Here is a 72,089-nt window from a genome sequence, read left to right as displayed (position 1 = left end):
TAGCCTCCCTTGCAGCTGAAGTGGTGCTGACGGCATTAAACAAAAACTTCACGGTCTCCTCCCGCGTCCCAGGCAAGAGGTCAATAAGCATATGCGACCCCCTAATTAACGTCCCTCTGCTGCTCACCTCTATTGATCCGAGGGGCACAGTCTTAGTTGCATTGTTCCTATTGATCCGAAGCTGGGTTTTATGGTCCGCCTCTAATTTATACAGGAGAGCATCACCAGGGATGCTCTCAGGTCCACAGATCTAGCTCCCGATGCGGGGCTTGCTCCTGGGTTCTGCAGGATAGCGTGTCTAACATTATCTACATCATTTGCTAAAGCACTTAACATTTGATGTGTTTCATTGACCCTTTTTGCTACAAAACAGGCCAAGTGGTTAAGCGTTCCTAAGGCTCTTGGAGCACCAACGCCAGGTACAAAAAAGCTATCTGCTGCACTTTCCCCAAAATTCCAGAGATTAACTTCATCACAGTGGTCAGTAGAGACTATTAACTGCAACAGGTACCAGAACAATATTTTAAGTATTTAACAATGATTTTACCACTGACTGATTCTCCAGGATCAGATTCTCCAGTATTTAGCCACATCTCAATCAACATGCCTAAGCCTTGCATTTCATACTGTGCTACATTTTTGATTGTGGCTCCTCCTCCACTGCACTCAGTGGCACTGTCTTCCCATCACCCTCCTGAAAGATCTTGCAGGCAGTCTTGCTGGCCAGGACACGAGGGCTGGTGAACATGGGGGTGCGTTATTCTCCTTGTTGCTCAGTGCCAGGTTATTCATAAGTGACAGGCCCATCACGTGCGCCTGGTTCTTCACGCAGGACGGGCAGGGCTGGTCATGGTGAAGCAAAGCGCTCTGGTGCGGCGAGGCTGAGGCGAGTCTCGTGGCCGTGTGTGAGCGTGACTGAGGCAGTGTCAGGACTGGGCTGACATCCACACCAGCGCTGCCTCCGGTGCTTGCTTTGCAGCCCACCGCATATGCCTGAAACTTGCCGTGGGGGGTCGGCAGGTAGCCGCAGTGCCCAAGGGCCAACCCCTGGTATGCCTTTAGCTTCCCAGGCAGCTGCAGGGTGACCTTGGCTGAGTTCCCCGCAGGCCGTGGTCGGGCCGGTCGGGAGACACCAGACCACCTCCTCCGGCTGGGCTCTGTCAGCTCCCGCCCGCTGACCGCTGAGGCTGCCGGTGAAGAGGGAGCGCCGCCTGAGGTGGGTGGGCGGGCGGTGGTTGGCGGCGACCCGACCCACTCCGCTCCTCACGCTGTCCCTCGCCCCCTCCCACTTGCCGAGAACACCGGGGGCCATATCCCCTGCAGCGCCGACACTACCCAGGGCAGGTGGTGGAGGGCCAAGAGACCTCGGCAGGTCAGGTCGCAGCGCACCCTGTGAGGTCGGGTCGCAGCGCACCAGACCGGACGGGGTGTCTCCGCCCTCACGGCAGTCTCCGTCCTGGCCCCGCCTCTGTTCGCGCCGCGATGGGAAAAGGGGTAGAGTGGAGAGAAACTCGGTAACTTCGGGGCTGTGCCGCTTTTTCCGGGACGGCAGAAGATGGAACCGCTTACCTCGTGCCGCCAGCGCTGGGGAGTGGTGCTTTGGCAGGCAAAAGGGCATCGAGGGGACGGCTCACACTCCGGTCTCCAGGGACGCCGCTTCGCGGTCGCGATGGCTGCGTCAGGCTGAAGGGTGTAAGGGATGCGACGAAGAGGGGAAGCAGCACCTCCGGACCGCCTCGCACTGAGGGGTGAAGGAGACCCCGGCGAGTTCTGGGCGCTGCGCCGGGACTAGACTGCCCGGTCCGAGCCACGGGAGGTCGGCGTGTAAGGGCGGCGGTTTAAGATTGAGGCGAAGCGTACTCTGGGAGAGAAGGTGCTGGTGGAAGTCCAAGGCCGCGGTGGGGTCGCCCGAGGTGGCCAAGCCGGCGGCAGCCATCTTGGGGTGCTCGCCGAACTTGAGGGTGCCCTGCCCCTGCTACAGGAGGTGGAGAAGCTGTAAGGTGCTCTCCTGTTGGAGCTCTCAGCATGGCCCCACTCATAGCCTCCCTCGCAGCTGAAGTGGTGCTGGCGGCATTGTACGAAAACTTTACAGTCTCCTCCCGCGTCCCAGGCAAGAAGTCAATAAGCATATGTGACCCCCTAATTAACGTCCCTCTGCTGCTCACCTCTATTGATCCGAGGGGCACAGTCTTAGTTGCATTGTTCCTATTGATCCGAAGGTGGGTTTTATGGTCCGCCTTTAATTCCTGCAGCAGAGCGTCACCGGGGATGCTCTCAGGTCCGCAGACCTAGCTCCCGATGCGGGGCTTGCTTCTGGGGAACGTCCAGAATCCTCACACAGGGGCACCATTTTAAAGCCACGGAACATACAGGGCCGGCTGACATAAGTGTGGTTGCAAGCACCAGCAGAACTTTATTGCCGCATCACAGCACAACCTTAGCACATCAGCCCCCCTTTATTACAGGCTATCACTACTTACACGTAACTAACGTGCAACGTGACTGGTCAGACTTTCCCGCCTTGGTGGAGACATAACTTTCCGTAGGAGGCTGCATTCATCTCACATCCTGCCTACCTCTCTTACATCCTCCTCAGAGTGATGCCCCTGCAAGCTCAAAAGCCTTCATAGCGTAAGGGGGTACTTGCTACAAATGAAAACATGGATAGCTCCATATAAAATTTGTTCAGAGATTTGCCATAATTTTTCAAAGGATTTATACTCTTTTCAAGTAATGTAGGTGACACACATGCACACATCTCATTTTGTGCTATGTATAATTTTTTGAGGTTTATAGAAGAGGTCATAGCAGTGCACAAGTGCTTACAATGGTCCTACTGATACATGATACATTTAAAAAAATGTTCATAAAGTATGATCATTATATACATGGGCATTCATACAGCTACAACTTACAAAACTGCATGTCTAAAAATGTTACATTACTATAAATATAATAAAACAGATTTTGGAAGGTGTGAAGCTGTGTGATCTGCATATTGGGTATAAGGGCCCATTAATTAGCTCAAATATCACCAGTATAGGGGGATTTTTGTAAGACACTGAGTGGGAGTTGTTTGCCTCAACATTGCTAACCACAGAGAAGCACCAAAACATTTGCTCCAACACTGCTACAACCACAAAGGAGCACCCCCTTTCTTGGAAAATACTGCGTAAGACCTCTTTCTGCAAAACACCTCAAAAAGCACTGTGATGGCAGGAACTTGGTTAGACAGCACCCACCTACCGCCCTGCACATGAGCCTGGGCCAGGGGTCATTACCACGGAGAGACCCACTCAGTGACAGTACTGGGAATGTACAACACAGGGGGCAGGACAATGCAAAGCAGTTCTGAAAATCAACTGAGTAATCAAGAAAAGGAACTATGAGACCAATATGGTTGAGCAGGGAGCTGCTACGTAAACTCAAATGGAAGAAGAGAAACTATAGATCATGGAAGGAAGGGCTGACCACTTGAGAGGAATATAATACTGTTGTCCAAGAATGCAGAGGCAACTAGGAAAGCTAAAGCCTCCCTGGAATTAAACCTTGCAAGAGAGGTTAAGGAAAACAGAAAGGGCTTCTTCAAATACATAGTGGATAAAACTAACACTAGAGACAATGTAGGCCCAGTGCTGAATGAGGTGGGTGCTCTGGTGACAGAGGATACAAAGGAGCTGGAATTGCTGAATGCCTTCTTTGCCTCTGAGTATACTGCTGGAGGATGTCCTCAAAAGCCCCAGGCCCATCAGGCAGCTGAGAAAGTCAGGGTAAAGGATGAGATTGAATTGGTTGATGAGGACTGGGTTAAGGATCAGTTAATGAGGCTGGACATCCATAAATCTATGTGCCCTGATGGGATGCACCCACGGGTGCTGAGGGAACTGCAGATGTCATTGCTGGGCTTCTTTCCATCATCTTTGGTAAGTCATTGCGAACAGGAGAGGTGCCTGAGGACTGGAGGAAAGCAAATGTTACTCCAGTCTTCAAGAAAGGCAAGAAAGAGGACTATGGACCGGTCAGCCTCCCCTCCATCCCTGGGAAGGTGATGGAAAAAAATAATTCTTGGTGCTGTCTCCAGGCCCATCAAGGACAAGAGGTTTATCAGGAGCAATCAACATGGCTTTACTAAGGGGAAGTCATGTCTGACCAGCCTGATAACCTTCTATGAGCATGTAACCAGGTGGATGGATGACGGCAGAACAGTAGATGTAGTTTATCTTGATTTTGGTAAGGGATTTGACACCATCTCCCACAGCATCCTTGGAGCTAAACTGAAGAAGTGTGGCCTGGATGATCAGGTAGTGAGGTGGATCGGGAGCTGGTTGAAGGATAGAAGCCAGAACTGTGCTAGTCAATGGGCTGGAGTCCAGTTGGAAGTATGTTTCTAGTGGAGTCCCTCAAGGGTCAGTACTGGGAGCAGTACTATTCAATATATTTACTGATGACCCGGATGAGGAATAGAGTACTATCAGAAAGTTTGCTGATGACACAAAACTGCATGGAGTGGCTGAATGAAAGTGAAGTGAGAACTTTTTTTTTCCGGCTCCACTTTGTCTTTCCTACAGGCACACAAGTTTATTATCAATTTAAGATTGAAAAAACAAAAGCAACCTAGGAAAACTTAAAAGTTCTGAAACTGAAAAGTAATTAGTGGAAGACAAAGGGAGGAACATTAACAAGTAGAAGAAATCATGTGCCATATCAAAACTCAAAAATTAAGCCATTTTATAAGGATCATTTAAAAATGGGGTTTCTAATTCAAATTCTGATATTTTATTAGCTAATCAAATGCATTAGGGCACTGAGTATTTCTATCTCTGAATAAATAAAATCTAAAGTATGTAAAAGACACATAAGCACTTTAGATAATTGTAAGTATCTGAGGCAAGGATTTGGATGGAAAACATTTAAATAAAAATAGTTAATAACACATTTATTTATTAGTATGCTGCAATAAATTAAAAACCAGGAATGCATGGCAGATAACCTCAGGAGAGATGACAGTAAAGGAAGAAAATAAGGAGAAACAGTCTACAAATGTGTAAGGCCACATTGACAGTAGTAATTTTTATAATCTTTATTAAAAATCTCCCATATTTGCCAATATATCTTTCAGAAACTATTTTGAATTTGGAAAATGAAAAAAATAGCTACAGGATTTTTTTCTTCCTTAAAGAAGCAGACAACTTTTCTCTTTAAGAGAAAAGTTCTTTCTCCTGTGAGGATGTAAATAAATACTATATCATTCTGAGCACAGTTCTGATTTTGTTGTTGTTGCTATGAGATAGACATTTGCACTTGGTCACTGAATTATTTTATTTTTTCTCCAACAGATGCAATACTCTAAAGAAACTGAAATACTTTCACATAACAAAAATGTAACATGGTTTTTGTTTTGTTTTGTTTGCTGTCTGGTCACCATTTTGTAATTTTCTTGAAATGAACAAGGATATTATTGTGCCATCTAATCAGTATCCTTAAGTTAAGAACTATAAAAATGAAATGGTGTGCTGACAATATTGTGTAAGAATTTGCTCGCAAGTTGCTTCTATTGCTCCAAGATCAATTTGTTTAAAAAGAGAAAACCAAATCCCAACAGGTGAAAGTAATTCGAGATTAAAAAATTCTAGCATAGTTGAATGTTTGCATCACAAGACACAATGGCTGGATTTTTTAATTTATTTGTTCAGTTAGACGATTCAAAATCTACCGAAGCCATTGTTAAGATCCCTATTCCTCTTCAATTTTTTTATTAACTTTGGATGCCTTTTAAAAAGGTAGTTTATTAAATTAATGTTTATTAAAGCCTAAAGAAATTAGGTTTCCCTATGCTGCTATATTATGCAATCACAGTGGTAATCACAGAGAAAGAAAGAGAATACACTGGAATGATTCCTGCAGAGGACCACACAGGTGAGAAAAATACTTACCTTGCCTTAAGGAAAGAACAGGTAAGGGCGATATAATTTCTCTCTTAAATGAAGGGAGGTGGGTGAGTTCATGGTGACTAACAGCCAGATGCCTGCCCAGCCACTTTCTCACTCCTCTTCAGCAGAACAGGGAGAGAAAAAAGGATGAAAAGGCTTGTGTGTTGAGATAAAAATATGACATCATTTACCAATTACCATCACAGAGGGAAAATGAATGTAAATTATTTCCAGCTAATATAGGTTTGAGTAGTGAGAAAACAAAACCAAAATTTAGTGTAACAGCTTTGCTCACCCACTTCTCCCTTAGCTCACTTTCAATCCTGACTATGCTACCTCCTCCTCCCCAAGCAGTGCAAGGGGATGGGAGCTTCAGTAAGCCCTCAGCATCCCCTCTCTGCCTCTCCTTCCTCCTCCTCAGACTTTTCCCTGCTCCATGCCGGGGCCTTCCCAGGGGCTGCAGGGAAACCCCCGCTCCACCGGGGTCTCTCTCTCCCGGGGCCGCAGGGACATCTCTGCTGTGGCGCCCGGAGCCCCTCCTGCCCTCCTCCTGCTCTCCGGAGCCTCGGGGCTCGCAGGGCTGTTTCTCCCCGTTTCCCTCAGCTCTGGCTGCCGGGCAGCGTTTTGCCCTTTCTGACCCAGGCTTTCCCCGAGGCGCCCGCCCGTGGCTGAGGGGCTCAGCTCTGCCCTGCGCTGGGGCCCTTGGAGCCGCCCGGAACCCAATGTGTTCCCCCCGCTCCTCACAGGGACCGCCCCACTCTGCCCGTCCGCCCTTAGTGCTGTCGGTACCTTGGCAGTAAACCCGGCTCTGAAGTTTCCATCCTATACAGCCCTTGCGACTGAGGCTCAGCACTGCCTCTTCTTGTTGGACCGGCCGTAAGCACAGGTGGGTCTAATAGACCTCAGGATCGTCCTTAAACAAACAATTTTCAGGTCAGTGTGTTTTTTTGCAAGTTCTACAGGCCATTTGAGGAATGCCTGCTCGGGGCAGTTAATAATACTAGAAATAATTATATTGAAATGGATCACTGGATAGGTCAGTACACCTCTGACCCCTGGCAAACTCAGGGTTTGGGAACACCCTCAAGTACCACTGATGTTTGCAAAGAACACAATTATTGTCCTCTTTAAAGATGTAAAACTCACACTGAAGTATCGGAACGAAACATATGATAGATTCTACATCAGTTTATTTTTTTTAACTGGAACATAATAAAATAACAATTAATTAATTAATTTCTAGTCTCAAGATCAGTGACATTTCAAGAAAACAAAGTCTTTGGCAGCCCTGGAGGAGTGAGCTTTAGTTTTGTCCTAGTCTGTTTTCCAGATTTATTTGAGGTTCCTTATGAACTTTTAACTCAAATTGATTCAGTACAACTTTTGATTTTCCCCATCAGCTTTACCAACTTCATTAACAGTGCTTCCTTTTGCAACAGACACGTAAGTGGACTTTTAGATCACAGTTTTCTGTAGTAGATCACTGTGTAGGGGTATATCATTCAGCAATGTCTTAAGGGCCTGACAAAAATGAAAAGTCCTTTTTAGCTGTGTGATTAAGTGAATTTTAGGGAGAGGTAGAGTTGATCACCTTCGTTGTCGAGTTTAGACATAATGGCCTGCCAGAAATTCCCACTGCTAATCTAGCTAATCTAGCTACATTTTTTTTTCACAGAATCACATAATTATTCCAGTTGGAACAATTGGTTAGATCATTAAGTCCAACCTTAACCTGATTCTACCAACCATAAATAACTTGGTAGAGTGAAAAAGTAATTTTGTAGGCAAAGGACTGCCTCTTCCTTGGATCTTGTAGATGAGTCTTACTATTACTTGCCTTTTCTTCATTAACTTACTTCATTAAGTTTAAGTACTTATTAGACAACTGTACATGTGTAAGAGGAAAATCTTAAATTTCTAGAAAATGGAGATACCTGCTGGGTGAATAAATTGGTTTACAGTACTGAACAGGGGTTTTAGGTGAGCTGAGTACAACATGCACGTAGACCTTGCTACAACCTCCTTTCAGGTATGTGTAGAGAGTAATGAAGTCTCCTCTCAGTCTCCTTTTCTCCAGTCTAAACAAACCCAGTTTCCTCAGGCTGTCCTGATAAGGCTCTCGATTTAGACCCTTCACCAGTTTTGCTGCCCCTCTCAGACTCTCTCCAGCACCTTTCTTGTAGTGGAGGGCCCACAACTGGACACAGTGTTTGAGGTGTGGCCTCATCGGTGCCGAGTACAATACTTCGAACAAATTAAGCCTTCAGATTTCTTCTACATGTAACTCAGCCTGAGAGAAGGGTAAAAGGGTTTAATACTCTCTCTCCTATAGCAGCTTTCAGTGGTACTGTTTCTAAACCACAAGTTGCCTTCCAATGTAATAATGTTAATTTTTTTGTAATAGTAGTATGAAATATGATGATGCATTACAGCTTTAAACTCCAGCATAACACAAAGGTGAACTGAAAAGTATTATCAGTCAAGCAAAATGTACAGTAACACCTCTTGGTTTGAATCTATGTGAACTGTGATATCCACGGTGCCATGTAGTTTGTGGGTAAGGGCTGCCCTATGGCCTCCTCCCTGACACACACTCCTCACACAAATGTTTGGCGTGGGCACTTCTTCCTAAACTACGAGCAATTGTACTGATTTTTGGAAGAACTATGCCAGGACTAAACACAGTAATTTTCTCTGTTCATAGCAAAAAGGAAACCTGTTAAACCCATTATAATTAAGAATATAGTAATTATAATTTTGTTCTAGTTGTGGCTAGCAAAAATAATAAAAAACAACAAAAAACCCCCACAAAACAACAAAAGTAAAATTGAGGATCCAGAAAGCATGCTTTAATTAATTAGATAAATAACAAGATAACATAGAAAGTGTGATTATGTAATGGAAAGGAAGCCTGAAAATAAAGCTTTTTTTTTTTCTATGTTATTTCATAGCAGAAAAGTGACAGACTAAAGCTGCAGTGTCACTATCTAATCTGTTTTGCCTTCAGGCCCTAATAGGAATCACATTTTACATCACAAAATATGTTCTACTTACGAAAGGAAAGCAAAAAATGAAAAAAGACCTAGCCCACAAACATATTGTGAAAATAAGTAGACTAAACTATACAAATCACTATGGTTCTGACAATCTAGGAGGTGTTTAGCTTCTAAAACACTAGTCACAATTAAAATGCAAGGGGAATTTTCAAAGGTTATCAAATTAGAATGATGGGAATTAATTAAGTTCTGGCAATAAGATTCCAGAAATTTCTCTTGATAAGCCAGGCAAGACTTAATCAAATGTCAGAGTGACATTGGTAATATTGATCTTTTTGCTCACTACTTTACTGAATATAAGTTTTAAAAGAGAAAAGTTAAAGGACCAAGTCAGTTGAAAATGTTGAGAGGGAATTACCTGAACACCGGGGGAACTTAGGCCTGTCAGGTTGTAATAATTATTATGTATTCTTGTGACATTTTAGTTTTAGAGAGTTGCAAAGTGTAATTTCTATCTTCTGATGTGTTAGCAGTCTTCAACCCCTTCACAGAGATATTAAATGTCTTTATTGTTAATTTTTCTGTATTAAAGAATTCACTTTCTTCCTCTTTTTAAAAGTCTCCCTCTGTCTAAAATGCTGCCTCCATTGTCTCTCAGTATTCCCCTCGTTATTTCCTTCTTATGCTCTTTTTTCCTTCTTATTTCTTTTAAATCACAAGTCCTTCCTCATCTCATCCAGTTTTCACTGGAAAAAGTAATCGTCTCACACCTTTTGTATCCGTTTTCTATCTTACCTCTAACTCGGCACAGTTCTAAAGAAAAAAATTCCGCTTGGCCCACCTCATAGATATTTTCATTTCTCTCGTCACATTTCTGTCCCATCTGATTAGGTTGCTCTTGGTTTCAGGTGATGTTTTCCTCTTTACAGCCTAGAAAGTTCAATTCGCAGTGGTCTGATTCCTTTCCCCACACTTCAAGAACTGAAGTTACAAACACTTTAAAAGTCCAGTTGCTTTTCTTACTTTTATGCTGATGATTTTCTATGCAAAATACTTAATTCTTTTTCATCTAGAGGTCCTTTAATTGAATAACTGACATTTTTATGATGAAACCTCTGAAACTGTTACTGCTTTTATGGAACAGAAAATGTATATTAAGATAACCCCCACTCTTCTACCAATTTATTTTGGCTTAGGTCTGTCATACATATACAGTGCTAACTGTCAATGTACAACACACACACCTGAAATCTTTTTCTCCAAACTAATCTATGACCACACTTGTAACTTTGCCAATATTAATGCTTTGATGCTACCTCTGCTGAAATATTCATCAATGTTTTTTTTCTTTTAAGACAGATTCACCCACAGTATTTAATTAAAAAAAAAATAAAATTTAGTCCCTTTATATTCAGAGGTTCTGGCCAGGTACAAAAAGCATTCAGTTGAATTTTGAAATTAATCTAAGGCAAAGACAAAGATAAAACTTATCTTTTTCTATTATATATGTTTCCTATTATATATATAAAGAGAGTCCATTATTTTTTCTATTGTATGCAATTCTGGACTTTTTTCAAAACATCATTGATACACAGCAGCAATGCACAAGCTTTGGAACCTCTGGATAGCATTTTGGTAGCCTGTTATGATACTGTGTTGATCTAAATATTATTTCTGAGTTGTGAGAAATTGCTATAGTATTGTTAATTACCTTTCTTAAATGTAGTAGCTGAAGAGCCAGGTTATCTTCCAAAATATTCCCTGGTGATCCATAAATGAATCTACAGATTTATTTAATGATTTAATGTGTCTTGTTTTGAAGAATGGATGATTTCAGACATGAGATGAACTTTAACATAAGCCATATACTCTGTTACCTGGAGCAACAAAATAATCTGTCGCTGGTGTTTACTTTGCCCATGCTGAATCCCTGGAAACCCATGACTGTTGCAACTCATTATTTCCACTGTAGGATAAGCCTGTCCTGATGGCCACTCATGAGTGGAGGTGATAATTTCTAACATTACTACTTGCTATGTCCACCCTAGCAGCAGTAGCAGAAACAGGGATTCCCATGTCTCTTTATTCTTCTCCCATTATTTCTTAAGAATAAGTTAGTAAGACTCTGGCATACTACTCAGGAGCAATTAAGATGAAATTTGGCCACACTGTCAAGAAGCCTTCATTCACCCCCTCCCTCACCTCATCTCTGGTTTTGTGCAAAAACTAACTCAAACATAACACTGAAGCCTTCACTTCTTAATTTACATCACTTCACTTCTTACACACTTCACTCCTTACATTTACACCACTGACTAATAACTTTATCCTACACATTGCCAAAAAATGTCTTTTTTCTACAGATGAATCTCTGTTGTTGTTTTTGTTGGGTTTTGTTGGTTTGGGTTTTGTTTTTGGTTTTTTTGTTTGTTTGTGGGTTTTTTTGTTTTAATGGGAATCTACTGTGATAAATAATAATTTGAATATCTGGAAGGCAGTGAAAATATCTAATAAAAGTTTGTTGACTATATTTTGGCAAAGATGTCTAACAGACAGGAAACAGTGAATAAGAACTTTGACTTTTATGCATAGCAGCAGGATTAATGTGTCTTGGTATTCAAATGAGCAATGTGTAGTGCGTCAGTGTTTTACCTTTCCAGGCTGTTAGACAGGCACTTTAGTGAGGACCAGTATTACTAAAAAAGGAAACAGAGCATGTATTACAATGTAACATTTTTTTTTTTGTCATAATACAAATCTACTCAAGATAGGTATTAGTATCATGAAGACTCAAATGCTGGGTCAAGAAATTGTGGAACTGATGTATGGGTTGTAGTTCAGTTTAAAATTTGATTCTGCATTTCATATTACTTCTATTATCTGACTTGTCTGAGTAGTCTAAAATCATCCACAGTAGATTTTAAATTTTAAATTTTAATTTTTTTTTTTAAATTTTATAAGCATAGTACATTTGCAGCTGTGGTCTGAGAAAAAAAAAAACAAACTGTTGAAAAGTCCACTTTTGTTGATCACCAAAATTGTAAGATCTTGATAACGTGTGCATAGATATAGAAGTATGAGAGAGATAATATTTAATAGCTATTTCTTCTAACAGGAGCGCAACATAGATCTGAGTAATTTATGTGACTGTTATCCAGAACTATCAACTAATTATCATTATTATCAAATAATATGACAGAATAAAAGAGGTGTGTTTTTAATAGATATTGACTATTACTGGTCTTGCTGGAAAAAGAAATATAAAATCTATATATAGCCTTATAAAATTTCTAAATCTCAAGTAGGAATTAATATCTGTTCCTGATTATAAAGATAAAGCCTTATATCTTGAGTGATAAGATTCTTGATTTCCATTTCCAATATACACATACAAATACATATATAGAAGTACTTACCTAACTTGAGCATTAATATCTGTATATTACATGGCAGCACAGATTCTGACAGTCTGATACACGTCTGACAAGACACATATAATTTCAAATGTGACTATCATTATGGCGAATACTATGCACTTGTAAATTACAAACACAGTATTTCTGAAATAGTCTTATGACTTGCAGGCAAAGTCTGAGTAATTTGAGAATGATTAAAAAAACAATTTAGCTTACTTAGACATTTCAGGTCAATGATGCTGAGTTATTTGCTCACTGGAACATACAATGAATTCTTACTATAAGAAGAGTTGTGCTATGTTTATTTGCTTCAAATAAATTGTATAACACTACTAGATCAAATACATGTGAAGATTTAAAAAAATTAATAGATTTGAAATATACAGTTTGGAAAAACTGTTTCATACCAGAGTAGCAGATTCTGCTCTTTTATGATAAACATTATATAAAGCCTTATTGCTTTACAAAATTCCCTCCAACTTTAATTTGTGTATACTCTATTAATTTACAATATTTGCAAGACAGTGGTCCATACCCTCATAAAATCCTGCTGTGTTGCAAGGCTGTTACTCACATAGTTTAAGATTAAAAGATCGGTTAATAATAAAACAGAAATCTTTAATTTGTTTTCTGGACCAATATACTATTGTAGCTTGCAAAACAAAGCTTTTAAAAACTAGAGATACCCATGCCAACACTATCTTTATGCAGATAAGTTGTAACATACTGAGAAACCACATGACAGTTTCTAAGTGACAATCAAATTTTCTACAGAAACTCTGCTCCTTTCAATGGATACATAACACACTGAACAGAGAGTAAATGAAGTTTGAATCACATCCTTCTTCAGCCATGGTTATTCAGTCCCTCTATAAGTAATGATAAATGTTTAATTTTTGTTTGCTTGTTTGTTTGTTTGAACTGAATGTCTGCAGTACTTCCTCTGTGGTAGAAACAAAAATGGAGCCATTTCCTATGGACAGCTTTCACATGCCATCTTCTTGTCTTGTTCCCTCTGCATCCTACAGCTTCTTTGACAAACAAAGGTACTTGAACTTAACTGAATTGAATGCAATTGGAATTGTTTTGAATTCTGAGTTTCTAACTGTGCAGCTTAAGTAGTCTTGTATTAATCTTTCTATTATTATCTTGTATTAGCATGCCAAATAATACATAAACCAGGCTATCTAGGTGTTAAAGTGTTCTGTGGGAGATTAATGTGTTATGACAATGAGGAAAAATCAAACTGATTAATACAACACAGTTTAGTCCTGCACAGTTCAAATGACACCCGGGAGACCCATTACCATCTGGTCTGCTGCCTCTTCCCTGAATGGGGGAAAATACCTGTTTATTTAATTGGTACCTCTAGCTTGGCAGTGACAGGATGTTGCTGCTGAGAAGAGGGATCAGTGGTTAGTACAATGCTCCTGGACACTGGCTGTATCACTTAATTTCTGCAGTGTTTTGACACATCTGTACATCTGTACATCTTTCCCTGTTGCACAAAGGAGAGAGATGCAGGCTGTTGCTGTGTCCAAGGAAAGAGAACCTGGGAAGTGCTCATGTGTTATGGTTTTAGGGGGCAGAGCTTACACTTATGTCATTAATGCCAGCACCGAGGAAGAGGGTATTGTTTAGGACCCCAAGGGATCCAGGGGAGAGAACAAAGAGGGGTCATCATTATTCCCTCCCATTTTCTGCCCCATACTATAAAAGCCAAGAAGGCCATAAAGTTTGACCCTTCTTCTTTCCTGCCTTATTTTGACCGGAGATCTTGGAGAGAGGCTTCTGCAAAACGTATTCAGCTTGCCATGAACTCAGCAGGATCTAGGTCTGTCCAGGAAACAGTCCTGGACCTGTCTCCTGAGTCATCTCTGCCACAAGGGACTTTCAGACACTTCTATCAGGTGCATTTAGTTCTGCGCTCTCTATATATTTATATTTTTCATTATAATCCATTGTGTTGCTACCCATCCCTGTTTTATTAAACCTGTTCCAGTTTTAACTTCCAAACTTTTAAGTCTTTCTTTCTTACCTACTTTTAATCTTCATCTGGAAGGGTTTGGGGGAATAACAGAGAGCAATTCTGTTCTCTGGGGTTTGTTTTGCCCTGACGACGAAACCGACACATCATGCCAGATGGGTAGATTCAAAAATAAAGGAAACATCACCAGGAGCAGAAATCCAGCCCTTGCAATTTCCATTTTGTGTAGTCACTACTCTGCCCTATCATGTACTTTCAGCATGAAGTATGCTACTAGTCTATGCTAAATTTATTACTTTTTGGAGGTGGGAGGGGAGAAGGAAAATAACAGCATACAGCATATAGCAAGTCATTAAAAGTAAAATTTATTTGTATGTTATATCATTCACATACTGACATTATTTGATTGCTCACTGTGAAAATAACTTCAAAATAAAATGGTTGAATACTTTTCTCTTTACAATTTCAAAGCTGTAAACTGGAATCTTCCTAGATTAAAAATTTAACTAGGAATGATATGGTTGATTTTTTTTCTGAAATATCAATGCATAAACATCAAATGAAATGTGTAAAGTTTTCCTGTGTGTTTAAGAGGAATCTGAATGACTAAATTGTGTCTTGCCTCATATAAAAGACAATAATATTGCATAATTTTATAGAATATTCTCTAGTGAATAATGCATCCACATATTGTTTCTTTATTATAAAAACAGTCAAGCTCAATAACCTGCAAAATATGTATTACGATTATTGCAAATCTACAGAGTATCACTAGTAATAAATAAATAGACCTCAAACATTGACATGATTATCCTCAAGTGACCTATCAAATCAAGAAGTGGAATTTGATTTGGTTTTCCCTGATGTATTAATAAGTTCTGTAGCAGTGCTAGGCAGTTCCAGTTATCTTACTGACTGCATAAGGCAGTGCATAAACTGTTAGAGTAAGAATAGGTCAAAACACATATGAAGCAGAAAGTTACAGCTGAAATTCAACTTCAGAATTCTTTTCCACTTCATACTATATTCTGTGTAGAAATATTTTGGTTTAGGCTACTTGAATACTACATAACCAACTGAAGATATTAATTATATTTTGCAACTGAGTTTGCAGAAGTATCACTGCTGTTAAATGAAAAGCAGTGCTATAGGCTTCAAGAAATTTAAATTAGTATACAATATGACACAAAACTGTGAGGACTGGATGATGCACCTGAAGCCTGTGCCACCATTCAGAGTGATTTGGACAGACTTGAGAGCTGAACCAAGAGAAACCTAAGGAAGTTCAAGTGCAGAGTCCTGCACCTGAGAAGAAATTACAAAATGCACCAGTACAGGTTAGGAGTCAATCTGCTAGAGAGCAGCTCCATGGAGAAGGACCCTCGAGTCCTGGTGGACAGCAAGTTATCTAGGGGACAGCAATGTGCCCTTGTGGCCAAGAAGGCCAATAGTATCCTGGGGTGCATTAAGCAGACTGTGTCCAGCAGGAGGTTCTCCTCTCCCTCTACTCCGCCCTAGTGAGGGCTCACCTAGAGTGTTGCATCCAGTTCTGGGCTCCCCAGTTCAAGAGGGACAGGGATTTACTTGAGAGAGTACAACAGAGGTTATGAGGATGATCTGGGGACTGGAACACCTGCCTTATGAAGAAAGGCTGAGAGACCTGGGGCTTTTTAGTCTGGAGAGGAGAAGAGTGAGAGGGGATCTAATGAATGTATATATATATATATGAGGGCTGGGCATCAAGAAGGAAGGACAACCTATTCTCACTTGTGCCCTGTGATAGGATGAGAGGCAATGGATTCAAGATAAAGCACAGAAAGCTCCACCACAACATTAGAAAGAATTTATTTGCTTTCTTTGCCTTATTTCTTCCTGTTAGCTTTTTTTTTTTTTTTTTTTTTTTTTTAATATAATCTACCAAATGGCAAAATTTAATTGTGGCCAAAAGTGTGGCAGAAATTTTATTTCATATACTGAGAAGTTCAGTGTACATTATGCCTACAGTTTAGTGACGTGCAGGGGTTTTCAGTTTACTGACATCTGCAGATACTGCATTGCTTTTCTTTTGGTGTTTTTCTTCATTGTATACCACCAGCATGACATGGAAGCTAACACATGATATTCTGATATTCTGATGATAGGGCAGTTCATTCAAGTGCTAAATATATCAATGTAAACTATTTAAACTTATCTATCTGTATATCTGGCATTATGGAGCACTCACAAGAACTTTGTATCTGGAAAATGTGTTATCACATGACATCTTGATGTTACTAGACATATTGAGGCAATTTAATTATATTTTTGCCTAGTGAGGCTGCCTACAGTCTCAGGTTACATTATACACTTAAGCTGCTGGAGTAAAAGCAATTATCTTTCTAAATAAATTATTATCTAATTGTCCAAATATACTATTAATTAGGAGATTAAATGATTGCCATTCCAGATTTCTATCTTTGATGGAGAGTATGGGTTTTCTTTGCTCATAGTTTCATATTCTGTCCTGCTAAAAGGATTCAATTAGCAGAGAATGAGACAGTTGGCTTTCTTCTATTAATCCTCCTTGCAGGGTCAGTAACAATCTTCCATAAGAAGCTTAATCACCTTGAAGACATTTCTACAATACTTGGTACCATTGCACCCAATCATGAATACAGCCAGAGAACAGCCAACCTAAAGGATCTGAAAGGATTTCTGAGGAATCTGTTGCAGAAAGCAATGCTCAAAAGCGGTATTTGTGAAGCTGCATACACCTCACATGAGAAAGCAAGAATATAATAGGAGTGGTAGTAGTAAGTTTTGACTTCTGGAGGAGCACAGAGTGATCCAAATATTGATATAGAAATTCAGGCAGTCTGGTTTTTTTTCAAGTCTACCACTTCTCTGAGGAAATTTGCCTGTATTCTTTACAAGTAGATAACTATTCACAACAAATTTGGACTGTGAAAAAGACTTAGTTTTCATTTTCTATTTTTTTCCGCATGTCTACATTTTAAAAATTCCTTCCAACTATTCTGGCAAAAGGACAGCAATCTGTTACACTGCCTGCCACAGGACCACCTTCCTTCAAGGTATTCTTAGAAAACTCCTAAACCTGACAAAATATAATAACATAATAAAATTATCTAACATGATACTATAGTAAGGTTCTTTTGATTTAAACTTCTATTACTATTCTGGCTTGTTTCAACGATCCTCATTTAAAGAAGAATTCAGATTTTACTTTCATGAAAGACGATCACTTATGAGCAAGAGAGAAAGTACTGCCAGTGCCTCAGAACATTACATATGTGACATACACCCTCACTGAACTGAAGGTATTTTGATAGCATAAAGTCTATTCTAGTGCATATTAACAAACTGGGTTTTTTTTTCTTTTTTTATAACTCAGTTTCCTGATAGCCTTTTATGATGGGGTCACAGACTCCATGAACAAAGGCAGAGCAACAGAGATCATCTACCTGAACCTGTGCAAAGCATTTCACACTGTCTCTAAGTCTGAATGATGCAAATCGGATAAGGAACTGGCTGGCTGGTTGTACCCAAAAAGCTGTGATCAATGGTTCAATGTCCAAATTGAGACATGTGATGAGTGGTGTTCCTCAAGGGTCAGTACTCAGACCAGTGCTGTTTTATATCTTTGTCTCTGACATGGACAGTGGGATCAAATGCACACTCAGCAAGTTTACAAAGTGGTGATACCAAACTGTGTGGTGAAGTCAATACACTGGAGGGAAGGGATGCCATCCAGAGTGACCTTGACAGGCTTGGGTAGTGGGCTTGTGCAAACTGCATGAAGTTCAACAAGGCCAAGTGCAAGGTTCTGCACTTGGGTCAAGGCATTCCCATGCACAAATACAGGATGGGAGGAGAAAGAATTGAGGACAGACCTGAGGAGAAGGACTTGGGTTGTAGGGTGGACCAGATGCTTAACATGAGTCATTGATCTGTGCTTGAAGCCCAGAAAACCAACTGTGTCCTGGGCTGCATCAAAAGTGTAGACAGCTGGTCAAGGGAGGTGATTCCCTCCACTACTCTGCTCTTGAGAGACCCCATCTGGAATATTGTGTCCAGTTCTGGAGCCCCCATTGTAAGATGGACGTAGTGCTCCTTGAGAGGGACCATAAGAGAGCCACAAAAATGATCAGAGGGCTGGAACACCTCTCCTATGAAGACAGGCTGAGGAAGTCAGGGTTGTTCAGCCTAGAGAAGAGAAGGTTCCAAGGAGACCTTAGAGCAACCTTCCAGTACCTGAAGGAGGCCTACAAGAAAGCTGAGGTAGGGCTTTTTACAGAGTTGTGTAGTGATAGGACAAGGGGAAATGGTTTAAAACTTGAAGAGGGGAGATTTTGGTTAGATATTAGGAAGGTGGTGAGACACTGGCACAGGCTGCCAAGGGAAGTTGTGGCTGCCCCCTCCCTAGAAGTGTTCAAGACCAGGTTGTCTTGCCTAGTGGTCTAGTGGGAGGTGTCCCTGCCCATGGCAGAAGGGTAGGAATTAGAGGGTCTTAGAGGTTCTTTCCAATCCTAGCCATTCCATGATTCTATGATTCTATGAATAAATATTACAACTAATAATAAACATTTTGGACAGGCATCAGCTGTGTGTGACCATGAATTAAATTGGATTAATACAGTTCGCTATTTCCATCAGACACTGATGTAGATCTGATACCAGCATCATGAAATCTTTTTGTTATCAAGTTTGAAGGGAAAAAAGTAATTTCAGTTTTTGTCTCTGCAAAAATTAATGCTTGACAGAGCTTTTGTGATGGGCATTTATGAATGGATTTTGACCATAAACAACAGAACAGGGGAAAAAGGAATGCCAAGTATGTTACACCGTTTAAGTGATATTTAAATGTACATACTTAGTTAAATGGAAGATTTTTTTTTTTGAAGTAAATTCAATTGTCTTATATAATTTTCATGGGTTTTACTAAGATTTTATAATAATGTTCTACATGCTAAAACTGCCTGGTTTATCTTCTTCCTGAAGCAAGAAGAAAAAGCATTTTCTTCTTATAAAACAGTCTATAAAATTTATAACTTCAAAAAGCAGCAGCCTAGAATAATCTGCCATCTGGACCAAAACAGATATTGATCTATTTCCCAGATTTCCCATGCCATTTTATACACCAATTACTCAGGTTTATCAATAACTCTTTTCCCCAGAGACTATGCAGGTTTCCATTATTTCCTCCTTGGCCTCTTAAATCAAACCACAGATGAACCATGTCCACCTAATAATGAACACAGAAAACCATTATAAAGACCAATACATGCAACAGTTTCTTTGCTACTTATACTCTGTAGCACCATTTAGCAGAGAAAGGTTTAGCTATTTCCAGCTACAGTCATTTAAGGTGTCACAGAAAAAAAACCCCAAAACGTACTACCTGAAAACTAGCATACAACACGAATCAAATCTAAATGTGGAAGCTTCACTTTTATATTTAGTTATATACTCAAAAATATGTTCCTTTGCTTTACAATAATAATTAGGTATGTGTGCATTAAGTATGTGTTCCCAAACATCAGCCTGGTATTTTTAACTTTAAAATGAGCTCATGGTCATAGTAAGGATCTATCATAAACTACAGTATTCTGTTGATTGTTACTGAGTCAGATAGAGAGGGTGCTGTGTAAAGAAATCTGGTATTTGTGACATTTTAAAATCATGTCAAGGACAGCTCAGCACATTTGTACAGTTCTCTTATGCAAGTATAAATCCAGCACATTCAACATTACTTCAAGCAAAACAAAATAAAATACTTTCTTTACCTCCCAACTTTTATTGTGTTAATAATTTATGCTCTTCCCTTACTGTGTTGGAATGACATAAAGAAGCTTTAGCTATTGTTAGCTTTTTCTACTTCCTACCAGTTAAAATGTGAAGTATTTTGTGAGATTTATTGCGGTTGTAATACACACAGGGATTTCTGGAATTAATCTTACTTGAATGCTTAGAATGAAAAAAACCTTTAAAATAATAGAGATATTGCAAAAGTGCGATATCACAGAACAGAGAAAAGTAGCTTATCCTACTTCCACTAGACTTTTCTTCTTTTCCATGACATCTGGATGATCTGCCTGTCGGACAGGTCATATTGTACTAGGCATGTAAGTAACACTTGCTTTTTTTCTCATATTTTTATATTCTTATACAAAAAGTCTATTGATAACCAATAAATCACTGATACTGGAAAAAGAAGCTCCTGCAGTGTTATTTACCTCTCATTTTATTTCTGTTATCACCTTTCAAGTGACTGTGATTCCCATTTATTTTCTCTTTCTTTCCGGCTTTGTTTTCATTTCCTGTTTCTTGGCCTGTAATGTACTTTGATCAACTGTGCTACTGTGAAACTTCAAAACATTTGTGAAGATCAGTTGAAAGGAAAACAGATGTTCAAAACTTCATTCATAAACAGAAAAATTAAAAACAGTGTTCAAGATTGTTTCTCTATAGCATTTTCCTTTGAGGCATTTTCTATGGTTTGCAAACAGCATATCAGTTATGAGGGTGAAGTATCAGAAGCTATCAGCATCCACTCAGGACACAACATATTCATCCAGACAAAATTCATCAAAATGTTTTCTTTGATGAACACCCTGGAGAAACATTTTAAAGATATCAAATGTGCGAGAAAATAACAGTGAGCACCCAAACATGTAAAAAGATTGTGGTGGAAATGCTAATTATGAGAAGCTATAGAATCCATGTTTCAGTACCTTAGCCAAACTCTAGTTTGTTTTATGTCAGCTAAATCCATTGGTTGCACAAATGAAAAACACCACAAATAGAATTTGTTTAGAAATACAATTTAAATCTTTAAAAAAATGACTAAACTGATTTTTTGGTGCTACTTTCAAACTAAACACTGACTAAGCTGCATATTATTGATAATAAACACCAGCCTTTGACAGGGAAAATAACAGATGCTTTTTAGTGAGAATTTTTTAACCTGGGAATTTTTCTTTTATTCCTTGAGATGTAATTACTGATATTATATTTTTAAACTTTATTGCTTTATTGAAATAAAACAGGAAACATCAAATTCATACTCTTACTGCCCCTGCATGTTAGGAAACAAAACTTTTATAAAATGCATAATTTTCATCTGTATTGACAAAACTCGACAAAGTGACAACCCAAGGTTATTTCATTGTAGCAGCAATCTTACAGCTTTGCCCCCATCCAGTACACTTTAGCTATTGCTAAAATAAATAGGACTTCTTTATTTCAAAGGAGATTTGTTATGTAAGTAAGAAAATGATACTGTCCTCAAAAATAATGTTATCTGACTTAAACATCAGAAAACAAAGAGTTCAAATAAATAATATATATGCTCCAAAATAAAAACCAAATAAAAGTGTATGTGAATTTTTCATTGGTATTCATATAGCTAAATTCAGTATTCAATGTACTGTAATGTGACATCTTCAAAAAAAGCTCATAAAATTCTGAGAACATACTGTCTTCCCTAAATCCATTTGATTAATTCATCACCATCTTGTTTTATGATGTTAATTTTAGAGGGGACCAAAAATGTTTTACGGTAACATTATACCTACCTAACAAAGCAAGAATCTCAGCTAAAATACAGAGACGTGTCTATAAAAGCCCTTGCTCTCTATGTGAAAGCAAATAACATTCTAACAATAATATTATAAGGTCTTGCTGCCATAGTTTTAAATTTTTTTTTCTTTTTTTTCTTTTTTTTTTTTCACTAAATCACCTGGATGAAACAAATTGCTTACTGTTATGAAAAAGCTTATACAGCACTAATGCCATATATGAAACAGATGCCTAGCTTTGTTCTTATATTGTGATTATAAATGAACAGGATTCAGAGAAATACTTTATTATAATATGACATCTGTAATGGCAAATGCTGTGTATCCTCTTGGGAAGTATTCTAGTAGTAAAAAGCTCTTGCTTCTGTTTTTTTTTTTAAGCTGTGAGACCCATGAAGAATATCCCAAATCAGCTTTTAAAGATCAGTTGTCCCTTTTACTGAATTTGGATTAGTGACATGTCATGGGGATTAAGTAAAAGAGAGCAAGGGGAAAAATGAATAAATTAATGGTGCAAATCAACATAATATAAACAAAAAGTTGTGGAAGAAATTTGGACAATGAGGTATATGTTGTTAATATAAATAGGTAAATAACTGAGCAGAGTACACAGGTTACAAATAATTTTTATGTGCTGCACAATTTATATTTATAATATATTTGATATCAACAAAGCAGTTTATTGTTTAAGTCTGTAATTTTCTTGTGGAAACCACTGTATAAGGTAAGTAGCGTCTATGAATGTAATATAACACCTAAATCTTTCTTTATGATATAAATAAAAATGACATGATTTCTAGCAATTGGTAATATGAAGGCATCATTAACTAGTATATTACAATAATCTGACTCAGTTCTTTTGTGTTTGAAGAGTTCATTTCATACTTAATGATCCTGACAAACTGCAGATCTGGCTTTCCACTGAGGGAAAGGCCAAGAACTAAGTTGCTGCATCTGATTTGCATACTGATTCAGAACAGAATAATTTATGATAAAACAGCAATCATCTAAAATGGAAAGAGCTTGTAAAATTCCCTTTTTTACAATATTCTAAGAGTTGTAAAGGTCCATTTCTACTCGATTATTTCTTTTTATTGTTAAACACATATTTTTAACAAAAAAAAAGAAACCCAAAAAGCCAACAAAATTAGAGACTGTACTTCAGCCAAATTCTAATTGAACTAAGGGAAGAAAAAAATACAGTTTTTAAAATTCATTATAGTTAAGTAGTCTTGAAATACAAAATGTAACCTTCCACAAATCATCCAGGCTTTCAGAATGTTCTATTAGATATTAGAAATCTGTTATATTATTATAGTTCTGGGCATTTTTACTGTTTTAATAACCAGGCCCACATGACACTCAATTTCAGCAGAAGCAGGGAGATGAGGTTATCAATCACCATTCATTGGTAGTATGAGTGTAGTAGGTAATACGAAGAATGATATGAATCTGTAATGAATTTGTAATTGTACCTAGCTGTGCACTAATAATATACAGTATTACAAACCAGGATCAATTCCATACAAGCACTTTGGAGGTTCAAGGAAAACATAAAATTAGTATAAAGCCCAAAGGTCTCAATTTAGTAGTTACATGAACAAAAAAATTTCTGTTGTTTATGTTCCGTGCTGCATATGAACTTACATTGAACTCCCTCAAAAGTAGACAGACTTTTGCAGAATTGTTAGTCTCAGTTTGAGTACTGAGGGGCACAATGTGCAGATATTAGTTTATTTCTAGTACTACTATTGTTACTACTACTACTATTATTTCTACTACTTTCTTGTACAAGTAAATTATGGAAATAAAATTAGATCCGTAATTAGATACTTAGTTGTCCATGCAACCCAACCATACGATCACCCGTCATCTATCATGCTCACATTGTGGTTTCACACCAGCCAGAAACTAAGCCCCACACAGCCACCCACTCATTCTCTCCTGGTGGGATGGGGGAGAGGCTCAGGAAAGTCATGAATTGAGACACAGTCTAACAGCTAAAGCAAAAGCCAAGTGCTCAAGCAAAGAAAAACAAGGAATTTGTTCACTACATCCGGCAGGCGTTCAGCTGCCTCCCTGCAAGTTGGACTCTGTCACACCTAATGGCTGGGAAGGCAAATGCTCTTTCTCAAAATATCCGCCCCCTTCCTTCTTCTTCCTGCAGCTTTATATGCTGAGCATGTTGTCATACTGTCTGCATTACCCCCTTGTTCAGCTGGGAGTCTGCTCCCTCCCAGCTCCCTGTTCACCCCCAGCCTACTCACTGTTGAGGTAGGGTGAGGAATAGAAAAGGTCTTGATTCTGTGTCAGCTGCTTAGCAATAACAAAAACATCCCTGTCTTATCAACACGGTTTCCAGCACAAATCCAAAACGTGGCCCCATTTCAGCTACTATGAAGAAAAAAACCTCTGCCTCAGTCAAAACTATCACAGCTCACTATCGTAACACTCCCAATGTACTACTTCCTTACTTTGAACTACAAATTCATCAGAACTTTTTATTATCTTTTGCATCTCTTGTCTGTGTTGCTGTAATTTATTTTCTGAATATGTCCTATTATCCAACTAAGATATCAACAACATTAAACATCAATTTTCTCCTATTTTGCTATGGATTCCCTAGTGGATTTCAGCTTCTTATAGATATTATTCTGGAATATACTATGCATATACTTAGAATATGTATTGCCAATATTTTTAAAACAAGGACAAGAAGACCTAAAAATATGTCATATTGCTTTCTGGAAGAAAATACTGCTCAACTGAAAATGATTTAGGATTAGTGTAAAACATTATGTCAGAACATTTAAAGATAGGCATTTTACCCACTGATTATAGTATTGTATTTTGTTATTGTTGCTGTTGGGTTTTTTTTGCACCAGCCTGTCTTTTTCTTAAGAAATATTTATGACTAAACCTCATAATACAAGAAAAAAAAATATATATATTTTATATAAAAAATAAATAATTTTATATAAAAATATAATTTTATAATGACTATCTCTTGATATAATTTTCATTAACATTATTTACATGGAGTTTTGATATATTTCTTGTTTTATTGAATTCTTAATTTGGTGTCAACTAAAGTGCAAATATAATTTTTGATTTTGTTATTAGAGTGAAGTTATTATGCACAAGACATGCTTTGTTATTATATATATTATGTAAGTTATTACACATGAGACATCACGCTTTAGTTCTATTGTTTAATATGTTTAATACATTTGCCATTTCTCCTTCTGCAGTGTTTAAAATACATGAGGTTATTTAGTTGGAAAGTGTTTTATACATAAATAAATTAGATAATCAAAGAGCATATACCCACCTTGCCATGTTTGTAATTCTTTTAATTCCTTTCAAGAGAACTGAAACCTGATGATTTTTCTGCTTCTGGTCACAGCATATGCATAATCCCTGACCAATCTAGCTGACAACTAGGACAGTACAGAAACTTTTTATCCTTTCATGGACTGCTTAAGAGCCAGACAAAGTCTATTGAAAAATCCCCCGATTTGTTATAGAATTGACTCTAATACAAAGGCTACACATGGTGAGCTGACCTAATTATTTCTATACCCTCCCTATAGGCAACTCAGAATATTTGAAGTGAAAAGTGATCTGAGCCCTGTTCATGTGATATTATTATGTCTAGTAATAGGACACAGCCTTTGCTCTGAGTTTGCAAAATTGAGGCTTGTCAGGCTTGTTTTGTCTCAGTTTGTATTAAACCTCCTGGAACTTTGTTTTTACTTTGCTTAGCTCTAATATTTTTTTTTCTAGTAGCAAGGTAGCTACTTCTAACTTTCTTTCTTTCTTTTTTTTTTTTATTATGATATAACTGTGCTTCTTTACAAATAGTAATTCCAAGTACTTATTTCGTGCACAGTGAACTGTATGCATTTATAATATAGCTCTGCAGTGTAGAGGAATACAGCCCTATTATAATAGTGGAGGCCTTAAAAGTGAGAATACAGGAAGCCATGGGAAAATGCAGGCATTGCAAAGGGTCTAAAGAGAAGGTGTGAAGGCAGGCATTGGAGAACCCAGGGCTCCCAGCAATGTCAGCAAATGTCATTTGAAGAAAAGCAGACCACGAGGTAAGACTAACAAGTCTTGGGGTAATGAGACACAAGAATGTAAGATACTCAAATTTTACCATGTACAGCAAATTCAGATGTCACATGGACCTGCAAAAGCACATCAGCATATATAGAAATGTGACCCAAACTGAATCCTAGAGTGAGGAAGAAGAAATCATCAGCATCATACCACTCCTGGTATAGGACTTCAGATGTTGATAAGTTGCTGCACAACCAAGCTGAAGCTATCAACCCAAGAACCCAGAAGGGCTGTGGGAGACTGAACATTGCACCAGAAAAAAAAAAAAAAAAAAAAAACAACCCAAAACCCCCCCCCCACATATATATTTTCCTCTGTAATCATTAGATGAGTGATTAAATTGTTCAGAGTTCTGTTACACCAGCAATACATTATTGGCTCTACCCATAAAGTGTGTTTCCTTTTTGCCCACAATAAGATTTTGTACCAAACAGTCCTGAACCTCTGAAATAGTTACAGCACATTACTGAAACTCCAGACTCCAGACTGAGTGAACTTTAGGAAATGGAACAAATCTTCTAAGTTTTCTAAGTGATATTTTACTAGTGGCTCCAAATCTTAACATTCATTAAATAAACTGCCTCTGAGGTGTTTTCATCTTTGTTCCACTGGGTAAAAAAGATTAACAAGGAGAAATGAAAATTACTTTCTACTAACAGTCAGTTACATGCCTATTCATAACAAGTTTAGCAATATATTACTCTGACCCAGGATGAAAAACTGTTAACTACTGTGAATGAAGTAAGAGTGAGCATAGGGATAAACAAAACCCAGTAATCTGCATACCCCAGCCTCTTAAATTGCATTTAAAACTGAAAATAACTGTAATCCAGGAATTTATAAAACACATAAGTACTAGTGAATCTGGCCAGATGCACTCTCATTTTGCAGAAAAGCTTTTTCTTATCCATAATGGTAATATAGCAGGGCTTGTATGTCATGGTGATGGTGTACTGGGAGGTGGCTTCAATTATTTACTATAGCCTGTAATTCTCCATTTTTTAAATTTGTTTGTTTGTTTGCTTAATAATAGCTTTTTCCTAATTAGTTCACTGTTACTTTTGTTGATAGCTTAGGTTGTGACTCTTGTTTTTACCTTGATTCATCTCATCCAGAAATTAAAGAGGCTACCTTAGGGACCAATACATATGGCATCCTCCCACTCTGTCACTTCTAAAATTTAGCTAAGAGCTTTAGGTGTACTGCTGCTGCTTTTGCGTTTCCCTCTGGCTTTTTTAATTGCTCTTCCCTTTTGCACTACACAGTGAATAATAACACATGACCTTTTACTTGGTTCTGCTTCTACATTGTGTTTAGTGAAAGTTCTTCCAATTATGCAGACTTCTGCAGACAGATTGCAGTGCTGACATTTCTATGGAATACCATAATTTTTGCAATGTTTTTGTTTCTAAAGAGAAAAAATGAGCAGAGGGAACTTTTTTTTTCACTTAACATTTTTTTTGTTCATAGCACTTCTTGTCATTTTTATCCAGCAAAACCAAAGGCATTAATCTGCTAACTTCACAGTGCAGTATTGAGCATTTTATCAGAAAGATTTGAAACATATCCAAATTTAAGCTCAAGGACAAGGATACTAATTCAAAGAACTGTCATTTGCTGCTGCAGGCTATGGCTTTGTTTGCATGACACCTTCCTTGTGTATTTATTACCATACAGCTAAATTGTGCTCCCAGCATGAGCAGACATCGTTCCAGTTCATTGCTTTCAGAACTGTATCTGAATATTTTCATTCAACAAAGATAATCCCTGGACTCTACGCTTTTCCCTTAGAATCTGATTCAATCACAGCAGAACAGCAACTGACCTGAGGGATAGTAGTAATGCTAAAAGTAAGTAGAATATTTAAATGTTTTTTTGTTGTTATTCTAGAATACCAGGTGCTGAAAAAACTGAAGTATTCTTATATGAAATTACAATGTGTCAAGCAGAAGAAAGTACTGAAATTAATGTGACAACAGAAATTATTTTAAGTAAAATGCCAAACTATTTGAGGTTCCAAGTGAGATGTGTCATGGTAAAGTTAAACAATAAACTGCATGAAGTATGTAACTGTCAAGAACAGTGAATTTTTGTCTATTTAGAAAATATGTATGTCCTGTAACCTAAGCATAATGAGGAATACACACTCATGTTAGGAAGATCCTTTGGTCTGCCATTTCAGTGGAACTAGGGGATAAAGATCCATGCGAAAGCAATGACACGAGAGTTACTGATGGGTTAGAAACCATGTAAGCACCTGAGAATGGTCACATAACAATTAGAGCTCCCTCCCCCCCCCCCAAAGATGCCAGAAACAATACCACAACTGAAATACATCTTCACCAATGCACACAGCACAGGTAGCAAACAGGAGGAGCTGGAAGCCATTGTGCAGCAGAAAGACTAGTGTAGTTTTCATCACAGAAACATAGTGGTGTGACTTGTACAGGTGGAGTGCTGTGATGGATGGCTATAAACTCTTGAGAAGAGACAGGCAACGAAGGAGATGGTGTAGTGGTCCTGTATGTTAGGGAGTGTTTTGACTGTCTAGAGCTTAATGGTGGTAACAATAGGGTTGAATGTTTATAGGTAAGAGTCAGGGGGAAGGCCAATAAGACAGCTATTGTGGTACGAATCAGTTATAGAACACCTAACCAGGATGAAGAGACAGTATCCTATAAGCAGCTGGGAGAAGTCTCATGATTTCTAGATGTTGTTCTCCTGGGGGACCTACTTACCAGAAGTCTGCTGGAAATACAAAACAGCAGAGAAGCAACAGTCTATGAGGGTCCTGGAGTCTGCAGAAGATACTTGGCTGACACAGCTGGTGAATGAGCCAACTAGAGAAAGCACCTGGATGGACCTGCTGATTGTGAACAGAGAAGGACTTTTAGGTGATGTGAAGGGTGGAGGCTGACTTGGGCAAAGCAATCGCAAAATGACGATTTTCATTTCTCGAAGCAGTAAGGAGGATGCTTGGCAGAATTGCTGTCTTGGAATTCTGGATGGTGGATTTTGGGCTGTGATATAAATAAATATGATATAAATATATCGCTGTGGTTGAAACATATGTATACCACAATCAGTGAAGCAGGGTGTATTTCATCTATTTTCTAGGCTTTTCAGCAATGCCATTTAACAAATATCTATTTACCGCCAAGTAAAGGACTGCTCAGAGAATCATCATGGGAAGTATTAACAGCTTTAACAGAATATTACACTGTATCACCAAATAGAATTTTATTCTGGTTCTATTTTATATTAATCAAAGACCCGCTGAGTTTTTATTTTTAAAAACAGCAGCTGTGGGACACTATAAAATGTATAAAATGAAGACAGTTTATATACAATAGTCCACGAGACAAACCACTGTTAGCAGAATTTCAGAAATTACTACCCCATTGTCTACTGTGAAAATAAAAATAAAAACAACCACAAAACAACCAGCACAATAATAAACTGAAAAGACTAGAGATTTTGTTTTGTTTTGTTAAAAAAACAAATGGTTGAATTTTTAACTTTCAGTGCCCAATAATGCACTCAATATATAGCTTTGGCTATTAACTCCCATTGTAATTTGCTTTTTCAACAAACTGCATATTGTTTACACTCTCTAAATGAAGACCAGATTCAAAATATACTACATATTTCATTACTATTTTGTCACTGAAACTTAATGGCTTTAAAATGTAAGAAACATGTCAAGTAAGAACTTTTCAGTTGCTTCAGGGTCTATATAGTAGACATTAAAAAGTTTCAGGTACAACCATAGAATTTGTTTAGAGATGACCTTGGGATGAATAGAGTAAGATATTCTTACTCTGAAATGTGACAACATATGGTGTTGTTATGGTTCTTTAAATAGTAAAAAACACCAGAAGTATATAAAATTTGATTAAAGTTTTCAGACACTGAGTTAATATTTCTCAAATATCTCTGGGAGGAGTCATTCTGGGAATGCTTGCACATTCCCTCAAATAAAACAGACATATAACATAAATGAGAAGTGTAACTTATTTTAGCTAGAAACACCGATTTTTTTGTTTCCATGCCTGTAACATTGTCCCATTGGAATAAATTATTTTGAAATCAAATGAATGTTAGAGAGACCATTTAGTCACCTCACCACTTCTCTCTAGCAGGATGAGCAGACAGCTAAAGAAACAGATAGTACTAAATATATACATACATTGCAAATATATGGATGGAGAGGAAAAAAGTCTCATTTTAAAAGGTACTTTGTGGTCTATTTGTGGTCTATTTCAGCCACCTTATTTCAAAGGGCCGAACTCAAATAATTTTGCAAATATAGCCCATTGCAATACTCAATATTACTCAATACCCCACTTGTTGGATGGGGAAAATTAAGGTATGCAACCATGTAGTTTCTCTCAAAAGCCTTACCTGGAGGATAGGTGCTTTGGCTTGGTGTGGTGGGGCTTTGGGACGGGCTACAGTGGTGGCTCCTGTGAGAAGGTGATGGAAGCTCCTGCAGCTCCGAAGGCAGCCCACCTCTGGCCAAGGCCAAGCCCTTTAGCATGTGATGTGTTTTATAAATGCTTCTCTGTGATTCAAGAAGGGGAAAACGAAACTGCAAAAAGATCTGCAGGGCAGAGGACAGGGGGAGGTGAGAGCAGTATTTAAGAGATGCCCAGGTTGGTGAGGTGGTACCCAAGCAAAGGCTCTCCTGAAGCCCATGGTGAGGTGGCAGGATATCCCTTTGCAGCCTGTGGAGAAGCACAGTGGAACATCCCATAAAGGACTACAATAGAGCAGATGTGGACCTGCAGCCATGAAGACCCTACACCAGGAAAAGTGACTGTGCTGGAGCAGTCTGTTCCTGAGGGACTACACCTCATGGGAGGAATTTATATCAGAAGAATTATTGAAGGACTCCCATGGGAGGAACTCCACTTTGGAGCAGGGGAAGACTGTGAGGAGTCCTCCCCTTTGAGGAGGAAGGAGGGAGAGAGACAATGTGTGATGAAGTGACTGTAAACCCCCATTACCCTCTGCTGCTGGGTGGAAAGGAGCTAGAGAAATAGGGAGCAAAGTGATTTGGGCCCTGGAAGAAGATCTGGTTTTTGTTTCTCTTTGTCCTCCTCTGATTTGACTGGAGATAAATTAGATTGATTTTTTCCCTCAATTGAATCTGCTGTGCCCATAATCATAAATGGTGAGTGGGCTCTCCCTGTCCTGCTCTTGACCCAAGAGCTTCTGTTTGGATTTTCTCCTCCCCATCCTGAAGTAGGGGGAGGAATGATTGAATGAATGTGTGGCTCTTTGTTGCTGCCTGGGCCTGAACCATGAGAATGTGTTAATAATCCATCTACTCAAATTCACAGTAATTTTGCAGAGGAAAACTTACCCTTACTCTAAGCTTTCAGGTTTTGATCTGCTGGTATTAGTTGTGAGTCCAGGCACAAGGAGCTATGAAGGAGCTATTGCTTGCTTAGTATTCTGTGCAAATATTCTGTCTCTCCAATATGTTTTTAGAGAGTTTTGTCTCCTCATATTGCATGAATCATGATAAAACACATTTAAAATGTCATATGCAGAAGCCAGCTGAGTTGGCTGTCCAGGAAAGCAGAATCAACTTTTAATTTTTCAGTCCAGCTACAATGTGTATTGATTTTCATCAACTAGGACAAGGATGAGCCCATGAGAAGGGGGTTACAAACCCCATTCAAGTGTCACACCCTGACATAGCTCAATGAAGGCAGCACTTGCAGTACAGCATTGGTGTGAATGCCACTCCTGACAAGAAATTTTATACAGAACTGAATTTCCACCTCTGCCAGTGTGCCATTTACTCACTGTTCATCTGCTTATTCAGATCTGCTGTTTCTGTTTCACTTGTCATGTGAGATGCATACTTGATTGCTGCTGGCTCTGGGCTCCTCTGACAAGCAGACAAGCCAGCAGCGTTTCCTCATGCCATGAAGGAATGCTGATGGGAGGAGCCAGATAGGCGGCTGCACACTTTTAAATGGGCCAGGAAGAAGGTAATCATTCTGTGCTTCAAGTGGGATCACCATTTGGATCTGGAGGAAGCCAGGGCCATCTGACCTTACGTGCCCACCCCTCCTATCAGACCATTTCTCTGCTCCTAGCACAAGGCCACCAGGGCAGGGTAGAGAAGAGCTGCAGGTTCCCACTGTGCAAGAAAAAGAAGGCTCCTGCCCCCATCTTTTGGGGTCTAATTTGACATGAAAAGGAGAATCTTAATTCTCATGGTGTTAACTACTTAGGGGAATGTTAATATCTTCCTCTATGCTCTCCAGTGTCTATATGATGTAGGTCAACTTCTCTCCTATCCATGACCTCAAATTAGGCAACCATCCACTGATTTGCTCTATCATCTTCTCACTCACCAGAAAGGGGCACAAGGTAGAAGTGATATTCCAGGCTGCACCCCTTCCTTAGGGAATGCTGAGTATGACATGCCATGACTGGCACATGAAAAACCCACCAGCATTCCTGTTTTGCGGCCTGGTGCTCCCTTAAGTGTTCCACTCACAACTGAAGGAAAGCAAAGAAAGGGGAAAGCAACCAGCTGAAGAGGCTGAGACAGAGGTCACAGATAAGTCTGACAGATAATAGCACACTAATTCCACTTAGAACACTTAATCAAAACACAATTTATAAATGTGACAACAAGAACACAGGGCTCACTAATAGGTTAGTAACAATGGAAGTGGCTGGGAATGGTCAGATACCAAAAGTGAAAACTAATTCCTTGGCTCCCTCTCTGAAATGCTTATATACCAATGCATGGAGTATGGGGAATAAGCAGGAGTTGGAGATCTGCATTAGGTTGCATGGCTATGATATAATTGCAGTCATGAAAACGTGATGGGACAGCTCCCATGACTGGAATGTTGTCATGGATGTGTACGTACTATTTAGGAAAGACAGACTAACATGGTGAGGTGGTGGTGTTCTTTATGTGTGAGAGCAACTGGAATATACTGAGTGCTATCCTGGGGAGGGGGGGGGAGATAGAAAGGGTAGAAAGCTTGTGGGTAAGAATTAAGGGGCATGCAAAAGGGGGTGAAACTGTTGCGGATGTCTACTATAGACCACCAGCCCAAGAGGAAGATGTTTATGAGGCCTTCTACAGTCAAATGGAAGTAGCCCCTAGATCACACTCCTTAGTACTTCTGGGTGACTTTAATCCCCCTGATATTTGTTGGAAAGCCCTTACAGCCTGGCATATTCAGTCCAAAAGGCTTTTGCCTTTTGGAAAGTTATCGATGATAACTTTCTGATGCACATAGTGGAGGAACCAACAAGGAGAGGTGCACTGCTGGACCTTGTATTAAAAAGTAAAGAAGGTCTAGTTGGGGCCGTTAAGGTTGGGAACAGCCTTGGTGACAGTAATCATGACATGGAGGAGTTTAGTATTTTAAAAGGAAGAAGAAGGCCAAAAAGTTGGATTACAACTCTGGACTTCCACAAGGTTAATTTTTGTACTCTTTAAAAATCTACTTGCAGGAATCCCATGGGCTAAAACTCTGGAAGGAAAGGGATCCCAAGAAATTTTTTAAATACCATATCCTTCAAGCTCAAGATAGGTGCATTTGAGAAAAAATTCAGGTAAAGGTGCTAAGAGACCTGCATGGATCAGCAAAGAGTTTCTGAAGGAAGTCTTGTGGAAGAAAGAAATTTACAGTTCACAGAAGAAGGGACTTGTCACTTGAGAGAAATTATTTTAAATCATTAAACCCAGCAACAAACTAGCCTACCTTCTTTATGTGACTCCCATTCCAGTATAACTCTCCCTCAACAAATGGAAATTCTGTTTACAGTAGGCAGAGATTTTCCAGTGTGGTAACAGTTACAAATATCCATTAGCAATTGCAGCGCAAAATATTTTCTGCTTGACACTGAGTGTGTGCCACACAGGGGTTCTGCACAGCTACAGTAAGATCTATGTATGGATATGATGGAGTAAGTGCATATCATTTCTGGGAAACTTCAGTCATTATGCATCTATATCTCTATTTGTGATTTTCCAGGTGGGGCTCAAAGCTTAATCTCAAAACCCATGATGCAATTATGTAACAAATTATTTTCTCTCTCCTTTTCCTACTTTTCATTCAAAGCTGTGCCTTCCCATATCCAAGATACAAATTCAGTGTCAGTCATAAAATCCTCTTACTTTCCTGTGGTATATGTTGTGACTTCCTACCCTGGTTGCATATGGATTTATATGAGAATCCAGCATATTCTAAATGAAATGTTGTTAATGTTTTGTTCTGTGTTACCTTTTGCTTCAACAATTCCATGGGGCTGTTCTTTCAGACTTGTTCAGGAAATCTAATATGACTTGTAGCTGGGATGACCTTGTCTTCTCCCTGAGCTAAGCTACTGATATCCTTCTGAGACAGTCTAGTGATAAGTATACTGTGAAATGAGAAGAAAAATGTAGATATATAGTAGGTAAAATACTTAATTGAGGGCAAAACCCAGAAGATTATATTAGTTTATTATTATTAACAGAACACAGTGTCCATAAACCAAGTTATTTCCTTGCTATTACTCCCTTTGATCTCATAGTACATCAGAGCCCTTATTATCCTTCAAAACCAGACATGATTCTCCTTAGATCAGGCTTTAACTAATACTCTTAATCACAAGCAAGGTTTTTCCAAAGAACAGAGGTATTAAACCAACTTTGATCCTGTTTAAAACTGCATGCATTCTATATATGTCTGCAAGTACATCTGGCAGTTGCTAGTTTAGCATTATTAGCCTAATAACAACAAAGTCACATTTGACAAATCTAATAGATAAATTGACAGTAATAAAACTTCCTTAGTAGCCATGAGAAAGTTTACATTTGTGAAAAACAAGAGGCAGCCACGGTATTACTTAGTACTGGTCCAATTTCCAACGTAGTGGGGCTGGCTGAAGTTTGTATGTATCACAAGTTGTATTCTGAAAATTATTAAATTATCTTGGAGGGGTGAGAGACGAGTGAGAAAGCACTATTCATGCTGGAATTCTGATCAGAGAGAGGCAGCTAGGGTTTCTGCCAGGCTACATTGGAACTTTGGCTCCTAGCCCTTACAGATTTCTGGCCTTCCAACTGCAATTTCTCATTTGCCTCCATATTGCTGTGCCACAGGACTAGAGACACTGGAAGTCATGTCAAAGACATGAATTGAGTCTGTGTTTTCAATCTCACTTTTATTTTTAAACCATCTCTTTTACTTTTCTTGATTTCTCTCTTGCAGAAAATTTTTAAAATCTCTTCATTCCAAAATGTCAGTCAACTCTTTCAGAATTCTAGCCTCTTTCTTTTCTGGAACAGATATTCTGGTTTCAAGAAGTTTAGCTTCTCAACTCATGAATTTTAATATCAATTATATCTTAGCAACTTCTTCAATAGACTGCCAAGTGAAAATCTGGGAATCTTAATGTCCATTTTAATTTACGTCATCACTAATTCAACTGATATATGGCTGTTTCAACCAATTATCACAACTTTGAAGTGGCAGCACATGTTGGTGACTTATACATTGACTTTGTGTTAAATAAAACAACCTAACAACCAAAAAACCAAACAAAACCAAACAAAACCAAACCCCCCCCCATACACACAAACCAAAACCAAAACCAAAACCAAAGCCCCCAAACCAACAAACAACAAAAAAAAATAGTCTGCCTTTAAGTACTTTTTATTTTATTTACATCTGGCATGTCACATTACAGGGGACATAGATTCTTGTTTGGAGAATCCTAACCATAATGTATACCTGAAGATGTTGCATTGAAAATATTTCAGATACTGAGCAAGGAGGAAGCAGACATCATATATAGGTAAAACCAACCAATGATTGGTAGTTTAACTGAAATATTATTATATAAAAAAAAAAATTAGAGAAAAAGAAAATATAGAAGTGCAGTTAAAATTATAACATGCACTCACCTTAGTTTCCATACTTTGCTTTGGTGTTATGATCTACTTCCTCTGTTGTTCTGGGTAGTCAGTTGTTTGACTGTGATGGTGGCGGCGGTTGGAGTTTGTAGGCTGACTTGTCAGCATCTGGAGTTCATTTGCAGGAGGGATATGATGTGCATACGTATTGTTTCTTCTTCCTCACTATAGGATCTACCTGGGATAATTTTGATGCATTTCCTAACATACTTTTACACTTTTCTGTTTCTTCCTTTCTTGGTTTCTAGCACCATATTACATCCAAATTACTCTAATGTATATTATATATAATTTCTTAGTTCCCTTTGTTACTGTTCTTACCAGTTGTGTCTAGATGCAGGTCTGCATTTCTTTGACCACTCTAGAGCTGTTTATTGTTGTGTTCACTGCTGACCCTGTGCCCTGTCTCTTTCCATGTCTGTACTTCTCTGAACTGACCTGCGGCAACAAACTGCACAGCCCACCAAAGGTTCTAAAGCAGGTAACGTTTATTACAGCTCCAAGGGGGATCTCTTCTCCTAACTTTCCCACCACAGCTAAATGCAAGCAGATAGTTATCACAGAAAACCATACATATATATTACAGGAACATGCATAAGCATTCAAGAAGCAAGGTTATTCAAGCCAGCTGTTAACATAAGTTTCCACCCATCTTTGCACGTGCGCTGTCCCCTGGTGGTCGTGGGAGGGGCGTGGGGGTGTGTGTGTGTGGTTTTTTTTGGAGGAAGGCTCCAAGTCTTCCTCAGGGTGTCCTTTTCACCTTTGCTGAGCTGGCAGGGCTCCAGACAATAAACTGGTTTTCGCTGGTTCTTTTCTAGGGAGTTATCCTTACAGACAATACAGGTCCAGCTTAATGCCTACCTAGACAAAGTTAGTTTCTCTTATCTGTGACACAGAAAAATGAATTCTCTCTCTCCCTCTGGTTTTCTTCATTTTAACCCTTTATTTTCTAAACCTGAACCGGCACCTCATTGTGTGTTAGTTCTCAAAGTCTATGCTGTTATATCAGGCCTGTATTTTTCTATACTTACAACTATTTTGAAGGTACAAATGTCATTCTACGTAGACCACCTGTTTGTTACAGCTATCTATATAAAACTATGGTTATATCACATGAAGACAAATGAAAGCAAAACAATGTACCCGTAGATATCTGGTCAATTAGACAAATCATTGGCACAGCAAACCCAAGTAAAGCAGAGCAGGCAGGAAGGCAAAGAAAGCACCTTTATCTTGTTGCCTTGCAAATTCCATATAAAGTTTATAGCCATCTACTAGCAATCTACATGGCTAGAATGGCTACATGTTTAGAATGAGCAAGGAGAAACTTTGCATCCAGAATTAAAAGTATTCAGAATGACAAAAGGAAAAATAAAAAAGTCAGTGCTATGAACTATTTATTCAGAAATTTAGCAGTTTTCACACTGAATAAAACATTATGTAAGATTTCAAAAGTTCTGAAGGGTGTCAGCTGCTGTAAGAAATGTAGTTCCTTCCCATAAGCTTGAGTCTTTTCTATTTTTCTTTTTCTGTTCCATCATCTTTTCTACTTTTGTTATTATAGTGCTAGTTGCTTCTCCTCTTAAAAAAAAAATTAAAAATTATTTTCCTCTTTTAGTGAATATTGCACTATACTCCATGAGATTAAATAAAGACCAGAAGAAAACATGTGATAATAAATCTATGGGGTGGCAATACTACATGCATAAATAGGACAGAATGAACCATTTGGCAGAAAAATGCTTTGAAAAAAGACTTCACACTATGAAGTTCATACCCTAAAAAAAAATGCATGAAATTACATTTAATTTTTTCAACAGAATCCACATATTATAACCTATAGGCCTGCTGCTGTATTTTCACAGCAGAGAAATGGACCTCAAAACACACAACCAGACTCAGTGTGTAGTGAGATTAAAGCACTCCAAGAAAAAGCTATGCAATTGCATCTAATTTCAACTCTAGGCGGCATAGGGCTCATGTTCATCATCTTTATGCATTTCTTTCCCCCTTCTACAGAGTTTATTTAAGGCATGATAGGTTCTTCCTTTTCTTCCTTGGCTAGCTGATGGTATTGTAATTTTTTTGTTGTTGTTTGTTCATTTGTTTGCTAGAACTCCCATGATAAATAAGTTTAGGGTTATAGCAGTGTACAACAGGACACTTACTGACTTTTTTACAGATTACTGTACGTTTGCTATGTGACCACCTTTTCTTTACTACTGCATTAAAAAGCAGAAGCAATCTTTTGGAAGGACTAATAAAGGGTATGCTCCTCTTTTGTGAACTAATGGATTTATTTCAGTGTACCATAATCCTGTGTGATGTCTCAGGTGAGGTTCTTGAGCTAAACAGGGAAGTTACAACCAAATTCATCAGAGCAAAATAAAATGTTCCATGTTTTCTTATGAATGTATGCTACTATTGCCACTATAAGTGGCATAAGAAAGTAACTATAGTTACTTTCTGGCAATAAATAACTAACCCATTGGTTACTTGTTGTGTTTCTGCAGTCATGGCTTGGCTTCATGACCAAAGATTTTAGAAGTGCTCTCCCCATGCTTGCTGCAAGCCTGCTGATGGCTGAAAAGGCCAATGCGGGACAGGCAGCGCGGCTGCAAAAGGCACAGCAGCAAGTGTCCTTTGTTAGAACCCAGAGAATTGAAGACATAAATAGATACTGTCACTAATAGTTTGTCAGATACAATTCTAGTTAAAGAAATAATAAAAAAAGGCTGGTTTAATCACAGTATTTAGGACTTACCTTTCCGATATTTTTTTCCTTAAGCTTCCTGTCTCAGTATTTAAGCATTTTTTCTAATGCACTTTCTCATAAATTTTGCAGTGGACTATTCTATCCATTTTCAAAAATTACAGCAAATTTTCATATCATTAGTTATTCTATATTAAAACTGTTCCAGGTAATAAAACCACAATTACTTGAGCAGGAAACCAATGACCATTGCTATAGTGCTAAAGTAATAAAAAGTCTTAAGATACTTTCATTTCCATAAATATTTATATTTCCTGAAGTATACACAAAAAGGTACCATGACAAATGCAGTTCTTCTGGTATCATGGAGCTAACTATATGATCATGAAAAACACCAGTATGCCTAAGAGGAAAGCCTTCCCTCAGAGATTTCCAAGCCAATACTATAAACCCAAGAGACTTAATTTGATTTAGATACCTGAAGTTTACCACCGGTTTAAAAGCTTTCCATATGCCTTTTTCTATTAAAAAAAAAAAAACCACCAAAAAACAAAACAAAAAAAAACCAACCAACAAAAAAACAAAAAAACCAAACAAAAAATTGCCCAGAAAATACAAAATATCAGAATAAAAATAAATATTTCTGATATGCAAGCCTGCATGATATGTATGATTTCATTAATTGCTTGGAAAATGTCCCAGAAATCTTTGAATAAAAAACAGAGAAGTGTGTCAGTCTAGCTACAAAAAGACAGATTGGTAGGTCAAGATGTGGGACTAGCTAGTGAATAAATAAATGAATGGTATGAAACAAAACATTTCTACCTGATTATTATGTGATCTGCTTCCTGTTATATGCTTGCCTGTACTGTTTTCTTTTCTTCTTATGGACATATACTAAAGTATTAAAACTTGACAGCTGTAAAAAGAACAGATGCTAATCAGTAACAATAGGATGGGAAAAGAAGCAGGAAAGTGGTGTGTTAGTATCATAAATTCTGACTCGCCATTAATACTAAAGTTTGAAGATGGTATTTCAGATACTCAAGAGGAAATGTAGATCATTACAGTAGAATGAAAACTGTTGAGGTGGAATCTTCAGAAATACTCACATTTAGTCTCCCTCCACTTATGCTGGAGTCAAGAAACCTACCCTTGTCTCTGAAACATAAATACTGTGCATCGTTTTCAATAGTGAAGAGAAATGTTCTTCTTCTGAATATGAATACCTCTTCTCTTCTGGAGAAAATCAACTTCCTACAAATAAGGGTAGTGCATCCACTCTGTGAAGTTATATGCAAATATAAATGTTTTAAGCGCTATCAGGCTTTGACTTGTTTGTTTTCTGCTTTGTTCTTCAAAACTTGACTTCATATTCTACCTGAAAATTAAGTGATAATGCTATTAGTTCTCTTAGTCAAATTATTAATCAAATTGTTAATGTAATTAATACCTTTTCAGCATTTTTTTTCTCCTTCACTTCAAGGTCAAGAATTAAAAGATAGATTTCACTTTATTTTCCTACAGTTGCAATACTTTTTTTTCAAGCATCAATGTTTGTTTTCATGGATGTTTTTTTTTAATTTTGGAGGTCTTGTTTATTTTAACTTTCACACTTGAATGAAGTGCTTGTTTTTTTCTCACTTGTACAAGAAACATATTGGAATTAAGTCAACATCTACAGCTAAGCTTATGTATAGCTAAAAGTTGTTACTTAATTAGGACAGTTTAAATTCCTGATCTTTCGTACATGTGAATTTTGAAGTGATATGTCCTTCTTATAAACAGAAATACATAAGGATATTCCTTTTTAGTCTCTATATATATGTCAAATTTTATTTCTATGAGCTTCAGCAAAACTTCTTCCCACCTTCATTATACCATTTCTCAATCTGAGCTGTACCCTTTTTTTCTATCATAGCTCAAAACATCTCGATTACTTTAAAAATTACAAGGTTTTGACAGGAAAAAAAATAGCACCATTCTATATCATTGCTTGCTCTTTACCATATGTAACATTTGTAGGATTCTAATTAATTGAAAGTATCATAACAGTGAAAGTGTCAAACATAAGGGTATCTATTGAACTTCTACATAAAAAATACTATTTTGGATACTTTCCTAATTTATTTTATACAAACTCAGACACTTCAGTTTGTTTTACAGTAGGACCCCATCAGTTGTACTCATACAGTTGTTTCAGGGAAGCTGGAAAATTTGGTACTGAGTGGATAGAAGGAGGGAGGGATGGAAAAATTATTATTACTGCCAACTGAGAAAACAGCTTCTGGTATCCAAATTGGGGGTAGATTTGAGACCCATCAGCATTTTAGGACCAGAAAAATCATAGGGATTTTTTGATGTCCAGATAGGCCGTGGAGAAAAAAGACTGCAGTATCTCTACTGGGACCAAGTCAGAATAAACAGGGTGCAGTCTCATAAGAATTTATAGCATGATTAGTTCTTGGGATTACTGATTTCCCTGAACTTGTTCATAATTATTCTCTTCTATTAAGAAAATCAGAGAGCAATTATTTTCTCTGAAAACAAGGGAATTTAAATTCTGTAGCTTGTGCTCATTAACTCTGTTGATTATGACTTTTCCTACTTTTTAGCAGGGTTTAGAAAACCTTAGCTACTGAGATATAGCTTCTGGGAAAATATTCTTGAATTATGATTCAGTGGAGAAAAAATACAACACTTATTGCAGACTACAGAGTACAATTTCAGCCAAAACCCTAACATAATATGAAAACTCACTCATGTATGTTCATCAAAGTTGTGATAGAAAATTAGATATTTTTGGTGTATATGGTAAGACCATTGACACAGGGTTGCCCTCTGTCTGGAATCAGAACTAGGAATATGGCTTTTTCTTCTCACCGGTTATTATATGATCCTGTATCTTGCAATAATACTAACCTAGCTAACGGTTAAAGAGAATTAAAAGAAAAAAAAAAATGTAAGAAGAGAAAGAAGGAGAGGCAGTAAGGAGAGTTACTGAATTCGTTATAGCCTTTGAGCTTGTTGAACCACTTCCAGTGATGTATACTGGCTGATATTTTTGTTCCTAAATCACAGTATTCCTTTTCAGAAAAAAATTAAAATACAGAGCAAGTAAACTTAATGTGGTCCTCATAAAAACAGGAGTTTCTAGAATTGACAAAAATTATGAAATGAAGACTTTCATTTTTTCCTGAAAAAAAGTTGAAGTATATGATAGTGAAGGACACCCACAGGATTAACAGGACTGAGAAAAATGTTCTTGAGATAGCTTTTGATGGCTTGTTTCCTACTTCATTGGTTGCTTATTACAAAACTAATTAGTTACTTCACGAGTACAAAGTAATGCATATGTATAAGACATTTTTTTGCAACACTTGCTGCAATACTTATAGAAGAACATAGCATAATTATTTTACATGGCAACAGGAGAGATCACTCTGAAACATACTGTTAAAATGTCTCAGGACAGAAGTTAAATTTTTCTTATTTTTCTCAGTTCCTTTTTTCCAATTTTTGTTTTGTTTTCCTAACTTTTTTCTAGCTTGATTCGCTCTACCATTCGTCTTCTGACACTGCTTGTGTCAGGGAGAACTGAGTTTTAAAGGAAACATCACTGAGTTGTATAGCAATAGAGCTTAAAATATGCTCATTTAAGATTACCAGTGTAAAGTAGTTTTTCCTCTGCTAGGCAAATCTGAGATAAATTATGTACTCCATTGATGGCAATAGATTTCCTTCCAGTTGAAAAACAGAAATGAACAAATATCCGCATAGGTTCACATCACAATTCAGAAATAGTAAACAACTAAATGTCTAAGGAACAATAGGCCAAATATTTTACTTTAATACTATAAAAAGGAATAGGAAAACTGCAAGAAAAACAGCAAAGCAGAATAAATTAAAAAAAGTTAGGTGCCACAGAGGTACTTTTATGTTTTGTTCAATTTAAACAAAATATGAAACTGTTATGAAAAGATTCTGATATGAGTAGGACCATCTGCTCTTATTTTGTTATATAATGATTTGCATAAAATCTATTAAGTTCGTTATATTGCATGCTTCAGGAATTTAATAACCCAGAATTATGTATGATATACAACACATGGCAACAAATTGTAATAAACAACAATGGTACTTCTAACTGCATATAGAAAAGTATGTGTGTTTTTTTTTTTAAATGAAATTATTGCAACCTATTTTCTGTTGTATTTATTTAGTAATTAGTGTTTGAATTCCCGGGAGATCACATGTTCCATGAATTTGTGAGCCTGACACAAGGGAGAATAGAACCATGCTATATATACTTAGTATATTAATATTACTACGTTTTTCATATATCTACAGTTCTCAGATGTTTACTAAGCTAAAGTGGCTTAATTTGTTAATTATACTTTGCATATAGAAGGACTGATTCTAGTCTCATTTATACCCACATAACAAATGCTCATCTCCTGTGAAATTAACAGCTTTTTTACCAGTGTAAAAAACCATAAGAATAATAACTACATCGATATGTCATAATAAATTTTTCCAGTTTAGTGGTACAAGAATGTCTACTGCAAGACTTTCTGGTTTCTGTGACATAGAAAGATACTCTAGAAAAAAGTATTTCTATATGAATTTTAGGTATTGCTAAACTTGCTTAGAAATTTTGTGTTGAAATTATGAAATAAGGCCACCTCTATACAAAAGTGGGTAGCCAGTTTCTCCTCTAGTCATATTGAAGGATCCCCATATGAAACAACAGGCTCAACCAAGGCCACTTTTGAACTGCAGAGGATGCCTTAAATAGCTTCTGGTTCCAAGATGTAAGTTTCCATCTTTCTTAAAACATGAAACTTGTGGATGAATTCTAGCCTTCTAGATCAACATTTAAAATCAGAAAGTAATGAAGTTTTTGGAAATTCAGGAAAAGAAAGTTTGAAACATGGGTTTTTGGTTGGTTGGTTGGTAGGTTGGTTGATTTGGGGGGTGGTGGTGTTTGTTTGTTTGTTTATTTGTATTTCAGTTATGAGCTGTTCATGTGAAAGAGCAGCATACAAAAAGCTGATGTCGTTCTGAAGTAGAGTTAAATTGCTTACAGGTGGCACCCCTGGATACCTTACCTACTTCCATTCCTCCTACTACAGCTGACTATTGTAGCATAGTTAAGACATTGGGTCATGAATTAATTTCTACCAACTGACTGGTGTCTTTCAAGCACACTGGCATCTCCCCAAACTAAACTGGGGACTCCTGCCACTGACCTTAGCCTGAACTTAAGTTATTGTACTCTTCCCTAAAATTTGTTCTTGATGATCTCATTGTGCAGAGTGCTATGGAGATACATGAAGCAGTGGTGTATTTGGTAATTTTGCATACTGAAGAAAGGCTTGCACACTGCTTTTACTCCTTTCATTTTATCATAGCAGCATAAAAGAGATTAAATGAGACAAAGAAACTTTCTCAGACTAATGATAGCAGTAACTTGACTGATTTGATGTAGTACAGTTTCCAATGTTAAACTCAGTATATCTGCCAGCAATATCTCTTGTTAGTGTGAAACTGCCTTGTGTCTTTGAAACTACACCTGTAAACAGAATGTGGTTGTGTTAGTGATATACAAGACATGAAGCTTGACCATAAACATGTCCTAGTCATATCCAGTACCTCAGGGACTAATAACATGTATATATTTACATTTATATATTTATATATTTATATATAAACACTGAATATACATGCTCCAGCTGTGACCTTGGTACTGAGAAGTGTAATACAGTCTCACTCTGGCATTTACAACTGTAATATAGTAGTGCTTGTTTTTCTTAACAAATTTAATCCATTGAAGAATGCAAAAGGAAACAATTTAATTTACTGATGTTTATCAAGTAGATACGTAACTTACGTCACTGCTAAATTTATAAATTTTTGGGATAAGACAAACAAATATGATGTTATTTTCTGTAAGTGGTTTGAGTTTTATTAAAGAAATTTCAGTGAAAAAATTGTTTAGTTCTTGGTTCACTTCCTCATCTTCTGAAGCTGTATACTGATTATTATTACAAGTTGATTTGAAATGTGTTGTCCAGGGAGAATGTGGTTTTTTTCCTCTCAAGAACTTGTTTCCAGTGCTTTGGTTCATTGATTTGTTCCTCTTGGGTCACCTTTTCTGCTACATTGTAATGCTTCATTTCTCTTCATATCTTCTCCTTTGCCCAGACAACAAGGCTAACATTAGGCAAAAGACAGAATGTTTGCATTTTTGTCTCCTTAAGAACTATGAAGATTAGAAAATGAAAAAAGCTATTCTTTTATTTCTGAATTTCTCTGCATTAGCTGTTAAGCAGCTTTTCATAATCACTAGAAGAGCGGGTATCTTTTTTCCTATTTTTTTTCCATTTCCACTCTTAATATTGTGTCTAAACAAGGCCTTTAAAGCATCACTTAAAATTCTCAAATGTTTCTGTCTGCCTCTGCAGGAAAAAAAATTATATATGCTAAATCAAAGCTTTATATTGAACAGTACAGGAATGCCATGCTCCAGCTATGACCTCAGTGCTGTGCAGTGTAACACAGTTCATATTTTTCCAAATCTTCCCTGCAGCATTGCTGTTTCAGAAGTCTCCATTTTATATTGATTTCTCCTTTGAAGTATAGTATTTCATACTTGTTTTTATCGAGTGTCATTTTGCTTCTCTGTCCCAACGTTCTGCGTTGTAGTTTCACAGTCAGAGCTCCAGAGGGAACACTGTAGCTCCAGAGCCCTGCTCTCTTGCCAGCATCTGGTGACAGCAGCGAGCTCACCTGTGGGAGGTGTGCCCAGGCAGAGGAGACTCTCTGCTTAGTGATTGAGATCAGGGAAGAGGTGAATAGGTTAATGACAATCAGGTATTGTGAGAGTGAGAGAGACCATTGGTGCCATGACAGCCTCTCTGAAACAGGCCCAACATTCAGGAACAGCTCATGACACAGAGTGCTCCCTGTCCTCTCCCTGCCTGGATGAAACTGATGACCTAAAAGATAGGGAGCAATGGCAACGAATTCCTGCCCCGCGCAAGAGATGTGGCAACTGTGTCTCTCAAGTAATTGTTCCACCTCCCCAGGTGACAGTGCAAAACAGATATGATGCTATGGAAAAGAATAGTGAACTTGAAGATGCACACTGGCCTGTGCACCATAAAAACATATAAACATCACTAACCCAAACTGCAAGCATGCATCACAGAGGGTGTCTGACTCCAAAAGAGGAAATCAAGTGCTCTTGGTGAAAAAGCAGTCAGCCTTTAGTTTATAGTTTGACTTTGGATCACAGTTGCAAGTAACTGTGTGTAGGTAAAGCAACCTTTCTCTATAAAAGGTGATTTTAGGGCATAGATAGTTCTGGATCTCATTAGTGCAGTGATACTCTCCTGATCAGAGATGCTTGACTGTATGCGGAGGTGCCACCGCAGCTCAGTGAGGCTACTTGTCATGTCAAAATAACCTCAGTTAAGAATAAAAGATAGGTTCTTGTCAGAGGTGGCTCTCCTCTAAAAGGACTTGAAGGCCCTATATGCAGGTCAGACCCACTTCATAGAGAAGTCAGCTGCCTTCCTGGGGCCCAGGATTAAAGATATACAGAGAAACTCCATACCCTGGTTCATCCCTCTGGTTTCTAGCCATTACTGATTGTTCAGGTAGGCAGTGTTGAGGAACAACAAGAAGTCCAAGGGAAATGAAGAGAAACTTCAGGGTCCTGGGATGGCTTGTTAAGGGATCAGGAGCTCAAGCAGTGTTCTCCTCTACTCTATCAGTTGCAGTGATTGATGAGGGAATAAACAGGAGTGCCAGTAGATTAACTTCTGGATCCAAGAGTGGCCTTACTGGCAGAACTTTGGTTTCTTTGATCATTGCTTGATTTTCAGGACACCAGGCCTGCTGGCAACTGGTGGGGAAAGCCCAACTAGAAGGGGAAGAAGGATCCTGGGACAAGAGTTAGCAGGGCTCATTGAAAGAGCTTTAAATAAGAGTTGAGGGAGAATGAAATCAGACTTACTAGAGAGGAACCTGGCAGCAGCATGTCAGTGCTTGTGGGTAAAAGTGCTAGCAAAGTCTTACAGTCTGTTGCAGTCCATGTAGCAGCAAAGACATGAGGGTTAGTGATAGGCTGGTAACTATGGATGTGTCTGAGTGCAGCCAGGTGGGAATTAGCCATTCAGCCCCCAAAAAACATGGTGGGACCATTAGCTCAGCTGAAGTCCATCTACAACAATGAACGTAGCATGGGCAACAAACAGGAGGAGCTGGAAGCTATTGTCCAGGAAGAAAACTGTGTTATAATTGCCATCACAGAAATGTGGTGGAAAGACACAACTGGAGTGATGCAGTTGATGGCTACCAACTTCTCAGAAGGGATAGATAAAGGAGGAGAGGTGGTGGTGTGACCCTCTATGTTCGGGATAGATATAAATGCCTAGAACTTAATGATGTTGATAGGTAAGAATCAAGGAGAAGGTCAATAAAGCAGATATCATGGTATTAGTTTGTTATAGAAATCCAAGTCAGGTTGATGAAATATTCTATAAGCAACTTTAAGAGGTCTCATGATTGCTAGGACTTGTTCTCTTGGAGACTTCCCAGGTGTCTGCTGGAAACACAGTAAAACAGAGGAAAGAGTCTAGGGGCTTACTGGAGTGTGTGGAAGATAACTTCCTGACACAGCATTTTTTTAAACATAGGCTTGTAAAGTTAGACTTTCAAAAGGTCAATTATCCTCTTTGTAGCAAGTTCTCAGTTTAAAATAGCATATGGATTTTCCACTGTTTTCCTTGATACTTGGAAAATGGAAATACGACACACCAGAGGGTAGACAGGCTAGAAGGTTCCTTGAGTGTGTGGAAGATAACTTCCTGACACAGCTGGTAAGTGAGCCTACCAGATGACCAACCTTGCTTAACAGGGAGTTTTTCTGGGACTCAGGAGTAAAAGGGGAGTTTGCCTCCTTTAAAACAAGTGGCAGAAATGTCAGGACAAGTATAGGAATCTTTCTAGGTCACACAGAGAGAAAATTAGAAAGACCCAGCTGGAGCTCAATCTGACCACTGCTGGAAGTGACAACAGAACTTTTAAAAAATATATTAAAAATAAAAAGCGAGACAGATCTCCATCCTTTCTTGGATAGGGTGGAGAACATTGTAATCAAGGATGAGGAAAAGGCTGAGCTGCTTAATGCCTCCTTCCACTTTGTCTTTACTAGTCAGACCAGCTACTCCCAGAATATTCAGTCTCACGCCCTATAATCCAGGAGAATCATAGAATCATAGAATTGGCTGGGTTGGAAGGGACCTCAAAGATCATCAAGTCCAACCCTTGATCTACGTCTGCTGCAGTTACTAGATCATGGCACTGAGTGCCATATCCAGTCTCTTTTTAAATATCTCCAGGGATGGAGAATCCACTACTTCCCGGGGCTGCCCATTCCAATGCTTGATCACCCTCTCGGTAAAGAAATTCTTTCTAATGTCCAACCTAAACCTCCCCCGGCACAATTTGAGACCATGCCCTCTTGTCTTGCTGAGAGCTGCCTGGTAAAAGAGACCAACCCCCACCTGGCTACAACCTCCTTTCAGGGAGTTGTAGAGAGTGATGAGGTCTCCTCTGAGCCTCCTCTTCTCCAGGATGAACACCCTCAGCTCCCTCAGCCTCTCCTCATAGGACCTGTGCTCGAGTCCTTTCACCATCCTAGTTGCCCTTCACCAGCCTAGTTGCCCTAAAGGAAGGAAGAAGTTAATGACCTATTACAGCACCTGGATACTCACAAGTCTACGGGTCCAGATGAAATCCAAAAAAAGTATTGAGTGAGCTGGCAGAGGAGCTCACCAAGCCTCTCTCCATCATTTATCAACATTCTTGGTTAACAGAGGAGGTCCCAGATGACTGGAGGCTTGCCAATGTGATGCCCATCTGCAAGAAGGGTTGGAAGAAAGATTTGGAGAACTACATGTATGTCAGTCTGACTTGGTACTGGGAAAAAATTATGGAGTGATTCATCTTTAGTGCACACACATGACAGGTGCAGGGCAGCCTGGGGATCCAGCCCAGCCAGCATGGGTTCAGGAAAGGTAGGTCCTGCTTGACCAACATGATCTCCTTCTAGAACAAGGTGACTCACCTAGTGGACAAGGAAAAGGCTATGGATGTTTTCTACCTGGACCTCAGTAGAGCTTTTGGCACAGTCTCCCAAATCATTCTCCCAGAGAAGCTGGCAGCTCATGGCTTAGACAAGTGTACACTGGTTAAAAAATTGGATGGATGGTTGTATGAAGGTGGGTGTTGGCCTCTTCTCTTAAGTAAATAACTATGGACCTGAAGCTGCAGCAGGCGAAGTTGAGACCAAATATCAATAATTTCTTTACTAAGAGAGTACTTAGGTACTGGAACAGGCTGCCCAAGGAGGTAGCAGAGTCACTGTCCTTGAAAGTATTAAAAAATGTGTAGGTATGGCTCTTCAGGCCATGTTCTAGTGGACATTGTGGTTTTATGTTTTTTTTCTGGTTGATGATTCCTTGCTGATCTTAGAGGTCTTTTCCATCTGTGATGATTCTGTGATTCTGTTTCCAGCAGAATGGAGGCACTGCTGGATTTGCTATCCACAAACTAATATGCCATGTTTTCTTATATCAGAGTTTGTGATAAGTTTGTCTGTAGGGATCAATGAAGTCTAGTACTAAGCAAAAAATATTATTTTTTTTTTTACTCCCTGTTAATTGCTAAGCATTTTTTAAAGTAGGCCAGAGCTTTTAGGGGAAATGCTTTGGGCAGTATCTCATCTTCTGCTGTCTAAAGACACTAAAATAAGACAAGCTGAGATGTCTGTAAAGGGCTGCGTAATATGCCCACTACTTTATCTGGGAGGTTTTCTGGTCTTTTGATGGTTTCACTATGGTGACATGTAAATTTGTTATCTTTGGAAGTTTAAGATGAATGGGTTGAAAGAACTGTTCATTCCAAATTTCAAAATCTGAATTATATTGATTTATAACCTGTAGCCTTTTTTAGAATTCTCCCTGCATCTACAGTTTAAAAAAAGCCCTGCTTTTCTTGGTTGCTGGAAGTTGGCTTAATTGGATTCCTGCTCATGTCCATTTCTTCATCTCTGCTGCCTATTACACAGATTCTTATGTGGTCTTCCAGAGTAGTATCCAGCTGCTGAAGGTTTTATTACAAAAAATATTTCTCTGGCAGTTTATTTGTGTTGGTATGTGCTCCAGAGTATGAACAACTGATAAGGACGCATTCCAAAACAGCTAATTTAGTCCCAACCAAGTAGAAAATTAGTTATTTTAATATATAAAGTGTATTACTTGTAACCTTATCTGTTTACTTTCTCATATGTTCTTAATAATTGAATTATACATATATTGTAGAACTGTTTATAGACTTTTCTTCCCACGCAGCTTTTTTTAACTAATATTTTTCTTTATTTGTGTGAAAACAATATACATTCTCACTTTATATGAAGATTAATAATTTTGCTAACAAGTTGTATATAAAAAAGAAAAAACTCCAAGTTTTTAAAAATGGTTGCTGAGTAACTTTGTTTTATAAAAACCCTATGGAATAATGGAATAATGTACAATTTGGTTTTCAAACTATTTATTTTGTTTCAGTGTGTGAAGACACATAAAAGTGAGATAATATACAAGAGCAGATGCTGAATAATCACGAATACACATAATATTTTATAAATTGTAGAGCTAACAGTTTAGTGGTATTGGTGTCTCACTTGTTCGCAGAAAATATCTATGTTCGATGCATTAACATGAACTTTCTGTGCTTTGATGGAGTCCTGGATGCTAGAGCTTTACGGTGCACTGCCCTGGACCTTTTCCCTGAAGTAAGCACCCAGAGCACATCCACCATCTGAACCTTTAAAAAAGTGCCAATTTTCACAAAAAATAAAATCACACCTTTTTTAAAGTTCAAAGCTCATATTAAGAACATCAGCAATAAAAAGGCTTGTGAAAAGATTTTCCTGTTCACATTTTCCTTGAAGGGTAAATACTTCTCTCCAGTTTCCTGTTCACCTATTTACAGTGCTTTTTTTGTGAAGACAAACTCCACTGTTTCTCATGAAAATTATTTCCTTTGGCTGTCCTCACCGAGTGGCCAGCTGTCAGCACGTGCTGTGTTTTCCTTTCTACTGAGGAGCTCAGTTTTTCAGTCTTTCTCATTCTAGAAAGTTTCTCTAGCCTCAGTTTCTTCTGTTAGAAAACTCTTATGATTGCACAAGCAAGAACCTCAGTGTTTAAAAATATCACTGTGTAGAGAGACATTGTCAACCAGGTGCCTCGAATTGCCAGTGAGTGGGTGTGAGTCCACCTGTGCCTGATTAGGACAGCAGGAAGTATTCACATCAGTAATAGAAGCCCAATTTTTTCCTTCAAAGCATCAAGGAAAGTCGCAGATTTAAAAGGCAAAATAATGTGTTATTGTAGTGGGAGGAGCCATTCTTGCTCCTGAAGCTCGACGAGCTGCTGGTCTCTTCCAGGACTCCAGCCACCACACAGCGCTTCTAGGGTAGAAGTGTAGCGGGAAGAGCCTTTCTTGCTCCAGAGGCTCGATGAGCTGCTGGCCTCTCCATGCCTCGCACCAGAGTGAGCTTAGGTTTTTTCTGTGGGTGTGTGTCCCACCTTTATTGGCCCCCTGGCCTTGCTCATGCCCAATAGGGGCCTGTCCTAATCAGGCACAGGTGGACTCACACCCACTCACTGGCAATTCGAGGCACCTGGTTGACAATGTCTCTCTACATCACTGTTAAAACTGGCCTATAATTCTGATTTATTCTGTATCTGTAATTACTTCAGTTCTGCTGTATTTTCTTCCTTTTCTCCTGAAATGAGTTAAGGTTTGGGAATTTTTTGTGAGATAATGGCTGCCTGTTTGGTCCTCCACATTTTGCTGTCACGGCTATTAACTGAATGACACAAGCTTTTTCTGTCCATCACAAAGACTACTTCATTTGAAACCTATGAGTTGAAAGCCCCTGATGATTGTGAACTTGATAAATCTAACATACAGCTAGATACCTAATATGTGAAGCATCCCAATCTGATGGAAAAAAACTTAAAAAACAAACAAAAAAACCCCCAGAAGTTTGTAGTAGACCATCAATTCGGGAGGGATTTCTACATCAGGTTATTAGCTTTTATTTGAATACCACACATGCAGCACTATTTATGATTTGAAAACTATTACATAATTAGAGACATGGTTATCCTTTGCAATCTATATATAATTTTTGCGTGTTAGTGAAAGAATAATGTATTACACATTAAAATTCATAACTTCATACATTTCCTTACACTTGTAGATTTGCAGAAAGATAACTACATTACCTGTTAGAACAGCATCACTTCCCCCCAAATTCATAAACTCTTAGCAGAAAAATGTATGCCAGATTGTATTAATTGACTCAAAACTGGGCATCATTTCCTTTCCCATATTGAAACCAGAACTAATTTTCCAAATTCCTATTCAGATGAATTAATTCTGCATAAGATGTTATAAGATATCATTTAGATTAATGTGTTCCCTGCACAGTACCCATAATAACGGTCAAATTAATTCATTAAAACTTTGCCATCATTAGAAATAATATCCTTCAGAAATGTTAATCAAGTAGATACTTTCAATCATAATCTATATAGCAATGAATGTAAACTACATGAAGTAACTCTCTATGAATTTCAAAACAATAATCTGGTCACATTATTGCTTAAGAGAACGTAATTCAATGTTACTAGATCTTCATTCTCTTATACACTATATGGGGAAGACATACCAAATACATATTACTATAGCAGAACATAGCTTAATGTCCTTTAGTAGTAATATTGCTTAAATTCTGGATGAAAATATTTCACCCTCCAGGGAACAAACAGAAATTGAGTTCTAAAATGAACTGAAGAACAGATCAATAAAATAATTCAGACTGGTATCAGAAATCAAGACTTCGCAGTCTTGAAATACAGAATACATAAAATTTGACATTTCTGGATTTTACAGATATTCTGGTGTGGCAGGTACTGTGTTCTTATTAAAACTAATTAAAGAAATCAATAGAACTTGTTCTCAAGGAATTTAATTAGATGCTTTTTTGCACTTATAGCACCTATAAACATGTTTAAAGAAAACTAAATGTTTATCTTCTCATGTAAACTAAAACTGCTTAAAATGGTATGTCAGTTCAAAATTCTGTTAGTTTTGCTTATGTAATAACATTTTCTCTCCACATTTATCATAATTATGTTTTAGCTAACCATGAAAGCTTAATTGCTTACCTTTGAGAAATGTAACTTCCATGAAAGCCAGTGATCCTGTCTTTGATTTGGACTAATATGTCATGTTGATACTTGGCATGAAAATCCTGGACTTTCATGATGGTTAGAGTGTCACCCCATTTATTTGCACTGCATTGCTACTTACCAATGGGAAGTACTGATATAAAACTTACAGCTGCAAATGAAACTGAACTGCACTGATCTTTCAGAGCACAGGTTTGTTTAACCAAACAGTCATGAGATTTAGACAAGAAATGGCAAAACCACAGAAATTATTACTCTATCAGTCCTCTTCTCTCCTGGGAAGATAGCGTCTTCAAATTTGCTTTAAGATATTGCAACATTAATTTTTGCAGTCCTCTCACAGCTGTGCTGGCAAGTTAAGAAGTGTGACTTGTACTTTCTGCATAGTTTTGATAGCATTCAGCAGCCCAAATGCTAGCCCACTTTCCTATTCTAGTTATGCATCATAAGACATATGGGTTTTCAATCCAACCAGTAAATCCAATTAACTTGAAAGAGAAAAAAAAATTTATTGTTTGAATCACATTCTACTGGATGAAAGCAATGAAAGAAGGACAGAACTAGTTCCCTATCCCTAGTTTACATATAAGTAAGGTTTTCTTTGTTTGAAAAACCAATATTATTATTAACTAATAGTTAAATCAAGAGGCCTAGAATGTGCTGTTATTTTTGAATGGGGATGCAAGTTACAATAATAGTAATTGATACTTTCACATGCTCTCTAAAAGAACCGAGTTTTATTTTTCAAATGTTTTCTAATAAGGCATCCTGTCAGCTCAAATTCACTCTCAACTTTGACAGAAAGATGTTAGTTTTTGAAAAATATATTGAGACTGAAGACACTGAGATTCTGTAGGGAAATACTAACTAAGCATTCGAAGAAATAGCTTATTTTTCCAGGAACTAATATTACAAAAATATGACCAGGTGGCCCACCTAGTGGATGAGGGAAAGGCTGTTGACTCTGTTGACTGTTGACACTTTAGATTTAATAATGCCTTTGACATCATCTTCAACAGCATTCTCCTAGAGGTGCTGGTGGCTCATGGCATTGTCAGGTGTACTCTTCACTGGGTTAAGACCTGTCTGGACAGCCAGGCACAATGTGTTGGAGTCAATAGAGTTAAATCCAGTTGTTGGCCAGTCACTACAGCTGTTCCCCAGGAATCAGTTTTGGGGCAGGTCTTGTTCAATATCTTCATCAGTGATCTAGATGAGGGTATTGAGTTCTTCCTCAGTAAGTCTGCAGACAGCTTCAAGTTGGGTGGGAGTGTTGATCTGCTGGAGGGTAGAAAGGCTCTGCAGAGGGATCTGGATGTATTGAATCGATGGGCCAAGGCCATTTGTATGAGGCTTAAAAGGCCAAATGCTGAGTCCCACATTTCAGTCACAATGACCCCAGGCAACCCTACAGGCTTGGAGAAGTGTAGCTGGAAAGCTGCCCCGTGGAAAAGGACCTGGGTGCTGTTCTATAGAGGGCTGCATATGAGCCAGCAGTGTGCCCAGGTGAACAAGAAGGCCAAGAGCATCCTGGTCTGCATTAGGAACAGTGTGGCCAGCAGGCTTAGGGAAATGATTGTTTTCTCTGTATTTGGAACTGGTGAAGCTGCACCTCGAGTACTGTGTTCAGTTTTGAGGCCCTTGCTTACAAGAAAGACACTGAGCTGCTGGAGCATGTCCAGAGAAGGGCAAACCGCCAGTGGAGTGTCTGGAGAACATGTCCTGTGAGGAGAAGCTGAGGGAATTGGGAATGTTTAGTTTAGAGAAGGGGAGGCTGAGGTGAGACCTTAGTGCTCTCTACAGCTGCCTGAGAGGAGGTTGTAAGGGGGTGCATGCTGGCCTCTTCTCTCAAGTGAGTAACAATAGGACTAGAGGAAATGGCCTGAAACTGCACTGAGGAGGTTTAGACTAGATATTAGGAAGATTTTTTTTACCAAGAGAGTAGTAAGGCACTGGAACAGGCTGCCCAGGGAGGTGGTGGAGTCATCTGGAGTTATTTAAAAACTTATATGAGGCACTTCAGGACATGCTGTAGTGGGTGAGATGATACAGATATCTATTTTTAATTTTATTGTATAAAAGGGGGCGGGGTGATGTTGACAGGGCTGGGTTTTTTTGTTTATTTGTTTTAACTTTTAAAGTAATTTATCTGAAACAGTGTTCTAAAGGAGTTAATTTTCATTCTGCAAGAAAAGAAAAATGGTTAATGAATTTCTGGAAAACTTCATTCAGAGGTCTGCCGAGCCACTGAAAAGTGTATAGTAAATGCACATAATTTTAGGTTATGATTATTCTGGAGAGTCAGATACTTTCTACACTGAGAAATACCTTTTACCTAAGAAAGCCTTTATTGGAAGTATATTTGCTAATGTGAGGTTTCGTTTTTCTTTAAATTAAACACACAATTTAACAGGACAACCTTTTCAAGCCATTCCATAGTATTACGTAGAATTTACATTCTCAGAGCTATGTTTAAAATCCTTTAAATAATGTATCACTTTTCATTAGATTCTACTGATAATTTATTCATTTAAAATATGTAACAATAAATTATTAGTTGAAATTATTACAACACAGAAAATTATTTCTTTTTTTAGGAATGCAATGAAAAGTTTAAAGAATTTAAACTATCAGAATTTAGAAACAACACTAAGTTGCTGGAGTGTATGAGTTTACAGATTAAATAACCTAATTCAGATGAAAATGCAACATTTGCTGATCAATCTAAGCTTGGATTAATATATATATCATTCCAGATATGTTATAACCAGAGTTGTTTTGCCATAACAGAGGCTGAAAAAAAAAGGCCTCCAGAGGTCTCATTCAACCTAACCATTCTGTAATTCTATGATAGTTGAGACATTTAAAAACATTTAAAAACACTGAATGCAGAAGCACTGTTTTTATTTTTGGCTGTTAATAAGCATCCATGACAGTGGGTCACCAGCCCATGACAGTAGGTACTAACAGTCTATCAGTTACAATTTCATCTTTGCTAAAAAATCAATAAAGAATTAATGTTCCCAAAATAGAACATTAGGTCCTAGACCTGTCCTTTTTGAACAGGAGTGCTAATGAAGACCATTGTGTGGTGGCATGGGGAAGGAAAAGAAACAAAAGATTTTAGAGCATTTTTAAAGTCCAAATTTGATTCAATGTATCCTTTTCACATTCTCTTTTCCTTCTGCATGGTAGAAGGAATACAGTTTTGAAAGTCATTTTATCAAGTTTTAACACAGCATTTATTTCATATCAAGTATTGTAAGGATAAATTAGAAACTAGGTGTTAGAGATCTTATTGTAATCTATTTGATCAACAAACTTTATTTTGCACAGAAAAAGAGACAGACATCATCAAACATTTGATGACTTATGATATCTGCTGCCTTATTTTGATATAATACCATTAACTTATTCTCACTTATGCAAGAACATAACTGAGCTACAAATGAAGTGTTAGCCAAATTATCCCAACACTCTGGAAAAAAGATGAAAAATATATTTATTCATAAACATATATCAAGCTATTTGAAAGTTTCTGTTATCAAAGAAATTCATATTGAAGACATCATGGAGATAACTTGGACAGAATTCAGGTTACACATTTTCTACTATAGAGTACCAAAAAGAAACTAATCATTTACCTAGCTATAGAATAAAGAGCCATGTATCTTGGGGGGTTTTTTGCCATAAAAATTCCATCAGTAAATGGATGAACAAAATGCATTTAATTATTTCCCTAATGAAACAGGGAAAATGACTACTAAATGATTACTAAATGAAATTGTGTCATTATATGTCACGTATCAAGAAACAGACAAGTTTTCACTATTCCTTTTCAGACCTGCATAAAAATAAAATAATTAAAACCCCTTTGGTTTTGTTGGCATACCTAAGCTTCTCACTCTTGAGAGTTTAGCAGTAATTGTAAAAGACACAACAGGCTAATATCTAGCCTAGAAATAAAACTACACAGAGTAATCTCAATGACAGTGGTCACAGGCAAAGTCATGATGTCATTTTATTATGTTAGGCAACTACACTTCTAACTATTACACATTCATTAAAGTTTCTGTGTCAGTAAGCACAACAGCTTTCAGATTCTGAAAGTTTATGTGTCACGCAAGATTTGACTACTCAAAACAGTATTGTATCTGAAACTGTATTAATAACTTGTTACTAAAATATATATATTAAATTACTTAAAAGCAAATAGTAAAGTTTCAATGCTTTACAAATGTAATAAGTGTTTTTTATTAGCAAGTGTAGAATACTAGACATGAGCTACCCATATTCTTTAATCTCTGGGCAATTTCAAATAAAGCATTATATTAAATCTAGGTATCTAGACTGTAAATATAGAGGACAAGGCCAAAGATGGAGTACAAATGAGAGGACAACGCCTTTCTGGGTTTTTTTCTTGAATGTAATTTATGAAGGATACCAATAGGATTTATAATCCAGTCAAGCAACACTTTACATTCTAAGGCTACACTTTGTAGAAGGCGATAAGGTAAAACAAGTGTACATTCCCTGAAAGACTAGTCAAACCTCTTTCATTTTTTCCTAACACTTTAATAAGTGTAATAGGCTTTAGTTCTTTCATTTAGACATAAAGTCAATAGATACATGACCACCTCTAATGAAATAATTCTGAAGAGCAAGAATCTATATTGTAACCACTAGCAGTGGGAGAAAGAACTGGCAATCCCTGAATGTATGTGTCGGCATGGCTTTGACTTTAATTATGGACTTGATTTAAAGAAGTTAATGGAGCTGGCAGAGAATTTCAGTTCTAATAAGTTTCAAATATAAGTCCATAACTTTTCTCAAGCTAATTCTGGCTCTGAGTTGACACTACAGGAATATAAAAGGGTTACTGCACCATCTGTGTGTTATTTTGACATAAAGTATTGTAGTGAGATTAAAAAATAAATTTCTTATATCAAACCTTAGTCTAAAATCTTATTCTAAGAGCCTATGTAATTGCCAGTTAATTTCAGAAGGAAAACAGACTTAGATGGTTCTTTTACTTCTCCTCTCAGGGAACTGTATGTTTCTTTTGAGAGCTTTGTTTTGTGTTACATTCACACTAAGGCAAAGGGGAGAAACAAGAAAGATGGTTTTCCTACATGGTATTGAATAAAAAAAGTTAACTGACCTTATATTCCATTCCTTATATTCCAGTAGTCAAGCCTTGCTTTAGACTTGCCACTTCATGCATTGTAATACAGTTGTAGTTTACCTTTTTTATGCTGTGGTGTTTTGTTACATTAAATATTTTTTTTCCAGTTCACATATCTGCATGCTTACTTTGCAAGGAAGACCATACATAAAAAAAGGGACTTCTCTTTGGTTTTGGTGGTGTCTTTTTTGGTTTTTTGTAATTTTTTTTTTTAACTTCCATTTAATTTTCTGCATCTTTTCTGGCTATATTGGCAACAACATGGTATGACAGATTCAGTGCACTCTGGAGATGTGAGAGTCACTCAGTCCCAGGCAGCCAGAGCAGCTGGCACCACCCAGACCACACCCAGGCCCCAGGCCCTTCACCCCCATGGCACTGCAGAGCCAAGGAGTTTCTGTTAGTGACAAAAAATTTGTCAAGTAAAAGAATAGGCAGGAGAGGAGAAAAAAGTCTCATATCCATTAGCGTAGGTAGGTTCTGCAACACACCTCCAGGGAAAATAATGGGAAAATTAAACCTAATTATTTTAAATAGTAAAATGTATGGATGGAAACATACTTTTTCTTGATGACCTATGCTCTAATTTTCTGAACTTTGACATAAATTTTTCAGGCCTAATTTAAATGCCTGCAGTATTAACACCGGTATCTAGGCTAGTAATCTGAAAATCTTTTCAGTCAAAGAGTAAAATTAGACACTTTCAAAATGCAGTTATTGTGATTTATTTTAAATTGCTGCCTTACTATCAAGTGAAATTAATTTTAAAAAGTAATGCTTTTTCTGTTACTGAACTCTTAATTTTATTTTTATTTTTTAAAAGGGCATTTAACATGAGATACATAGCAGTGAAATGTTACTCCTTACTTGGTAGTAACAGAGCAATACCATAGATATAAGGTAAGATATAATTGTTTTTCAAGCTGGAAGAAAAGCCACTCTTAAAAGGGATTTTTCAGCTACACTGTCATCAAGCTCGTGGGATTCAATTTGTCATTTCATTTTTTGTTATCTTCAGTATTTCTTTTTTGCTTTTTGCCCTCATGTACTTCTTTTTCTAACAAATACATTGTATTAATCTTTCTTGCGAGAAAGTATGTTTTAATTTGTAAAATATTTGCAAGCAACCTTTCCCAACATGAAACTGAATGGTCTTTTGAGCTAGGTTGTGAAAATTTCCATTTCCTTTAAAATTAATACCTTGAAGATGAATGCCCTGTAAAGCCTTCACATACACTCAGACTATTTAAACATTATGTGTTTTGATTAGTTGACCATCTTCTCTTTTATCCTCAGAGCCATGGAAGCAGGGCACATGACCACGCATTAAAACAAAGAATACTGAAAAGGTCAAAGTAGCACTATGCTGTTCGCTTTTCATAGAGTGTTTGTTGAATTAAAAACCTCATTCTTGCAGTAATGGGCATTGCTGGAGGAAAAAGTGCACAAGTTAAACAATATAAAAAACTTCCAGTCCTCATGAGGTCTAGTTAGTACAGGTTCACACAAAAAGAAATCACACTGCTACTGACGTAAACTTTGTTTCCTAAGAAAATCTTATTTGCATTTTAATTAATCTGATATACAATGTAATAACAAAACAAAACCATGAAAGAAATAGCTGTAAAAGGAGCTCTTACAAATACTGAATGTAAAACTTCAAAACATTGAAGTTTAAACATTGAAGTTTCAAAACACTGAGCGGTAATTCTATATTAAGATATTTGGTTGAGCAACATAGTGTGTCTAAAACTTTCCTGAATATTTGTGTTAATTTATATATTTTCATGCTTCTGCTTACTGATATAATTTAGCATGTTTCCTTCTATTATGTAACAATGGCCCAATAGGTCTTTGTCTCCATTTTTCTATTTGGATTTACCAGTACTATGGGTAAATTTAAATACTACTATTAAGTATTAGTATAGGAGAATTCCTGATTCTAGGAACATTAGATATTTCTAGACTGAATATTGACTTCTCAAGTGGTAGGAAAAGCTTAGTCTTTTAATTAATTTATTTGAGAATATTTTTTTTATTATTATTTATTTATTTATTCCTATATATGATTCAGTTACAGATAGAGACAGACTTGACTGCTAAATAATTTTGATGGGTTATCAGCTGACAGAGATGGAATTTAAATTATTACTATTAGTGACTGGTTTTATATGAAGAATATTTAGTGCATTCTATTCATCAATATTTCAGTTGCAATGTATTTTGTTCTGGACTCAGGCCAAGAAACATTTAAACATATGGGCAAGATAATTAGAGCATTTCAAAATCTGCCACTTTAGAATCATAATACTGGTGGATTAAACTGATCATTTTTTCTGACCTATAGAAATACTTTGCATAATGCTATTAGCACGGAACTGTAGCAACATTTCGTTTTTTTACCTGCCAAGGTTCTAATGAGACATTAATTTCAGGGACATTTTAGTACATTTTCAAAATAGAAGATGAAATGGGAAAAAACAGACATTTGTTGGAGTAAACAATAAACCATCACAGAAAATTGTAATATACCCGATTTCAAAGCATGAGGATAATTTTGTTATGAATAAATAAACAAGCTGTCCTCTTTGCCAGTATTTCCACTCAGCATCATTAGAAAGCTTTAAAGTAACTACAAAACTAACTGTCAAACCCCTATTTTTTTTTGTCTGAAAACATAGAGAAGCTCAAATTGTGCAGAAAAATTGAAGGTATGAACATTTCTGAAACTCAGACGGCCTTCAACAAAATAATGTACAAAGCTTAAAAACTATTTCTATGTTTAATTTTGACCATGGTGTGGGCAGTAATATCATTAATAGTTCACTTCAGTTTTGCTCATGATCAGATGTTATCATGGGTCAAAGACTTGGCCTCTGACATTCTGAAATGACAGTGCTGTCCAATGTGGAGATACAGTAAAAAGTTGTAGAAGATTTTGCTAGAAAAAAAAATCAACTACAGGACAATTCTTCCTACTAGTAACAGCTGCTTGTCACACACTGATTTTGGTCTTATGCTAATTGCCATCCTAACAGACTGCTGATGATTTCTGAAGTTCAGAGGCTATGCAGAGAGAGGTGTGGGAGTTACTAACAAACTCATAGCCAACAAAGGGGAGAAGAAGGGAGTTCAAATTAGACTGTGTACACTAGAGTCTTCACAGATTGTAACTGTTTACTTTTTACAGATTATTACTAGTCCTTCATATTCCATATTACAAATGTGCCCCACCAATCAGTGAAGGTGCATTTAATTAACTCCTTCAGAGCTCTGTTGGCAAGTTTTACCTGCCTATCAAGTATTTACAAAAGCATAGCATATTATTTTAACTATTACAGGAAGTTTACAACCTGAGAAGCTATTTAACAACCTGAAAAAGAGCAGAAAAACATTGGCAAGGTTGAGACCCCATGTGAATATGAAAGAAATCAAGGTAAATTTTCAGTAGCAGTGGCTTGTCCGGAGATCAAGGCATTCTGAAACAGCCTAGCCTCAGGCTGCAACTTTCACACTTGTGCTGTGCCTGCTGTGGAAAAACCTGTCTCATATTTCTCTCCCACTGCTAATGTTAAGGGTTTTGGAATGCTGCTAAAGGGCACCCACATTCAGTTTTAAAGTTTAACAGTGCTGATGGGAAACAGATTGGTTCAAATTCACAATTGCCTCTGGGGCTGAAGTATAAAGGCTATGAAATGTAAACAAATTATTCAGCTATTAAAAAAGCAGCCATGGGAAGTACACAGTGAATTTTATGGATGATGAAAATAGTGGAAATATTAAAAAACCACAGGAATTGTTCACAAGGTGATGTAAATCAAACTGAAGTTATGTAACATTTCTGTGAGTTTGTGTGTGTTTTTACATTCATGTACTTGCTATGTTCTCACAAGTAGTTTTGGTTTGTAAGTGGTGACACCTAGAACATAAAAAATCAGAGCAACTTCCACTTGCAGAAATCTTTCTTATTTTCCCTTTGACTCGAAAAGTGTCTTCTGTTTTTGTACGGCTTTGGAATAAGACCTTAAAAATGTCATTTACTGTGACCGCAGTATGGAGTGTTAAACCAGAATATGATAAACTTCTGTACAAACAAAAGTGTGAGAAGCATATATAAACTTCAACTACCAGTCTTCCTAGGTTTATTGTGCAGTCTTCTCGCTGCATCTGAGAACTTTCCTGTTTTTCAATATTGTTCAAAGTCTTGAAATAAGACACTCTCAATCTAGTTTTAAACTGAAATACAATTTACATTTACATTTACATTAAAAATAAAAGCATTTTATAACTTAGTAATACTGCAGAAATATTTTTAACATCTTGTTTAGCTTGTAATTAGCAAATAATTCATCAGTTTTGTTTCACAGAGCATTGCAAGCCAGATTTATTTAATTTTAAGTACACATGAAAAGGCAGAGGTTCTCAACACCTTCTTCACCTCTGTCTTTACCAGTGCTTTCAATCCCAAGACATAGGAACAAAAGTTCAGGTTGAAGCAGGCACTGACCCGCCGTCAGTGAAAAAAGAGTTGGTGTATGAACTATGACAGGAGCTTGACCTGTACAAATCAATAGCTTCAGATGCCATCCAGCCTTGAATGTTGAGAGCTGTCCAATGTCATTGCAAAGCCACTCTCCATAACCTTTGAGAAGTCGTGGAGATCAGGAGACATCCCTGAAGACAGGAGGAAGGCTCAATCACCCCCATCTTTAAGAAGGGTTCCAAGGAGGACCCAGGCAATTATAGACCCATTAGCATCACTTCAATCCCTGGGAAAGTCATGGAGTGAATCCTCCTGGGTACTATCATGGCTTGATTAAAACATGTTATCAGGAAAAGCCAACACAAATTTATCTGGGTTCAAATCACGCCTGACAAACCTGATTTCCTCTATGACAAATTAACCCACTTGGTTCATGCAGGGTGAGTGGTGAACTCATCTGCCTGGACTTTTCCAAGGCCTTTGATACAGTATCGCACAGTCTCTTCCTGGAGAAACTGACTCAGTGTGGCCCGGACAAGTGGATTCTGTGGTGGGTGTGGAACTGACACAACATACCCAGAGGCTAATAAATATTTCATCCTCCAACTGGCTATGGGTCAGAAGTGGAGTATCCCAAGGACTGATATTTGGCCTAATGCTGTCTAACATCTTCATAAGCAACCTGGATGTGGGGATCAAGAGCATTCTGATGAAGTTTGCTGATGACACCAAGTTGGGTGGAAAGACTAACTCCCCAGAAAGGAGAGACACTCTCCAGGATGACTTGGACAGACTAGAGAAGTGGGTGAGGAGGAACTATGAAGTTAAATGTAGAGAAGTGCAAGGTCTTGCACCTGGGAACACATAACCAGGAGTGCAGTTTGGAATGGGACTCAGTCGACCTTGTGGAAAAGGACATGGGGGCCTTGGTGGACAACAGGCATAACATGTGTGTTAAGTGTGCTGCAGCAGCAAAGAAAGCCAACAGGATGCTGGGTTGCATCAACAAGGACATCACCAGCAGAGACAAAGAAGTCATCATCCAGCTCTACTCAGCACTTGTCAGACTGCACCTGGAGTATTGCATCCAGTTTTGGTCCCTGCTGTAAAAAAAGGATATGAACAGGACTGAGAGGGTCCAGAGAAGAGCCATTGAGGATGATCAGAAGACTGGAGCACCTGCCATATGAGGAGAGGCTGATAAAACTGGGTCTGTTCAGCCTTGAGAAGAGGAAGATTAGGGGAGATCTTATTACCACGTTCCAGTACTTAAAGGGGGAGCTACAAAGAAGATGGATACTCCCTATTTACAGGGAGTCACATGGACAAAACAAGGGGCAAAGGACACAAGTGCTACTGGGGAGATTCTGCTTGAACACAAGCAGAAGTTTTTTCAATCTGAGGACAGTCAGACACAGGAATGGTCTCCAGGGGAAGTGGTGGTTTCCCCCACTTCGGAAGTTTTAAGTTTCATCTCAACGGGGTGCTGGAACATATCATATAAACAATAATATTTGAAGGGTTGGATCCTTGAGGTCCCTTCCAACCTAGCATTCTATGATTCTATAGTATTTAATTTATTTCAGTATTTCCAGCTACCATCAACTAACTAACTAACTTTAAGCATAATATATTGAATTATATGTTATAAGAAAACAATAATTAAAATCACTAAACTTATTTACCATCCAGTATGAGAATTTTCTATATTTTATCAAAGGTGTTTATTCAGTATAAGTACTGAAAAGTTTTGTCTTCCAATGAGAACAGGCTGAATGTCCTACTAACATTTAAACCCAACCAGTTAAGAACCAGTTATTCTAATTTTTCTAATATCAGGATATTAGAATAATGTATCAACAAGCATTTCCAAATATTATATGACCTACTAGTATAACTCACACTTTAACTTCATGAAATACTTCTTCCATACTAGTAGATAAGAAAGAAGGATAATATCAAATATAAAAGAAGGGGCTTCCTATCCACAAGTGAGTGAAATTCAGTTTTGCTTTCCAATTTGTAGGGCTGAATTGTGATTTTGAATATTGTCACAGTAATGCAAGTCTAAGGTTAAAATGTAGGTAATATAGACAGGCTTTTGAATGCTAATCTGAAAAACAGTTTTAGTTTTCCTCATATGAATTTTACTCCTAAAAGTGGTATGGTATTTAATCTGATCATCTTATATCTAAATTTAAATATGTTTTAGAAAATTATGTTTCCTTTTGGTTTTATACTTTTCTAGTGGTTCTTCTAATTTAATTTCCATAAGTAGGTTACAGGATTTTACAAAGCTAGTGGAATTTACACTGGGATACAGAAGAAAGTTGCAATTAATAATAGTTTTGTAGCAGAATGTCTATGCAAAGACAAAGATTATATTCACAGTCATTTATGCTCACAGATTCACAAATAATCACCATAGCTGTGATAAGTTTAATCTAACAGAACTGTAAAATCCATAGTATTCTTTCCAGTACTAAATCCACAGAAAGCACTGTTTTCTTTTGTGAAGCAGGAGTAGCAAATGCCATCTTTTTCCCAAATAACATGTAGCTTGAATGAAATTTAATTTATATCAGACAAAAAAAGCTGTTACTCTAGGATGACCATGCTTACTAATACAGATTAATATGTCCAACCTCAAAAGACTAAAGAAAAGCATTGCAACATCTCCCCTTATGATATACCTTTTCAAATCAAGTTCAAACTATGAATATAAAAGGGGAAAAAAAGAAATTAAGAAAAGTGCACTAAAATCAGTGAATAACCCAAAAGAACAAGAATTTGGAAACTTGCATGGGTGATTCAAAAGGCACAAACAGAATTCAAATGACCAAGTGATTTTTATGGGCAAAAACACTGCTATGTTTCCAATGTGAGTTTGAATAGTTTTATAGTTCAAGCTGCACCATTTCCTGAACTCTCACCAGGGTTTAAAAAATGACTAAGATAATTTACCTTCTAATATGGCATTAAAATTAGCAGTTCTTAATGATCAAATATAATCCATTTAATTCTGGTGAACTGCAGCAGTGTAAGTGAAAATTGATGGAAGACTGATATAATTATGCCCTACCAATAATCAGATTATTTTAAGAGGCTGTCAAGAAGATTTAAAATGTAAAGATTTTCTGAAGGCATCCTGGAATGGTATTTAATAGAGGTCTTTTTTTCTTCAAGGAACAACTTTTCTTAGCTCAAAGATCAAATTAGATAACAATGAAGAGATCTGAATTTTCTTAAACAACAAAATATTTTCTATCAAAACAACATATATCATAGAACCAGAAAATCATAGATCATGGAATCATGGAGCAGTTTGGGCTGGAAGGGACCTTTGAAGGTCATCAAATCCAACTCCCTACCTGCAAGGAATAAGGACATCTTCAACTAGATCAGGTTGCTCAGAGCCCTGTCCAAACCAACCTTGAATATTTCCAGAGATGGGGCATCTAAAACTTCTGTGGGCAACCTGTTCCCGTGTTTCAGTATCCCCATTATAAAAAAAAAAAACCTATCTTCCTTATACTAAGGCTGAATTTGCTCAGTTTAGTAAAAAAACAGTTACACTTTATCCTACTTCTACAGTGCCTGTTAAAAGTGTCCCCATTTTTCTCTTAAGACCCCATCAGCCACAGGAAGACTGCTATAAGGTCTCCCTGGAGACTTTCTCTTCTCCAGACTAAATAGCCCCCACTCTCTTGGCCTTTCTTCACAGGGGAGGTGCTTCAGCCCTCTGATTATTTTTGTGGCTTTCCTCTGGTCCATGTCTTTCTTATGCTACTGATTGAGATATCAAGCAGAACTGGTTCTAGAAAGAACCCCTGAGGGACACCACTCATCGCTGATCTCCATCTTGATGTTGAACCATTGACCACCACCCTCAGGATGCAACCATCCAGCCGATTCCTCAATCACCCAATAATCCATCTTTCAAATCCATATCTCTCCAGAGAGACAGAGAGAAAGATATTGTGTGGAATCATGCCAAAGGTCTTGAAGAAGTCCAGACATATGACATCCACCACTCTTCCCTTGTTCACTGATGTAGGCATTGCATCGTAGAAAGTCACTAGGTTGGCCAGGCAGAACTTGAACTTAGTAAAGCCATGCTGGCTGTCTCAAATCCCCTCCCTGTCCTCCATGAGCTTTAACAGAGCTTCTAGGAGGATGTGTTCATGGTCTTTTCAGGCACAGAGTCTAGGCTGACATGTCAGTCATTCTTCCTTTCTACCCTTTCTAAAAATGGATTCAGAGCTTCACTTTTTCCAGTAACTGGGGACTTCATTGCCATAAATTTTCTAATATCCTGGTGAGTGGCTTGGCAACTCCAGCAGCCATTTCCCTTAGGACTCTGCGATGCATTTCATCAGGTCCCATAGAGTTATATATGTTCAGGTTCCTCAGGTAGTCATGAAGCTTCTCTTACAGTGGGAGGGATTTTGCTCCCCCCAGTCCCTGTCATGAAGTTCATCCACTTGAGAGGTGTGGGAAAGGAGGTTGCTAATGAAGACTGAAGCAAAAAAATTGTTGTGCAACTCAGCCTTCTTCTTGTCTGTTGTTACCAGTTTGCATGTCTTGCCATCAGGGGAGGGAAGGGCTGGGGGAGGCTCTTTTTTTGTCCCTTTTGTTTTCTGTTTGACATGTCTTTAGAAGTCTTTATTATTCCTTTCATCCCTTGCCATGTTCAGCTTCAGCTGCACCTTGGATTTGCTGATGACATCCCTACACAACTGGGCAATGTCCCTATACTCTTCCCAGAATATCTGTTCTTGCTTCCACTATCAGTCAATGTATCTTAATTCTATTTTTAGCAATGTCCCAAGTTGGTGAACTACAAGATGGGGATGAAGTGGGACAAAATAAGAGGGCAGCAATTACTCCTTTGCTTTAAAGAAAGGCTGATTAGAAGGTTTCCCAAAAAAATAAATATATAATTATTCTCTTACTATGTATATGGCTGATAAATGCCAGTCATATATATTGCACTGTTAGTACTAATATTAGGAATAAATAGAACTATAATTTATCTCAAAAAGATGATGTTACAGAACAGTAAAGACAAAAGTAAGTGTGACAGACCCATCATGTATTGCAAATATTCACAACTACCATCTTTGTGGTGGTTTTTTGGTTTTTTTTTGTGATCTCTGTAATTAGTAAAATGCTTTTTCAGGTTTTTGTATGACTACCCCTCAAACTGTGGAAGTGTCACTGCTGTTAATAAGATACTTCTGTTGAACATTAATATTTATTCACATGCATTAGTGCATGGAATAAGCATCATTTCCCCATTACACTATCAGAAGTAGATGCTCAGATAGTCTCATGATTTAACAACATCTCAAAAGCTTGTTTTCAAAGCTGTGTAGTTGCACTAGGGCCTTATTTTGCTTAAACAATAAATCTCGTTGCAAGGTCGTCTCTGTCTAGCCCCTCCTGTGTAGACATGATCTCAGAACCTTCTTTTAAAACACTTTGGAATTTCAGTGCTACGAATGATGTAAATGCTGTAAAATACTGTTTTAAAATACTACCCACCATGCTGTTTAAGGAAGGTAGATTGTTTAGGGCAAGAACTGTGTTATGTGTCTGATTTAAACAGAATCCAGGCTGTACTTCACAAAAGAAACCTTGTCATACCTTAATCAGCCTTTAAAGACATTGCATCTTCACCAGAATAAATGTACCATTTGTGGACATATTGTGCATACAAAAAATTATTTCTAAGTAGGCATTACTCCCAGTAGTATCACAGTGTTAACACATTGCCACTTACTGTAGAAATGGTATCTGTAAGTCACTGGTCATTCATTTGGGGTGAAGTCACATGGGCAAGTTTCCTTTTTTTCTTCTTAAAGCATCTGTTCATATAGAGTCCACAGATTGCACTTGTGGTTCTGACTGCTGGAGAACAAGAAGGTTTAGCAAATATATCTAATATACTTTAAAAGTCGTTTGGAAATGATTTAAGAACATGGAGAAATATGTAGGCTCCAGGCAGTCTAGTACCTTAGAGAATGTACTCATCCCAGAGCTGTAAATTCCAATAAATCATATTGTGAACATACGGTAAACATTTTCATTGTTCCAGCTGGCAAAGTTTTTTTTTTTTTTAAACATGCCCTGTTTCCATCACATTTTTTGTTCTCAACCAAAAGGACACAATTACTTTTTGAAACTATATTTAGATTGTGTTGCATTTTTTGCAGTCACTTAAAATGCAATGCTCCCTTTTTGACAGAGTAACAGAGAACTTGAAGAGATAATTATGAGTAGCAAGAATCAAAATGTACAAATGGGAAGTTAAAATATAATAAAAATAAAAAATAAAAACCTGTCTTGCACAAAGTTAATCACATCTAGTAAGTAGTGGTGTAAACAGAAATGCATAGAAATATTTCTAAGTATCTTTCCTCCAAAGCTGCATTGAGTCTTGTCAGGGAAAATATCATAAGGGACCTCTCCTTATACACTATGCTACAGAGCATCGCTATAAATATTTCTTCATTTGCAGCAGATAAGTTACAGGGAACTGTATAACCCCTCTTCTCTCTTGGACTAAAACTGAATTGTTGACTTTTGATTTTGATTATTGCAGATGCTGAAACATATAGGTTTTGTAAGTTTAGTCCTGTATGTTAGAAACAAGACAAAAGATTATGTGAATTAGCAGAAGTTAGAGCCCTCTAGTAAAATCAAAGAGAAAATAAAGCACAGATGCACAATCATATTTCATCTTGGTGCACAGAGCACACAGGGAGAAAGAAGATGTCAGAACCTTAGGGTACTGCTAGCTCTTGCTGTCCCTGCCTGGCATGTTCCATTCTCCTCCAGTAAAAATGGTTTAACCAACCGCAGAGCAGAGACTGTGCTAGCCAGGTGTGATTACTGACAAAGGCCGGGTAGGGCTGCCATCAAGAAGCTACCTATCTAAATTAATTACCATGAATTTTGAGCTTCCAGATGTGACTTATGATCTGAAAGAAAATATTGTGATGGAAGACACTGACAAAGGAGGTAAGTGGAACCCAGCAGAGAACTGCCTGGCATCCAGAAATCTGTGTCACAGGGCACCAGCCTGCTCAGGAGCTTATAGCAGCTTGTCTCCTGCCGCTGGAAGCAAACATCAGCAAGGTGGAATGCAAATGACAGAGTAAGAAACAATGTAAATTACTTCCCTCAGCCTCTATATTGTCACAAATAGTGCAATCCTAGGCAGAACTTCCTCTCCAGCTCAATTGCACAGCCCTCAAGAACTGCTGTGGCTTCGTTCTGTCACTCTCACTTCAGCCTTGCTTTTCATACCATGCCCTTAGCCCCTGTGTTAGCTGCCAGTATCCTATACCACCTTCTCATGAGTTGTCATATCCAGCTGAGCTCATGTCCTTAGTTGAACTCAGCCTCTTAGCTGGCCAGCTCTACAAAGGAGCACTACCTTGTACATCTGACCATATTTCAGTAGCTAGATACAGCTGGTTTTCTGTGAAAAACTAATTCTGATGAAAATAGGCATTAAAGAATTCATGTTGAGGATAAATTCTATGCATGAGTATCTATAGAGGATGTAAAAAAAGAATTCTCCAGATATAGCATATTGGTATTTATGCAGTGTTTTGCAGAAATTAGCTGTCTTAAAGTAATACAATTCATAAATCAACATCAATATTTGATCCAAATAACATGTGTCACCATCTTCAGTCAAAGAATCAGAAAAACAAAAATCAGAAAAACAATCTTCATAAAATGAATATATATATTTTATCTTCCTGTGATTTTCTCTACCTTTCTTTTCAGTGAATAATATCTGTTCCATCCTATGATACCTACAAGAATCTAAGCCTAAAAAGATTTGCTTCCCTGTGCACCTACTGCAAGACACTAATTTATCAATGTCTATACTAAGCTTTAAAATGTACCAGAGAACTAAAACAAGACCATTAGAAATAATCATATTTGTGAATTAGTTTAATGTAATGTTGTCTCCTCATTTTCACTTTAATCTAAAGACGGTGAAATATGCAGATCACATAGTTATAAAATGCAGCCAAATATTTTAAAGTATGTGTGTAAAGTTAGGCTCATACATATTTAATTGTACTGCATTATATGTTGTGCCTACGTACTGAAAAAGGTATTTTAAATCTGTTCTTTCAAAGTGCTCAGTTCTTGTAACTCATTTTGCTTCAATTTAAATTTCACATGCTCAGCAGTATGGTACAAGGGGATGTACTTAGTGGTTTGTAGATGTAAATATAAATCGAGAACCCTAGCTTTAGGTAGTCAAGTTTCAAATTTACTTAATATGGTGTATTAAATCTATTTAGAAATATTTATTTGTTATTTCTGAACCCACAAGTGTACTATATATAATACGGTAAGAAAATCTGTGGAGTTTTTTTTCTATAAAGCTAAGAATCATTACTTGCCTGTCACTTTAAATTTAGGTATGGATTGCAGAGAAAGTATTTTGAAACTGTGATAACTTGCTGCCAAAATACTGTTTACATAGACAATTTAAGAGAATGGGAAAATGCTTGTTTTCTATTTATTAAATTTTATTAAAATTTAAAATTATTTATTTTTATTAAAATTTATGTCCTGATCTGGATGCGAATTTCTTCCATGTTAGATCTCAGAAAAAATGTCAGTGAAATCAAACTTTAAAAGATGACACACTTATGCCAACAAATATTTGGACATTCTGCACAAGTTACATGTCAAAGAGAAAATTAGCATCCTATAGAGCAAAAACTATTGAACCTTGCTGATTTTATTAGTACACTGTCTATTGCGATCAGATGCTTATATTATCTAAGCATCATTACATCTAAAGTTCGACCTACTCTTTCAGTGTTTGAAAAGCAGAGGAGTTAAAATAATCTGAAATGGAATAGAGTTAAAACCACCCATTTCCTCCTTTGCCAGACCTATTCTGAAGTCATACAGAGAAGCATGTAGCGTGTATCATTCCTTGTCCAAAAGTCCATCTCTCCAATACTGACAGAAAATCAGTCATGAAGGTTTGAATCTTCCATTTTAAATTCATAAATGGAACTACCAGATAATCATAGCTGGATTTACAATTCACCATTTTTAATTATTTTTCTTAAATAATTGCCAAAAAATTACCAACATCCCAAATCAAACATCATTCTAACAAATCAGAGAGGAGGAACGTTGTCTCCAACACCAATGATCACATGAAGATTGCACTCTGTCCTTTAGTTTCAGCAAATGGTTTGAAGAAATTTTCCCACAGAACTTTTAATTAAAAAGATTTTAATTAAAAGATTACGAGTTCCTTCACTGTCATGTCAGACAAGTGAGCTGTCCTGAACAGCTCCCTTCTCCAGCAATGGCAGGATAAGAGGTATTCTGAATATTCTGAG

Source organism: Calypte anna, chromosome 2 (assembly GCF_003957555.1).
Source record: "Calypte anna isolate BGI_N300 chromosome 2, bCalAnn1_v1.p, whole genome shotgun sequence".
Lineage (NCBI taxonomy): Eukaryota > Metazoa > Chordata > Aves > Apodiformes > Trochilidae > Calypte > Calypte anna.
Note: the sequence above shows the minus strand (reverse complement) of the source record.